Source organism: Furipterus horrens, unplaced genomic scaffold (assembly GCF_987537825.1).
Source record: "Furipterus horrens unplaced genomic scaffold, mFurHor1.1.pri manual_scaffold_17, whole genome shotgun sequence".
NCBI lineage: Eukaryota > Metazoa > Chordata > Mammalia > Chiroptera > Furipteridae > Furipterus > Furipterus horrens.
Genome location: NW_028327187.1, coordinates 5,458,879 through 5,519,826, shown reverse-complemented (window position 1 = coordinate 5,519,826; position 60,948 = coordinate 5,458,879). Strand labels below are relative to the sequence as shown.

The 60,948-nt window shown below is 35.4% G+C and overlaps 1 long non-coding RNA gene across 1 annotated transcript; it reads left to right on the top strand.

Annotated features, from left to right (window-relative positions):
* The first annotated feature begins 20,299 nt into the window (after positions 1 to 20,299).
* LOC149990383 (uncharacterized) lies at positions 20,300 to 21,930 on the top strand. The gene is made up of 2 exons (XR_016508601.1): positions 20,300 to 20,360; positions 21,518 to 21,930. It is a non-coding gene; the product is annotated as an uncharacterized LOC149990383 (long non-coding RNA).
* Positions 21,931 to 60,948: the final 39,018 nt, after the last annotated feature.

The window sequence follows — 60,948 nt, the reverse complement described above, 5'->3', positions numbered from 1 at the left end:
GTGCAGAATGAGGAAGCCAGAATTGAAAAAAGCCCTGGCTGCTGTGGCTCAGTGGATTGAGCGTCGGCCTGCGAGCCAAGTGTCGCTGGTTCGATTCCCAGTCAGGGCACATGACTAGGTTGCACGTCAGGTCCCCAGTTGGGGGTGCAAGTGAGAGGCAACCACACAGTGATGTTTCTCTCCCTCTCTTTCTCCTTTCCCCTCTCTCTAAAAATAAAATAAACAAACTAATTAATTAATTAATTAAAAAAAAAAGAATTGAAAAAAAGTGAGGAAAATTTCCCAAATTTTGCAAAGGAGATGGACATACAGGTCCAGGAAGCACGGAAGGTCCCAGGTGACCTGGACCCAGAGGGGACCACACCACGGCGCATCATGATTGAGATGCCAAAGGTGAAAGATAAAGAGAGAGTCCTGGGGGCAGCAAGAGAGAGGCAGAGAGTTGCCTACAGTGGAGTGCCTATAAGACTATCAGCTGGTTTCTCAGAGGACACTTTGCAGGCAGGAAGGGACTGGCAAACAGTATTCAATGTGAAGAAAGGCAACCTGCAACCAGGATTACTCTATCCAGCAAAGCTATCATTTGGAATGGAAGGGCAGATGAAGTGCTTCCCAGACAAGGTAAAGATAAAGGAGTTCATCATCACCAAGCCATTAGTATATGAAATGTCAAAGGGACTTACTTAAGAAAAAGAAGATCAAAACTATGAACACTAAAATGACAACAAACTCACAACTATCAACAACTGAATCTAAAAAATAGAAACAAAATCCAACTAAGCAAACCAGAATAGGAACAGAATCATAGGTATGGGGATCATTTGGAGGGTTATCAGCTGTGGGGGTGGGGGTGGGGCAGGGAATGGGGAAATGGTGCAGGGACTAAGAAGCATAACTGGTTGGTACAAAATAGACAGGGGCAAGTTAAGAATAATATAGGAAAAGGTGAAGCCCAAGAACTTATATGCACGACCCATGGACATGAACTAAGGGAGGTGGGATTGCTTGAGGAAGGGGGGTACTGGGTGGAGGGAAGCAAAGGGGAAAAAATTGGAACTACTGTAATAACATAATCAATAAAATATACTTAAAAATGATGTTTAAAGTCTTCTGTAATATAAAACTAATAAATTTCATCAGCATAGAATGACATCACTTTTACATTTTTTAATTCATTGGATCCTACAAATTTTTATATTCATCATGGCAGAGATTATCAACTTTCAATCATTTTTTTCACAACCAATAAACTCTTGAGAATGTGAGTGATTTTGGTGGGCCAAATGGATTTATTGACACAACCCTCCTCTTGAAATGAGTTGAACCCCTGGCAGGTCTACCCCATAGGGCAAACCTGCCCCAGAGCAGACCGAATGCACTCAACCTATGGTTCTGAAATTCAAGAAGGAAGAAGTGCACTCCTCCTAGTTTCACCAATAGAGGTGAAATTTCCTGCTCTCATGGTAAGGAGGAAATAGGGGTGGATGAGTGCAAAAGGCAAGAGGTTCTTTTCTAGTCAATTCTGCCTTCACATGGAAGCAGTAGCTCTAGGAAATAAGTGTTCATCCCTAACGACTCCTTCGTTGTTTATTTTTTAAAATATTTATCCATGAAAGTATAATTGACATATAACATTATGTTAGTTTCAGTTGTACAACATAATAGTTCAATATTTGTATATTGCAAAATGATCACCACGATAAGTCTAGTTAACATCTGTCACCATACATAGTTGCAGATTTATTTTTTTGTGATGAGAATTTTTAAGATCTACTCATTAATTTTCAAATATGCAATACATTATTATTAAGAACAGTCACCATGCTATATATTACATACCCATGACTTACCTATCTTAAAATTGGAAATTTGTACCTTTTGAACCCCTTCACCTAGTTCTACCACCCATCACCCTGAATCTCTGGAAGCCAGCAATCTGTTCTCTATATCTATGAGATTTCTTGGTCTAACTTATTTCACTTAGAATAATGCCCTCAGGGTCGTCTGTTTTGCCACAAATGGCAATATTTTATTTTTTTTTTATGGCTGAGTATCATTACATTATATAAATATAGATATGGATATGTAGCAATATGAATATTCTAGCATATATTTATATTTATATATAGCACATTTTCTTCATTCATTTGTTGATGGACACTTAGTTTGTTTCCATATCTTGGTTCTTGTAAATAATGCTCAGTGAACATAGAGGTATATATATTTTTTTCAAGTTAGTGTTTTTGTTTCCTTAAGGATAATTACTGAGAAGTGGGACTGCTTGGATCATATGATAGTACTGTTTTTAATTTTCTGAGGAACCTCTGTAGTGTTTTCCATAGTGGCTGTACCAATTTACATTCCTACTAACAGCACACAAGGATTCCTTTTCCTTCTCATTATCTCCAACATTTGCTACTCATTGTCTTTTCGATAATTACTATTCTAACATGTATGTTGTGATGTGTAATTTTGTTCTTAATTTGCATTTTCCTGGTGATGCGTGATATTGTCTTTTCATGTAACTGTTGGCCATGTGTATGTCTTTTTTGAAATATGTCTATTCAAATTTTATACTCATTTTTAAAATCATATTCATTGGGTTTTTTTGGGGGGGTATTAGTTGTATGTGTCCTTTATATTGTTTAATATGAGCTCCTTACTGGATAAATGATTAGGAAATATTTTGTACTAGTTAGTAGGTTGTCTTTTCATTTTGTTGATGCTTTCCTTTGCTGTGCAGAAGCTTATTAGTGTGATGTAGTTTCACTTGTTTATTTTTACTTTTGTTCCCTATGTTTTAGGTGTCAATTCCAAAAAAAAAATATTACCAAGACCTATGTCAAGGAGCTTACCACCTATGTTTCTTTTTCCCCTAAAGATTTTTATGGTTTCAGGTCATACATACAACTCTTTAATCCATTTTGAATTAATTTTTGTGTGTGGTATATGATAGTGGTCCAGTTTCATTATTTTGCATGTGGCTGTCCAATTGTCCTAACATCATTTATTGAAATAGCTGTCTTTTACCCATTGTATATTCTTGGCTTCTCTGTCATAAAATAATTGACCATATATGTGGGGTTTACTTTTGGGCTCTCCATTTTGTTCTATTAATTTATGTGTCTTTTTAAATGCTAATGCCATACTGTTTTGATTACTATAGCTTTATAATATAGCTTGAAATCAGAGAGTGTGGTTCTTCTAGCATTTTAAATTTTTCTCAAGATTTTTCTGGCTATTTGGTGTCTTTGTTTGTTTCATACAAATTTTAGGATGGTTTTATTTTATTTTTGTGATATGTGCCATTGGAATTTTGATGGAGATTGCACTAAATCTGTAGATTGCTTTGGGTAATATGGTTATTTTAATGTTATTCTTCCCACCCATGAGCTCAGAATTAGGATATCTTTTCGTATATCTGTGTGTTGTTCAACTTATTTTATCAATGTTTTATAGTTTTCAATGTAAAGGGTTTCCACCTCCTTGGCTAAATTTATTCTTAGGTATTTTAGTTTTTTTGATGCAAATGTAAATGGGACTGTTTTCTTAATTTCTCTTGCTGATAGTTCATTATCAGTGTATAGAAATACAGCAGCTTTCATATATTGATTCTGTACTTGCAAATTTAATGAATCTATTTATTAGTTCTTACAGTTTTTGTGCAGTTTTTAAGGTCCTTTATATATTATATAATGTGATCTGCAAATAGTGATAATTTTATTTCATTTATAATTTGAATACCACTTATTTTTTTTCATGTATTTTTCTTAGTTGTTGTGGCTAAAACTTCCAATATTATATTGAATAAGAGCGCTGAGAGTGAGCAACATTTCCTCCCTTTTTGACCAGTGAGGAAACAGAGGTCCTGCTGGGTTCTTCATAGTTATACTACCAGGATGTGGCAGAGCTTGGGCTGAAACATAGGCCTCTTAACTCCAAGTTTAGTTTTCTATCCACCACACCATGCTGCCTTGAGGTACAACAGATGTCCCCTGCCTTTCACCACCAGTATCACATATCATCGGTAGCAGTCTGAAAATATGACCTCTAGTGCTTGCCATTTGAGGCCTTCAGTTCACAAAGGGATTTTATGTAAACCAATACCAATACCATGAAAATTTATAAAGTAGACCATGAGGAAGGTTTCTAAGAGAAATTTCACATATGGGCATGAGAACACTTTACTTTCCATTACAGCATAGCTATGCATAGCATCAGTAGTCAAGACAATGTTCCTTGGTTTGAGTAAAGGGCGACGACTTCAGCCTTGCTGGATTTATCAAGAGTAAAACTAATCATATCTTGGAAGAAGGACCTAATCAGTGCCCCTTATCTCTCTCTAGTCTTTGAAGCAGTGTAGAGTAAAGGTTGTGAGCACAAACTGAAATCTCAGCAGACCTTTCCTGATGTCTCATTGACCAGACTGCATCACATACTCATTCCTAAATCAATTATTGACAAGGAGAATGAATGGAATTCGCACAACTGGCTTAGTCTATTCAAAACTTACTCTGGTCTGATGAGAAAACGTGTTTCGTGGGGTAAACAAAATTGAGTTTCCTGCAACTATAAAGAAGGGGAATCACTATAGATTAGTCAACCAATAATACTCCCATAGTTCTTTCCAGAAAAAGAATGTATAAACATTATCATCAGTGAAATCCTATGGAATGTTATCAGTAAGTTATTGCAACTTTGGGACTCTTCAAAGCAGAGAATGACTGAAAAGTTCTTCTTTGAGAGGTCATCTGTAAATCTTTCCTTTTTGTACATAGCCACAGTCACTGTAATGCAACATTTTTTGGACCTAAAATGCTTTGGTTCTTTAATTCATCAGTCTTTGGTCCATTTTTTTTTTTTTTTTGCCTATGAATACATGTACAAAACATACAGGCTCGGGTGTAGGATTGAGGAAATGCAGTTGTGTTGGGCTTCAGAAAAATAATTTCCAGATTTGAGTTTTCAACAATTTTAGTCAGATGAAATCTCCACTTTGGATTCTGTGTCTTAGTCAATTTTTAAAACATAATTTTCTTAAATTATTTTCAAAAAACCTTTAACAAAGTGAAATTTTGATGAAGTTTTGCTTGGTTTTGTTTTGTCTTTCCTTGAAAGAAGATCTAATGTTTTATTAACAACTATAATTAAAACCACAAAATGCTCTATTTGGTTTTAAATTCAGATTGTATCAATTTATTTCTAAAAGTAGCACTTCTTCAACTGTCAATAGCCAGCACTGGTAACAGATTCTATTTGTGTTTAATGGCATAACCCAGGAAAAATAAGTTTGCTCTTATTAGTGGCTCAAGTGATAGAGCTTAATGTGAAATCTCCACCTTTAAATCTAAAAGGAGTAAAGTGAAAAAATAGGTTGAGTGACAGGGAATCCAGTGGAGACCAAATTTCCCCAAAGAATCAGAATTCTTTCTCTAAGGCAGATCATCCAGCTTGGCATAAGAACATTTCTACCCAAATTGGGTAGGATGTCAAGGCTGAGACAGTCTTTTGGAGTGGATATTTAACTACATTAGTACTAAAATAAGACCTTTGTACAAGCTGAGAAATTTAAGCTTGGAAGCAAATAGCAGAGACCTGCTAGTAGTAGTACAGATAATACTGAGAGCCCAGATTTAAGGGTTTCTTAGGAAAGCAGATATTATCCTTTTAGTATGATTTCTATGACTTTGCCCTTGCAAGTATTAAACTGGTAACAAAATTATGGGGTGAATGATAGCTTACTCTTGTGAGATCTTACCTACTAATTGTAGGAAAGATACCTTGTATTGTAATTTCAGAATCATCTCATGGATGGGCAAAGTTGCTGGAGCAGGAGAGTGGATTTAGGAAGATTCCAAAGTGGACAGTGGAAGTCAGACATGTAAGAAAATGTCAGAGGACTGAAACAATAAAAATAGGAGGTCAGATCAGAGAGGTTGGGAGAAGTCCATGAGGACTAGTTACTTTTGTAATTTATGTTTGTTCAATCTGCACATCAACTGGAATATTGAGTAACAGGACTTGGCCTCTTAGTTTTTATGTTGCACTTTCCATGTCATAAGTCAATACCTCCAAATATGAAAGAAAGAGTATTTACAGGGATAGGGGAATGAGAAAGGGGCCCAGTAAGGGATATAAAAACTAAAGAACAAGATAAGCATGACTTGATGCTATTTCACTACATTCCTGCTACTAAACTGGTCTTTAAAAAAACTTCAGAGCATTTATTGGAACCTCCTGGTAGACTCTAGGTCATTTAATACAAGGACCAAGGAACTAAGGAATCTTTTACTTTAAGTTTTGTCTCACTAAACTATAACATCCTTGTTTTCCTTTTGGCCTTCAAGTCTCCATACCAAATACAAAAAATGAAACCACTTTCTTTGTAACTCATTTAGGAAATAATGCTTTTATTAAAAAGTTAGTGGTTTTTCTCTTCCATATACAGGGTGGGGCAAAAGTAGGTTTACAGCTGTTTGTATGGAAAATAATAAAATACGTAATAAATAATTAAAAAATAAACTGCTTCACATACTCACAACTAGAAACTTACTTTTGCCCCCACTCTGTATATTTACCATTCCACATACCTTCCCTTTCCACTCCTCCCCTACACTCAACCTATAGCGAATCCTGATTATTTACTGGCATTCATTAGAAAATTCAAGTCATGTGCCTGGGGGAAAAAAGTTACCCTCAAAGTATAATGAAATTTTAGTTTCCTTTTTTCCCCCCTCCTTCTGTTTTTACATATATCTTAAGGAAGAACCATTTTGCGCCCCCCCCCCACTTTCTTTCCAAGCTTGCTACTCCTTGGCTTTTCCCCCTCGCCACACTGCTTGCTTGGGGAGTGCATAGAGTAGGCTTTCTTCTTGTGTACACAAGCCTCATTTAAATCACTGAGGGCCCTAGCAGGATTCCAGGCCTCCTTCCCAGTCTCCATTTGCATTTTAAGAAGTTTTTGCAGTTGTGACGAGGAACTCTCCTTCAGAACTACAGGCCTCTGTATTTGCTTGTGTGACTTATGCTTGATGGTTGTTCTGTGAATATAGACTGTGGTGCTGAGTGACAGGCTTGGGCCCTCTAGTCTTTTTTATATATGCTGCTCTTTCCCTTATGGCACAGAGTCAGCTGAGCTAACCTCCTCACAATTTTATGGCCCTAAACCTGCAAAGAGTGTGTTTGTTTAGCAATGAGGAATTTTCTGTTTTCCCAGTAGGTACTTTCTTTTAGAAAAGCTGGAAGCAGATGCTTCTGCTTCTCTACCATCGTCCTACTCCCTGCTAACTTAGCCTGATTTCATCAATGTTATTTCCTTTAAAGGGGTGTTTTTTGGGTATAGAAGAGGTTTGGATTGAAAAGTCTAAGTGAGGAGTTCTATCACCTCCCAATTGTACGAAAGAAGAATCCAAACTCAATACTGGAGGTCCTGATATGACTAATATTTACATAATGATGAAATTATTATTACAGATATACTTGTGCCTTCCTATTGGGACCCTAAGAAAAGGCATTCTCAAAATAGGTATGTTTGAAGGATTTGTTCCTTTGAAAACAAACGGAAAAAGAATGAGAGCTCATAGAATCCTGAAATGTCAGATATGGACTTTGAAAGTTTTGTTCAATTCTCTCTCTGATTGCACAGAAAGTGCCTTGCTCAAAGTTCATAGTCAGTTATCAGGAAAAGGGAACTGGAAGCCCATGTTTGCCCTGCTGTTTCTACTACAGTCTACTACCTCCTGGGTTTAGCATCTGCTCTGATCCAGCTGTTGCTGATGATTAAACTTATATCCCTGCACCACTAAAACCTTTTCCACAGAAAAAATAATAACTACTTTTGCTAATGCTATATAGCATTTCCCCTTTTCATAACAATTTTTTATCTTGGTATAGACTTTGTTGTTGCTTATTTATTTGGTCTATTTCATCCGAATTTGGGACCACTGAAGTTTCTAATCTGTGTGAAAGGGTTTCTTGTTTTATTTTTATTACCATTTGCTTCAGCCTGAGCGATACACATAGCTGGGCAAACACACACACACACACAGAGTTACCCGGAGGCTGACTGGTGACAAGAAATGAACAGGTGTGATGGACGGTCATCGGAATCTGCAGGCTGGTCTTCAGGCGGATCCAATATCACATTGTGATGATTTACTCCGGGTCACAATAAGCACAGGTGCTGCAATCATCATCCAGTGTCCTTTTAATATTAATCTGTCTGCAGTTTTCTCTAGAAAACATCTGTTTTTTCCCCCTCACCCTCTGTTGGGTGCCCTCCATTCACCCTTCAACACCCTTTGTTCCCTTTACCGCCATAGAGTCTGCTGCCTCCTTGTCTTGGTTAGGACATCCTGCCTGCATGGTGAGCATGTGGTAGTAACTGTGATCATTTTAAGGTTAGCCTGAGGGTGTGTTCCAGAGCTTCATTATTATGACACTAATTGATTGATCTTATAAATTAGACATAAATTCATAGCTGCTTTTTGAATGTTCACTCGCTGACTGTGCACCTATTTACCATTGAGTTGTATGTAACAGCAATTTTCACAGAACTAAATGTTTTTGGTTTACGTGCTTTTGCTTTTTATGCCTGATCCATGAAGAAGGCTTTATAAATCATCATGTCACCTCTTTAAATGCCCTATGGTCATATTTTAAGAAAGACCCTGTGACAAGGGGCCCTAGCACATTGAATGGAAAGACTATAAAAACTTCAGAACACTTAACATAAAACTGATATATTATGTGGTAATGTTTCTAGTAGAAACCAGGACCTCATTCATCATAAAAGACACTCGTTGGCTAAGTTCCATGCTGTATGTTAAAGAACTGTCACTTTCTAGTCACAATACAGATTGTCACTCCTAATCAGAGCTGGACAACCTAGAAATTTTAGAGGAAAATACTGCTGAAAAATTAGCTTTGCCAAACAAAGAGCTCTAAGGACAAACTCAGGCAGTCAGGGCCCTTCTCAGAGCCTTAGATTTACCCTCACAAAACGAGGACACAGGTCTATAGATCTATAATTCTATGGTTTAATTTACTTTTTTTATTGCAGCGAAAGTCTCTGTAGGTGCTTTTACACGTTTGAGTTAAGCTTAAATTGGTAGACATTAACTAAGGAGCTGGGAGCACTAATCTTTTCATTAGAATGGTGGCAGACTTTGCCACACCCTTTTGGGTCTCTATCTCAGAAGGCATTGTGAAATGCTTGGGAGGGAAAAAAGTACAAAACCAACTCCAAATCCTTTAAACTGAACACAGGAGCCAAAAGCATTTAGCACTTGTGTAGCGTTGTGGGCAGGAGTGTTAGGAAATTGGACAATACTTTTGCTCTTCCTCACCCTGTATCCAATCAGTCACCATATTCTGCCAAGCTTTTTGGGACAAGATCTCTTGCATCTGTTCTTTTCCATTTGCAGCACTGCCACCCTCGCTGCAGCTTCTTACAAGCTCACCCTTGGTTTATTCTGAAAGCCTCTTGAGCATTTTCACTGCCTGCTCCTGTTTATCTTTGGCTCTACCATAATATCAATCTTTCAAAAATGCAGCTCATTTTAGAAAGAGACAGAGAGGGAGACACAGAGAGAGACAGAGAGAAATGAAGGATGGAAGGAAGGAAACCTCTTCCTTGCTTCTCCATTGCTTCTGGGAATAAGGAAAAACCCCTCTGTCTTAAAAATTAAAGTTCTCGCCTTTCCTGTTCAGCCTTAGGTCCCTCACACATATCACCATGGTTTCTACTAGTACAACTAAGCTATTTTTTACCCTTTGTAGCACCTTATTCCTTTCACCTCTGCAACCTCCAGGCAAGCCTCCGATCCCGTAAGGACTTATCTTTTTCTTAGAGCCGTCCGAAGCCACTAAGCCTTAAAGAATCTCTCTCGCTGAATCCCTTCGCCAATTATTTACTTGGTCATGGATCTTCAACAGCCTTATTTCTCATTACATTCTTTAATTGTTAATTTTTATTATAAAAACAGGGCAACATAAAAGAAAAACTGGAGAAGTGGGGAGGTTGATAGGTTGGAGAACCTGACCCAGAGTCCCAGGTATCTAAATGAAAAAGATCGTATTTGAGAGCATAGGTTTTCTGTCCCATTTATGAACTTTGTGACACTGGAATAGTTAACATCTTTAAGCCACAATTTCCCCATTTGGAAAACAAGAAATACAACAGTACATAGTTCTGAGTATTGCTATCATTATTCAATGCGATAACACATGTGAAACAGTCAGAAATTAGTCTGTCATGGGGATATCAGCAAATTTTCTATTGTTGTTATTTTCATAGTCCATTTTAGTCATGCGGTGTGTATATTTTCATAGCAGGTAACATGATATTTTTCAACTAACACTGTTTTATAAATCTTTTTGTATTTTGGTGCCATCTTCAGAAAGATATTTTAATAGTTTTATAATAATCCATCTAGTGCATGCGTCATATTTTATTCATGCATTTCCCTATTGTTAGGCACTTGGGTTGCTTCTCCTACTCTTTTGTTATTATAAATAATGTTTTAATTGATAACTTTATGCATACAGTTTTCTTTCCATTTGGCTGATTTCCTTAGAATAAAATTCCTGAAAAGAGGTTTTTGAGAAAAGAGCATGTACATTGCCATGGCTCTTATACCACCAGCAATTTATAGCAACAGTTTTATACACACACCAGTTTTGTGCTTTATCCCCTAATTTTAAAGATATATAATATTCCAAATGGTATGTTCTGTGCTTTTTCCTGTTTCTTTAAACACTGTAGTAAAAAGGTTGAATATTTTTCACATGTGGATTTGCTGCTGTATTCTTTTTCTGTTTTTTCCATTTTATTTTTTAAATTTAATATTTACTGTATTTTTCCACTACCCTTTAGTCCCCTTTTCCCCCTTCCTCCCAGCAACTATTACACAGCATCCTCTTTTATAAATGGTCTGTTCATGTTCTTTGCCCACTTATTTATTTGTACTTTCATGTTTTTGTTTTAATTTTATAAACTCTTTATATAGACTATAAAGACTAATCTTTTGTCTGTCATATTTGCTGCCATATTTTCCACTATTTCCTTTAAAATTGTTTTAGTTATTTTTTAACGTACAGAAGTTTTACATTTGTGTGGAGTTCGGTATGTCAGTATTTTCCTTTGGGATTGCTTTTATTACTAATTTATTGAGAAGGATTGCTTATATTATTTATTTTTAAAATTTTTTCTATTAAATTTTAACCTCTATAGTTATCCTCTACTCACTTTGACAACTACTCTATTGCTTTAGTCTATTGTGATGTAACTTTTCTCAATCTAGATTATATACTCCCTAAATTAATGGATCCTGTTTTATGCCACAAGCAAAACAGAAATAGGACTGCTTTGTGAGTTCAGTAATCTGTCCGTGAGTCCACATAATTGCTATGTAACTTTAGATACATTAATTTCTTTTGCCTTCTGTGACACAGAGACTTCCCTCTTGCTTTCTTCCACAAGTTCTTAGAAGACAATGTAGTTATTTACATGTGAAAGTTTTGTTTACTGTACAAGAGTCAGTTGTAATTCTTCATGTGCCCAACAGTACCTGTCACAGTGTTGCCTTTATAAGAGGTTCTCAGTAAAATTGTTTAATTTGGATTTTATGGGGTAATCACACATTAAGAAAAGGAAGAGAAAGATAACACTGTATGGGATGCTCACCTTATCCAGGATTACTGTCTACATACTCCAAATGTTACACTATAAAATTAGTTACTGCAATATGTGTTTTAGTTTGTTTGGGGGAATGTGGTATCTTTGGCTATAATCTCAGTAATGTATTTTAGCATGCTAAAAATAAAATAATTAAGGTTAGCTGTTTAATCTTTAGCCATAAAACATGTATGGAAATTCACTTTAAGGAACTTTTGAAAACTATCTCTGCTATGAAGTGAATATCACCCATGCTTAAGAGTATATGATCTTCTACATGAAAGATAATCTGGGAAATCAAGGTTTGCTACAGTGTTTCAGAACTCAAGAGGCCATCTCACTTCCTTTGCTTTAAACTTACTCTGCCAAACATAGATATACTGCAATGAACTGGCGGTGGCAACGTTTTGCAAATGCTTTCAGTTATGTGAGAGTTGTGGCAACAAACGAAGACATACAAAAACTATGGACTGATATGCATCTCCTAGAGTTAGAGAATGCATAACCTCAGATAAGGTGCCTACCTTCATGCATTCAGAAACTCAACACCATGAGGTATGAAGCCGTAACAGACAAAATTTTTTCACAAATCCAGATGAAAGCATTCCAGTTACTTTTACTTTCTTGAAAAAAGAGCACACCCACACACTGTCTTTCACGTTACTTTTTAAAAAGTTGACAAAGTACATATGTATTACATGTCCAAACTTGGGAGGAAGACAAAATAAATGTGGTTATACTTTAATGACCCTAATGTTCTAACCTAAGTTTAGTATAATCTTTTAAATATATTAAGTTTCAGATTCTATGGTGAGAATAGGGAAAGATTCTCTAAAAACTGAGATTCTTCTAAAGGTAATTCTCCTTACAGAAACTGCCTTCCCTCATTATGTCTATAGATGACAAATTAAATGAAAAATTCAAACCCAATATATGCCAGAATCTATGCTAGACAAACTTAAATTTCTGAAATTAGTAGAATCTGTAAAAGAAATTAAATGGGGAAAATGCATCTGAGTAGCAAAGAGCTGCAGTGAGCTCAGAAGGATGGTGAGCATGGAAGGTAGGGAATGAGTACAGGTATTAATAGAAATGTAAAAAAACTCAAAAGATGATGTATAGGTGAGTGAGTGCGGTTTCACTAAAGAAAACGTTTTAAAAAGGAAAAGAAAGTGAAAGAAAAAAAGAAAGTGAAGGAAGGGAGAGAGAGAAAAGCAGATAAAGAAAGAGAGGAAGGAAAGGAAGAAAGGAAAGGACAAAGAGATAGAAAGAGAAGTTCTAAGCACCCAAATCCTAAAATAATGACTTTTTATCACACGAAGTGGCCAGACTTCATGGTGCTGGTTTCACTGACAGTCTGATAGTCATGCAGGATCTTAAAATTTTTATTTTTATTTTATTTTAAAATTAGAGTTGACATACAATATTATTAGTTTCAGTTGTACAACTGGATGATTAGACATTTATATAACTTGCAAAGTGATTACCCTGATAAATCTGGTACCCACTTGGCACCATACATAGTTATTACAATATTATTGACTATATTCCCTGTGCTGTACAACTTTGTGACTGTTCTGTAACTGCTAATTTGTACTTATTAATCCCTTCACCTTTCTCACCCAATCCCCCAACCTCACTCCCATCTGGCAACTGTCAAAATGTTCTCTGTATCTATTTGTCTATTTCTGTTCTTGTTTATATACTTGTTCTTTAGATTTCACATATCAGTGAAATCACATGGCATTTGTCTTTCTCAGACTTATTTCACTCAGCATAATACCTTCTAGGTCCATCCATGTTGTTTCATATAACAAGGTTTCATTCTTTTTTATGTCATTTTATTAGTCATGTTTTTGAAGTCAAGTTTTGCCCTTCCTAAACAATGGCTTTATTCATCTACATTTTTTATTTTAAAAATATTTTCAATTACAGTTTATAATCAATACTATTTTGTATTAATGCCAAGTATATGCATAGTGATTAGGGACAATCATATAACTTATGAAGTGTTATCCCTGATATTTCCAATACCCAACTGGCACCATCCATAGATTTTGATCTTCTCCTCCTCCTCCTCCTCCTTCTTATTCAACTTCTCCTTCTCCTTCTTCTTCTCCTTCTCTTCCTCCTCTTTCTTAAGGATGGCCCTTTAACATTTCTTGTAATACTAGCTTGGTGGTGATGAACTCCTTTAGCTTTTTCTTATCTGGGAAGCTCTTTATATTTATTATACTTTGATTCCCTGACCCAAGCTCTGCCTCCTGTGTCCCCACCCCAGTCTGTGGAAGAATTGTCTTCCATGAAACTGGTCCCTGGTGCCAAAAAGGTTTGGGGCCTGTACACTACACTGTACATAAAAATTAACTCAAAATGGATAAAGGGCCTAAATATAAGAGATAAAACTATAAAATTCTTAGAAGAAAAAGTAGGAGCAGATCTTCTTGATCTCGGGTTATACAGTGGTTTCTTAGGTAAGATACAAACACACAAGTAAAAAATAAATACGTTACACTTCATCAAAATTTAATATTTTATGGTTTGAAAGGCACCATCAAGAAAGTCAAAAGATAATCTGCAGAGTGAGAAAAAATATTTGCAAAACTGTTTGACATGGAGCTTGTATCCGGAAAATACATAGAACTGTTACAATTCAACAATAAAAAGACAATTAAACTTACAAAAATGGGGAAATCATTTGGATAAGATCTCTCAGGAAAATATAAAAATGATCAATAAATGCATGAAAAGAGACTCAGAATTATTAGCCAAAAGGGAAATGCAAATAAAAACTACACTGAAATGCTACTTCATACCCACCAGGATGACCTTAATAAGACAGAGTAGCAAGTGTCGATGGGAATGGAGAGACATCAGAACCTAATTACACTACCGGTGGGAATGTAAAATGGTGCAGGCACTTTGGAACAGTTCTAAAAAGTTAAACATATGACCCAGAAATTCCACTTCTAGATGTATAAACAACATACTTGAAAATGTATGTTTACCATAAAGCTTGGACACTAATATTCACAGCAGCACTATTCATAATAACCAAAGAGTGGAACCCACACACATGTCTATCAACTGATAAGTGGATAAGCAAAATATAGTATAATCATACAAAGAAATATTACCCAGCCATCCGAAGGAATGCAGAACTGATGCAGATAAAGAATGAAAACCTTTTGCTAAGTGAAAGTAGTCAGTTATAAAATATCTCATGTTATATGGTACCACTTTTATTTGAAATATCTAGAACAGGCCAATCTTTGAAACAAGTAGATTATGGTTGCTAGCAGCAGGTTTTAGAAGATAAAGGGGATTGACTGCTAACTGAGGTGGCATTTCTTTTTGGGATGATGAAAATGTTCTAGATTTAGAACATCCATCACCCAATGAATATACTAAAAACCACTTAATTATATCCTTTAAACAATAAATTTATTGTATGTAAATTCGTCGTCGGCAGCCGTCCGTCTCGAGAGACGATGGTGTAGCTTCTTAAGAGTCTATCTGCACCGCCGAGAATGGCTGTGCAGTCCGACTCGGGAGTGACACGGTATCTGTCTCCTCCCGTGTTGAATCAAGTGCGATGACGCTGAAGCTACAGAGCCTGGGCAGGGTAATATGGAGGGTCTGCTGTTGCCCATGCAGCAGACCCCCCCCTCTCTTCGCAACTGAAGGGTCCAAGGGAAAGACGGAGTCAATACAGCTTGGCTTCAGGTGCGCCGCAGGAGTTGCCGGTGTTGACTACAACGTCAAACCGCCTTAGGGACTCCGGCTCCGGATTTTCTGTCAGGGTTTACTCCCTTAGCCTTTCCCCTGAAGAGGTATGCCGCAAGGCAGCGGAGGTTTTTTGGAGTCAGAGTTTTCCTTCTCTGATGTGCCCTGACTGGAAGATCGAACCAGCGACACTTAGCTCGCAGGCCGACGCTCAATCCACTGAGCTAAACCAGCCAGGGCCAAAAAGAAAGTATACTCTTTGCCAATTATACTAATGTGGCTTTCCAGAACAGACCTTCAACACATTAGTCCCACATCTGTGGCTTATATTTTCAGAGTGGTCACTGAAGTTAACCTCTTTTCCAAAGTTGAATAGTATGAAATTAAATAGCAACCTAAAATATCAGGTTTTGAAAAAACAGATATTTATCCGTCAATAATTTTTATATTGATATTGGTGTTTTTAAAGACTCAGTGACTAAAATTCAAGCAGTATAACCATATTTGTCAGAAAGAAAGAATAAAATGGATGCAAAATTACACTTCCCATCCAGTCTCCTTTATGCTTATATGTATGTAAATTATATATGAATATATTGAAGAATAATGCAGTAGCATTTTTCTTTAACAGAGGCAGTATGCAGCAGCAGATCATGCCACTTTACAAGGCAAAGTTGCTGCAGTATAAATAAATAAAGGAGACATCTTTTCCTGTGCTGGGTCTGAGAATTACTGTAGTTTTATATTGTTATCCTCAATCATACTCTTGTCCATACTGGTAGGTTGATATTCAGATAAGAGAAGTGAAACATTAGAACTTGGGTCAAAGGAATGTGGAAATGTATTTACTTTACCTGCTATTTCCTTGCTCCATTTACCTAATCCTTAATTATTAAATGATGCCATACATTTGCTAACAGCCTAGTACTGAGTGTATTACCATACACAGTTTACACATGATAATGAGCCTCATTTACTGATAGCTGCATTTGACTTTCACTAAGAGTTTTGTATTTAGGTTGTCTACATTTCAAAACAGAATCTACTCTATATATATTCTGCTTTGGTGCTTAGTGCAGGAAGTAGATGAGAACATGCAATGAAATTGACGAGAGGAAGTGACTTACATGGCTAAGGCATCTGGCAACTTCAGAAAACTTGGTGTTAAATTGGTATGCAGTATAGTTTACTTGAAATGTGCTTTTAAATCTCTTGTCTGGTTTCATAATCTACTGTACAGAGATGGTGGTAGATAATAGAAAGAAATCAAGTACAATGTGTAAAATATAAGGAAAACAGGCATCTGAGAAAGAGCTGCAAATTTATAACTTCAGCAAACTTTATTTACTAGTCAAAAGACACTGCATTTGATTGTAAAGGGTAATAGTCTGGTTTTCTAATTCTTGGGCATGCAATCTTTCCAGTAAATTCAGTGTTATTGAAACACATACACATATTTTAATGATATTAATTCTTCCAATCCATGAACATAGTATATACTTCCACTAATTTGTATCTTCTCAATTTCTTTCTTCAGTATCCAACAGTTTTCCAAGTATAGGTCTTTTACCTCCTTGGTTGAATTTCTTCCTAGGTACCTTATTTTTGTTGTTACAATGGTAAATGGGATTGTTTTCTTAGTTTCTCTTTCTCATAACTCATTATTGGTATATAAGAATATCACTGATTTCTGAATATTAAATTTGTATCCTACAACTTTGCTGAATTCATTTATAAGATCTAGTAGGTTTTTGGTGGAGTCATTAGGGTTTTCTATATACAATCCTTGAATAGTGACAGCTTTACTGCCTCCTTTCCAATTTAGAGACCTTTTATTTGTTCTTCTTGTCTAATCACTGTGGTTCTATCACATAATTATCTATAAACTATGTCATGTATGTGCTTCCCTTATCATTCATAATAAGTGAGATATTCATGTTACTCATCTTAATATGGCTTGGATATATTATATCATTTTAAGCAAATGATTACACTCGATGATTTACCCAATCTTTTTAACTTTAGCATTAACTCTGAACTGAATATTCAGAATCTACATCCTTAAAAATCCTCACTTATCTTTCCAAATTATAAGAAAATGAGGCTAAGATAGAAAGGGTCAATTTAATTACAGTTAACTACCTAGAATTCATATTAAAATTAAAGTACTGCATACTCAAATTTTAGCGCACACTGAAATGAAAGTACTCGGATATTCAGAACTACTGCTCTTACCCTAATGAAACCATTAAAAGGAATTACTCCTGAAGAACCTGATTTTGTGATTTTCTTTTGTTTCTGCCCTTCCTCAACTTTTAAAAGATTTTATTTATTTATTTGTAGAGAGAGGGGAAGGAGGGAGAAAGAAAGGGAGAAAAACATCAATGTGTGGTTGTTTCTCACACGCCCACAACCAGGGACCTGCCTGCAACCCAGGCATGTGCCCTGACTGGGGAATTGAACGAGCAACCTTTTGGTTCACAGGCCAGCGCTCAATCCACTGTGCCACACCAGCCAGGGCTTTAAAAAATACATAATGTAATGTTATAGGTGCAAAGTCACATAGGAGAGGTCAGAAAAGTGGAATGTGTGTGTCTGGAGGGAGTTAGTGGTAGTGAAGACCATAAGAAAATTGGTCTCAGGTGAACTAATACTGAGCTAACAACAAAGGCATCCTAGGGCCTTTTAATTACTAGGTTGTAATGGACCTTTAGACAGTGGCATCATTATAAATTTATAGAAACCATGGATAAGTATGCACGCTTAAAGGATAATGTGCTTGGCACATTTAAAACTGCCCTAAAATAGTTCGCTTCTAATAAAATAGATATTTATAAAATGCTAATAATGAAAAACAGTACTAACATTGCTGGTTAATTTAACATTATTCAAAGTAATTGTTTCATTTAATCACAAGTTTTTAAATAAGAGCCAAAAATGTCTCCACATATTTCTCTGCACAAAAAAATACAACTTGAAGCTAGGCCATACATTCAAGTATTAGTTCCAGTGCAGCTTTTCTAATTATCCAAACTTGATTTTTACACATGTCATTAATTTTTCTCACTCTAAGTGAGTTAAAATCAAAATGTTATGTTGTTATACTGATGGAGGAGAAAGGAAATTGAACAGCCTATACGGTTTTAAAAGCAAGAGTTAGAACCTGAAGTGAGCTAATGGAAAGAGAAATATACACTTAGACTAGCTATTTACTGAATTTGAGAAGTATTTTAAGAACTTTCAAAAGTTGGGGGAAGGGGAGAGAACTATGAATACTAACAATTACCAATCACCATAATCTTACATCAAAGTCTGGTAAAATTTTCCAATATATTAACAATATATTACTAATGCATTTCTCTCCCTTAACACAAAGGGAGGTGACCAGATGATAGAATAGATTGGCTACGATTCTCAATTTTTTGTTGCATTTGGCTGTCCTTTTATAATACTTGGAATTTGTAACCCACAGCTGAACGGATGCTGGCAGGAGCTTGAAGAATTGATCCAAGAGAGAATTTGGGATGAAAAGTCATTTGGGACAGGAAGATAACTGATTTACTAAATACATATATATATATATTCATATATATATACGAATAAATGAGACTCAAAAGTCTGCAGACAGCAACAAAGAAAAAGGATGGTAATTTAAAAATGAGTTAAAGGTGGTATTTAAATTTAGTATTTATATTTCTAAATAATTTCTAATCCCTTTCCTCTTTCAGTCCTCAGTTTTCTCATTTGTAAAAAAATGAGAGGAAGAAATTATTTCTAAAAAATCTTCCACTTTTAAAACATTGATGATTCAAACTTTTAAGTTTGGAGCAAACACATCTTGGGTTCAGAGCAGTAGTTATAAATCAGAGATTATTCAGAAGACATTTGGAAATGTCTGGAGAAATACTTGGCTGTCACAATTGAGAAACGGGTGCCATGGGCATCTAGTTGGTGGAGTTCATAGACGCTGCTGGACGTGCTGCAATGCACAGGACGGCCCCTGTGACAGAGAATTGTACAAGTCCAAATGTCATCAGTATCTCAATGGAGAACCCTGGCTTAGTATATCCTGACAAATGAGCACGTTCAACGTTTGCTCTCCCCCATCGTAACGTATCCTGACAAGAGGAATGATTTTTACGTACTTAAGTGCTCCCAGAATAAGTCCATAGTCCAGTATCTCAACATACAGCTGGCTCACTTAACTGGTTTTCACCAAATCAGAAATCTCAGCTCTTTCAAGTTTGGTTTCTAGTAAAGGAGATGTAGTACTATTGTTGTGTCTGCCAAGTCAAAGTCCATGCAAATAAATAATTAACTTCACAGAAATCCCGGACGATCTTTAGGGCTCCACAGACTTGCTATTATCTGTTATAATCCCCTTAGTAAACATGTTTACAGAGCCATTTTACCAACTGTGTCTCCAAAATAATTAGAGAACTGCTTTTCCTGTCTTTTTTATTATCATCTTCTTTCTTGTTTGGACCTGTCCATCATTCTTTCTCTACATATTTTAAAACAATAACTTTTTTTGTTTATTTCGTTGATTAGATTCCACATATAAGTGAGATCATACAGTATTTGTCTTTCTCCAACTGGCTTAATACAGATACAGAGAACAGACTTACAGCTGTCAGAGAGGATTGGGGTTGGGGGACTGAGTAAAAAGGTAAAGGAAATAAGGCAAAAAAGAAAACAAAAAACCTCATAGACACAGACTACAGTATGGTAATTACCAGAGGGAAAGGGAGTTGAGGGCAGGTAGACATTAAATTAGGGAACAATGACTTAGATATTTCTAAATTATATTGGTTTGGACTATATGCCTTATATTTTTCTTGGAAATAATCTGCTTTAGGGCTTCTAATTATAGAGTAGAAGATATTGATACTGGGAAGAACCACAAGAAATTATCTGGTCCAGCCTTCTGCATTCGAGCAGGCAAGGTTCAAGAAAGGTCAGTTCTGATTGGTCTTGAGGGTTTAACTTTAGATCACACACACACACAAAAAGATTAACTAAACAATAATATATGAGCATTAATTATACGTAAGAAGTTTTAGATGTATCTTTGTACTATAGGTCTCATTCAGTACTTAAGTTATCTTATATAGTCTTCGCAATAGCCTTATAATATAGATACAAATATTTTTATTTTTCATAGGAGGAAATGAGAGTTGGAGAAGTTAAGCACTTAATGCAAAATCACATATCTTCAGAAACAAGATTCAAACCTAGGTCTGCTTCTAAATCTAATTTTACTACACCAAATCTTACTTTTGCTTCCTAATCCAGAATGGCCAACTCGTTTTTCATGCTGAATTCTAGAGTAGGGTAAAGTTGATTGCAAAAACAAACCAGTTTCCATGGGCATTCTGTAAAGTCAGTTGAGCAATCAAAGCATTAATGATAGGTTCTATTGATCTAAGATTAGGCACCTCCTAGTCCCAATTTGAATTGAAAGGTTTGGCCGGAGCAACTCCTTATGATGATTCTATTTTAATAGTATGGATGAATTCTGAAGTAGTTCTCGTAATATAATTTCTATTTCCATCATTCTCTAACTCCATATCATCTTGCATCTGGATCATAGCACTAGCCTCCAATTCTCTCTTCCAGTTTGCTTTATAAAACCCTGCCAGCTTTATCTTCTCTATAACACTTTTTAATTGTGCAATTGCTCTGACCCAAATACTTTAATGTTACCCATTTTCACAAGATAAACCATGTCCCCCTTTGCTCACGCTATCCAGCTTACTCCTCATTCTAATCTTTCTGCCCATTGTTTCTAAATATGAAATATGCAGTTTAGCCTAACTAATATATTCTCTGTCACTAAGTCATCGTGCATACAAGACCTGTCTGGAAAAAGCCCAGCCATTGTCAATATAATGAGAATGGTTAGCGCAGTATCGATGTAACTTGTCAGCTAAGGAGAGTGGACAGGAATGCGCATGTGTGAACAATGATGACTTCACTGTACTAGTCCGTGGACGCAGTAGACACCATTGAGTGAGCATGTGTACTGTGTGGCCACCGCATTCAAAATGACTGAGGGAGTGGAGCAACAAGTCTGCATTAAATTTTGCATTAAGCTTGAACATTCTTCCACAGAAATTATTTGGATGATTCAGAAGGCTACAGCTCTGGGCAACTGGTGATTGGCAGCTTCATCATGACAACATACCTACTCATGCATCACATCTCATGCAGAGCTTTTTGGCAAAACATCAAATCACCCAGGTGACTCAGCTCCCCTACAGCCCAAATTTGGTGCCCTGTGACTTCTGGCTTTTCCCAAAACTAAAGCCACCTTTAAGAGGGAAGAGATTTCAGACCATCGATGAAATACAGGAAAATACAATGGGACAGCTGATGGTGATTGGGAGAACTGTGTAAGGTCCCAAGGTGCCTACTTTGAAGGGGACTGCAGTGTCCTGTCCTGTGTACAATGTTTCTTGTATCTTCTTCAATAAATGCCTCTATTTTTCAGAGCACATGGCTGGATAATTTCCAGACAGACCTCACCAATCTCTGTTTAATGATTTGTTCACACTCATTTGATTAACTGAAAGGTTCAATTCCTTTCTCTCTGCTCATCCACTTCATAGGCTCTTAAACCTCTCCGTTCTGCTTCTCTGAACTCCAATAGTGTTTACTGTCTGTTTGGCATGTTCTATAACATGACTGGTTTGCACAATGACTTAACCTTTCTTGGCTCTGTGCTTTTATCTCCCAACTGGGCAATATCTCCCACATGGAGATCATGGCTTGTTTCTTTACATTTATTTCTCAAAGCATAGTTGCCTGGCACAGGAGATACTATAAATATTTGTTGAATAAAATAAATTCATTAGTAAACTCAATAAGAAGATGGCATTTTAGCATAGAAAACATAGTATTTCCAAAGTTTCTAATCTACAAGATAATGAAATAGTCCATCACATTTTAAAAGAACATAGAGCAGATAATAATGCATGCTATAAACTGGACAAGATAGTTTTGAAAAGTAACTGTTTGCTCTGGCTTCCTATACACAATGTTTTGAGAACTCACTATACATTGCAATGGTTCCAATTTAAATTTAAGTTATGAGTGACACAAAAAGAATATCAGCCTTTCAGTTTATATTTGTTTCAGCCTCTCATATCCTTCATATAAATGTGATATAGGTTTGAAATATTTATTTAATTCGTCATATCCCTGTACGGAATCTTCAAAACTTTGGCTCTTGTTCTCATAACGCTTACAAAAAGAATTGCTGCAGACTTCTAGAGTGGGCTGGTTGAAATACATGGAATACATATCCAAATTTGTTGCCAACTTTTACCTAACGTTTAAACCATTTGCTTGAATTTGTGCTTGTGTAATATTTCAAATAGAATATATTTCACTTGGGAAATATCTGCTTTTAAGGTTTTTGGAACATTTTTCCATTTTGAATTTCTGTTTTGCTTGGTTGTCACTTCTCCCATCCTCCCTTATAATTAATATTCTCTGTTCGAGGAATTGCGGCAAATAGTTTAGAGCCCTAAAGGCAACGTCTCATGAATTTATGAAAAGGATGATTTGTGTATATTTGTTTGCACAAAATTGCTCAGCTGTCCATTGGGACATGCAAGTTTTGGTGTGTGTGTGTGTGTGTGTGAGAGAGAGAGAGAGAGAGAGAAAATGATAACCAATGGAGTACACATATTTGTGATTAATATAACAATTGAAGTTTAATTATTTTAATTAAAGACATTTTGAAATAAATTTAACTTTAAAAATTGTATTACATGAAGAAGTGGGAAAAAAATCTCTCAAATGTCATCAGTTTCCTTAAGACAACCAGTTTCACAAAAGGTGTTCCTGTCCACCCTGAAATACCTGCCTGTTAAAGTGACAGTTGCAATCATGTTCCTGTTAACTTTTTTTCCTCAGCCACCAAACCAAGAGGGCTCAACTGTTTCGGAAAACAACGACACCATTTTCTGAGCTCCAAATTCAGGAAAGAATATGGAATGACTTAATATTTAGCCAACTCTAATGTTCAGTTAAACTGTGTTTTACAAAGTAAACACACCTGTGGCAAAATAAATCACCTTTTCAAAAAGTTTAAAAACTGTATTTTTAAAATCGGACGTTTAATAAATTTATTCTTGTATTTGATCTTCACACGCCCCCTTGTGGTAAACTGTGAGAAACTAAAAAGACTTAAAAATGGAAATGGTTTTTTTTTAGTCCATTTAGATCTAAACAATTTTTAAAAAACGTCCTCAAGTACTTTTGTAAATAGATAATCATATAATAGAAATCAATACCATAAGAAATATTTGGTTGTTCATATAGAAACAAACTTTCAAACACTAGTCAGTGGTAAAATTGTCAGCAAATTATTAAAAAAATAACTTTTTTTGGATAATACAATGAGTTTTTCATAAAACTAGCTTTATTTTGTATCTTACTTCTAAAGCTATGTCTGCCTCACATTTTTTATTTGCATGAAAATTGTACACTTTATTTTATAAAATAAGGGTGACACTGAATAGTATATTTTGTGATTTTTAATTGCCAAAATTAAGTCACTTCATGTTGATTTTTTTTTCATAATTTTATTTTATTTTATTTTTTTTATTTTGGTTTTTCAATTACAGTTGTCCCCTTTTCCCCTAATTTCTCTCCATGTTGATTTTTAATGTTTTAGATTTATATCTATTTGTGTGTGTATATACATACATAAATGTTTAACTTTTATTTAATTTATCATAAATATATTATCTATGTCTAGTCTCCAGTGGATTAGATAATTTTGTTTCTAATTTTGCTATTAAAAACAATGCTGACTTCAGCATTCTTGTACATGTATCATTATGTACAGTGTATTTATATAAAATGTGCACCTAAATTGTAAATGCAGGATTGTTAAGGTCCGCACATTTCCAATTTTACTCAGTACTAGCAAACTGCTTTCTGAACTGGCTGTGTAAATTTTTAACTCCATTAGCAATGTATCAAAGTGCTGTTTACCTGAAATGCTCATTCTATTTCATATCTTCAGGCTTTTTTTGGTCAGCTTTATTGAGCTATAATCGACATATATCATTGTTTAAAATGTACAATGTATTGTTATGGTAAAAATATCATAATGTGATATAGCCCCTCCTTTCCCACAAGTCTGTAACCCCCATTCGCATCCTTTGTGGCCTTCCTATGCTCTGAACTAGCCTGCTATACCATCCTATCCTGCTACTGCTTCTCAAAGTTCATGCTATTGTGACCACCCTGGGCCTCCCTTCTCTGGCCAGCACTCCCCTTTTACCAGCAGCCAGAGCTCTTTAGTTCATTAAGGGCACATTCCCAAATCCGATTAACTAATTTTCACCAAAGAATTACTGCATGATTAATGATTCAAAGAGTTATCCTTCTCACTTTGTAATTTAATAGTTTTTGTCAAGGTGACAGACTAATAATACCCCAAGGGGGATGAGCTGGAGTGGTGGGTGTGATTGATTATGTGCCGTGATGACTCAATTTACCTGGAGATTAAACTGATTCGGATTAAATTAGTTCAGATTTGAGTTGAACTAAAAGTTATTTAAGAACTTATGAAAATGCATGACTATATTTCTTAGTTTATTCAAGAGAGCTTGGTGACCATGCTAGAATGTTAGCTGACTATCCAGGACTTGGAGTCATCCTTCTCAGTATCAGCTTCCAGTCAGAACTGCAGAGGGCAATCGAGGTGGAAGCAAATAAGCAAATTCTGTTGTGCACTTGGTCCAGGATATACAGTTGACCCTTAAACCAACATGAGTTTGAACTGCGTGGTTCCACTTCTACGCAATTATTTTTAAAAAATACAAAAAAAAAATGTATTTTCTCTTTGCAATGATTGTAAACAATATTTTGTTTTTTATAGGTATTTTCTTTTCCTCATGATTTTAAACAATATTCTGTTTTTTATAGCTTACTTTATTGTAAATATACAGTATATTATATATGTACAAAATATGTATTAATCTACTGTTTGAGTTATTAGTAAGGCTTCTGGTCAACAACAGGCTATTAGTAAAATTTTAGGGGAGTCTAAAGCTATGCACAGATTCTCGACCGATTGTGCTGGGGTAGGGAGTTCGCGACCCAGCCCCTACCTTGTTCAAGGGACGACTGTACTCTGAAAGGTAGTTACTTTTTCCCTTTTGTTACCCTAAATTATATGTGCCAGATGTGTTATTTTAAAGTCTTCCTTAATTACAACTTTATTATGTCTGCAATTTTCTAGTTTTTGCATTCTGGTAACTTGATTTCTCACGTGTGACATTATGACAATTGATCCTAATAGTGATTTGCAGTCTACACATACTTAATTTATGTTTTACACTTCTTACATGTCTCCTAAAAATGCCAATGACAAAAATGAAGCTACATCTGGGGAAACTGCTCACAGAAAGACAGTTTGAACTTTGTCATCTAGGATCATCTATATATGTGACAAATATAGTTTTCTGGCACATAATAGTTGCTCAATAAAACTGATTGCAATCTTGAATGACTTAGTGACTGGATTCATTTCACATTTGTAAGTTAGTGTTTCCCTCTGGAAATCTAGCAAATTACTATATTTATTAGCAAAAGAACAAGAGTAACTGTGTGATTAGATGTTGATGGAGAGGCTATTTGAACAGCACTACCCCCTGTCTTCTCCTCATTTTATTGCAGTTTTCAGATGGGATAAAAAATAAAATATTCCTGCCCTGGCCAGGTGGTTCCGTTAGTTGGAGCATCATCCTCCTGTGCACCAAAAGGCTGAAGGTTTGATTCTTGTTCAGGGCACCCATCTAGGTTGGGGGGTTGATCCAAGGTTGGGGCATGTAAGGAAGGCAACTGGTCAATGTTTCTCTCTCACATCAATCTCCATCTCTCTCTCTGTCTCTCGGTCTCTCTCTCTCTCTTTCTCTCTTAAATCAATAAACATTTCTTCAGGTGAGGATTAAACAAAAAAGCAAAAAGAAAAGATTCTTCTAAAAGAAATGCACATTTATCATATGAAGTGGCAAAGAGAGCCAGAAGTCTCCATCTCTCCTCTGAGCAATTATAGAGTGTACTTGGAAAAATGGCTATAAATTTAGCTGAATGGGGCTTTTTCTCCATAAGCCAAAGGTCCAGCCTGAATCAGTTGATCAGTAAAGAAGGGAGTAGCTTTTAAAACATAGTGGCTACATTAATGTGGTCTGCACAATTACCTGTCACCTGGGGGCAATTTATTCAGAAAAAAATTATTTGTGTTACTAAAAGTATTGCCCCTACTTATGTTTCACCCCAACAGCATATAGAGGTTTATTAGTTACTGCAGATTTCTTCCTTTTGGAATTAAACACAGAGACGCTATATGCTACTGTTTCTTTTTCTTTGTGGCTCCTGGAAACATATCAAAGAGAAAGATTTACAAGTCTGAGAAGCAACAGAAGTTTAGCTTAGTTAGCATGTGAAGGAACATGACAACTTTTGGGGTTTGGAGTTGTAACAACTTGAAACTGGTGAAAATGTTAAAATGCTGCCTCTTACCCCTTACTCCTCTTTTTGTGTCTCCTGCTAGCAGCATTCCTTAGTCACTAATTCATGCAGTATGGTTTGCAAGAAACTTTAAAGCAATATTTTCCCTGCTGCTATTCCTTACATTTTCATTTGTGGCCTAAATGATCTATGTCGGAAATATTTACTTTGAGGCTTTGGTTTGGCTCAAAAAATGCCAAGTGATCAAACCCAAGCAATGAGTCCATTGATCTCAGCAATGGAAGCTTTGAGTATAAAATAATGTACAAGCAAGCTGCTACAGAAAGATTCCAAATTATATTTGCAAATTTAATAACCCTAATGCTTCCATGTCTAAAAGACAGGAAGTTGAATTCTTTCTGAATTTTTTTCACTTATTTATTTTTCTTTTCAGCATCTTCCTGGAAGAAAATAAAGATAAAAATAGAAAGTAAGGTTTATTTTTGATGGTTCTAGTTGGCTTTTCTCTGCTTGCTCCCTCTTTGTTTTCTGATTTCTTTCTAATCCTTGTTAAATTTTATGTTCATGAAATATTTGTGAGTGTGAGAACTTATATATGCATTCTGGGTAACCTCAATCTCTCACAGTAGAAGGGCTGTTACTGAATCCTTAAAATCCTGTAGCAAATGATGGAAGGAACTGTGGGTATATGAGAGTAGTTTTTTCATTTAGTAATTTTCCTGTATCTTTGAAACCATGCTCTGCAAGCACCCACTTACTCTAAGGCCTCTTCCAATATAACTTATAACATATATGATAATTTTGTGTACCCCAAACTAAGATAATACTCTACATATTCTTGTCTCTTTGGGGGAACACACACACACACTTTCAAGTCATTGGAGTACATGAGTATGAAACAATATGCAAAGCCAAGGAAAGATTCTTATACATAAAACAATTCTTGAAATTACAGATATGAACTTAAAATGGTTGAACTGACTTTCAAGTAAGTATATATTTTTTGGATTAAAAAAAATTTAACTAGATTTATCAGGGTGACATTGGTTAGTAAGATTATATAGATTTCAAGGGTACAATTCTATAATACAGCTCTTTTTAATGGGCATGTTACATCAGGCACACTGGTGTGCCACAAGAATTTTTAAAGCAGGCAGTACCTGATTTAGTCAGAGGCACTGACCTCTTTTCCTTTAGACCGTCAAATACAGAAAAATGACAACTGCCAACACAATAGCTGTCTGGTGTGAATAAATCAAAATTATGCCTATTTTTTGTCAGAAGGGAAATATATATTTTTGGTGGGCTGCATAATTTTCATAATTTATGTGTGACATGAGATGAAAAAGGTTGAAAATCATTGCTGCAACATATCATCTGAATATTGTATTGTGTGTTCACCACCCAACGTCAAGTCTCCTTCCATCACCATTTATTCTCCCTCTTACCCTTTTCTACCTCCCCATCCCCTTTCTGTGTTGTTTATTCTTCCACTATGAGTAATTTAAAGCTACCAAAGAAGAGTCACAGAAGGAAAAATTAAGTTATGGACACAATGGGCTCTATTGCACCTGTAAGAGCTGGCTTCAGCCACCACTGAAGAGCTGTCATCTTATATTATCCTATTATGAAATATTTACACAACAGAAGAGGACCGCCCCCCCAAAAAAAGGACTCTTTAAAGAAAATTAAAACTTGCTAATAACGCAAGCGAAGATTTCAATGAGAGACATTTTCAAAAGTAAGTTTGGTGAGGTCATTCCTGGTACCTGTTGAATCTCAGCATGTTAATTACTCATCAGTGATAGCACTTCAGTATAATGTGGCATGTGAGGACTAATTAATTTGCTATGGAAGATTTATAAATAAGTGTTCCTAAAGACCTGTTTTTCTAAGGATGTTTTATGCCTCTATTCTTAATTATTGAGCTAATTGCTTCTCAAGTTTAGGTCTAGTTAACAGTACAGAAAGTAAAATAGTGCCAATGTTAAACTGAGCAAACTTATACTCACTTTCTATAAGAAACTATACAGTTCATGACCTTTTCATTTTATTTCATTTTTTTCTTCCTATAAGTTCAACTAGTGCCACACCTGACCTTTTCTTAAGCTTTACTAATTCGTTACTTCTTTTTTTAAGTATATTTTATTGATTATGTTGTTACAGTAGTTCCATTTTTCCCCCTTTGCTCCCCTGACTCATTACTTCTTGTTGTTGATACACTCTTACACTTCGCTGCCTAAACTGTGCCATAAGAAATGGGAGTTCCATGAGTCTGAATCCAAGGCCTAACCCTAATGGACAGGACCAGCAGATATCGCGATACTGTAATTTTCCAGGGTAGCTTTCAAGTCAAATATGATTTAGGAATAGACTTCTGTACTTACTCAGTGGCCTGACATATGGGAGTAAAAACTAAAATAAAAGCAGAGAAAAGGGTCTTTATATGCACTCGCAATTATGTATAAATTAATTAAAATGATATGAATTATAGTGGACTTCTTCATAAATGCTCTTTAAAAATAGTATCAATGTTTAATAAAGGGGAAATATTAGGACTAATGGCTTAAAGACAAAATAATTTGTGAGAAAATAAAACCCTTGCTTTCCTCTACACTTTTCAGAATTATCAATCCACTGAATTCAGATGTATAAACCCCAAGGTTGATTTAAAATGCTCATGTCTAACTTAGATAGAGTTGAGCACTATTCTGAAGTTTTTCAGGAAATGATAAAATAATTCAGAATATGATCCTGTCCAGTCTAGCCCTTGACAAAATACAGAGGTAGAGTTTGTCTTTGATAGCTCCTGTCTTTTTGAGATATCCTTCTTTCCTCTCTCTGGCACCCTGTCCCATCATATACAACAGTTCCTCAGTGATGGTCCTCTTCTCTACATTAAATGTTACTGTGAGACCTGTCATCAGAGAATTCTGGCATATTAGAGTGATCTTGTCTCAACCTAGAGAATCCAACCTCTATTTCTCATAAAACATGTCAGTTGTATTATCTGTCTCTCCAAGTGCTCTTTTCTGGGATTAGCCAATCCTGTAGACACAGAAAGAAAAATATTAAGGGGCTACTATACTAAAATAAGCACTTATTTATTCATCTTATTAGTAAAGTACACATAACACAAATTTTATTTACTTTTTTAACTACTACAAAGTGTATAAGTCCATGGTATAATACACATTTAGAATGTACAATAGTACAATAAACAAACCAGAAACACACTCATAGATGCAGAGAACAAGCTGATGGTTGCCAGATGGGAGGGGCTTTGGGGGGCTGGGTGAAAAAGATGAAGGGAATAAGAGTAGAAATAGGTAGTTAGAAAATAATCATGTGGGGAAGGGGGGAGGGAGAGAAGGAGGTAAGAAGGGGAAAGGTCTAGCCAAAGAACATGTATAAATACACATGCACATGGACAACTGGGTGGGGACTGACTGTGGGAGAAGGGGTGGGCAGGGTGAGGGGAAGCAATGGGGAAAAAAGTGGGACAACTGTAATAGAAAAACAAACAAACAAAAATTTTTAGTGGGGAGAAAAGTGAAAGTAGAATAAATTAATAACTGAGCCAGCAACACCACCTTAAAAAAAAAAAAAAAAACCCTCACATGTAGGAAAGTGAACAAAAGAAAATGTAAAGTATGGAAATGCAATTTTAGTGAACATTAGAAGAACAAGGATTTTCTTTCACACTGTATGTTTTTCTCCCTACCTGATCCCTCTAGAATTTGGTATTCTGAAGAAGTAATGACATAAGGTTCTTTGCATAAAACTAATAAGAACGATTGCTAATAGAGGTTTTGTCGACCATGACTTTGACTGGAATGTCATGCCTAAAGGAGACATGCTTGGCTCTGATTGTTATCAAAAAGCCCTGAGGAACTAGGATTGACTTTAGAAGGTAATAAAAGCCCACAAGAAAAAAGGCCTGGTACCTTGGTTGGTTGTGCAGTCCATGGCAATCTCTCCAGGGAAGGAATGAAGGTTGTTTTCCTGGAAGATGGCTAGAAGGGACCTTAAGGCACAATGGAAAACCCGAAGGACTTGGAAAAGACAGGTGTTTACAGGCAAGGCTGAATGCCAGGTATGTGGCTCAGTTCCTGTGCCCTGAAGGGAAGACTAAAGGTCACACTAAAGGTTCCTTGTGTAAGTTCCAGCAAAGCAAACATACATAAAGATCATATGTGATCATTTGCTGCTCTTGTTGTGATTATGCAAATGAACAGGATAAATTAAAAATGGACTTAATGCAGCCCCTTTAATGACAGGGAGGATAATCTTAAGGAGAAAAATAATTATTCAAGGAAAATCACAATGCTCAGTGGTAGACTATAAAGTAGTGCAGCTAACCATCTTTAAAGTTTCTTTTCATTTAAAATTTGTCTTCATTTGAAAGTTAAACTATGTCTGTGGCATTATCAAAGATGTTTAATTTACAGGCAAGAAGAATGTCAAATGCCTTGCAACTGGATGTCTTTCCAATAGGACAGTCTTACAGATTTAGAGACTTGTATGTGGGTTATATTACATAAATTAACATGCGTTTTCTGTTTTCAAAGGGCATAAGCCTATGATCTGATTACCTGAGTGATTGTCTGTACGTATAGGCCTCACTTAATCCTCTCTGCAGCGCTGCCTCCTGAGACTCAACGGTTTGGCTGAACTAAGTGGCTGGGTTGGTGAAGTATGGGGTGGTCTGTGGGCTTCACTTTAAAACTGGTTTCTCTTTTCTGTCCTAATGGCTTGGACCGAAGGAGCCCAGAGGTCTGAGAGGGGGAAAACCTAAAATATTTTCCTCAGCCCAAACTAATTATAATGGGCAAAAGGGTTTTGGACAGATGAGGTGTACCTGGCACACCTTCCTCCAAAGAAGCCTTTCTTTTCCCTAATGTGGGACATTCAAAAATTAATACTTGCCTTTTGTTATCTCGTGGTTATGGATTGAATGATGTCTTTTAACCCTATTGCCAAATCTGTTGCCCCCAGAATACAACAAGGATGCCAGCCTGTTAAATCAAGCATGCTGTTGTCCGGGGACAGCCAACTGACCTGGAGTCTGCACGATCCTTTCCCATGTGGGAAGGCCACCTTCCTCTCCACACGCCCACATTTTTAGGGGTTTCTTGACCCAAGCGTAGGTAGGACGACGACCATGTCCAGCTTGAAGCAGCTAGAGGAGCTCGAGACCTTCGCCCATTGTCCTTTATAAGATTATAAAGGGTCTTAAGTCTGAGAGGGAGGGACTGTTATTTTTTTATTGTTAAAATAATTAATTAGTTAATTAGTTAAAGGAAGAAGAAGAAGAATATATGAAAGTGTGAGGCAGGAGAGCTTGTATGTACGACCCATGGGCATGGACTTGGGGGGGGGGATTGTTGAGGGAGGGGTGGTGCTGGACGGAGAGGAGCAAAGGGGAAAAATTTGGAACTATTGTAACAATATAATCAATAAAATATACTTAAAAAAGACACTCTGCAAGCAAGAAGGGACTGGCAAGAAATATTCTAAGTAATGAAAAGCAAAAACCTACAACCACAATTACTCTATCCAGTGAAGCTGTCATTCAGAATAGAAGGACAGAGAAAGTGCTTCCAGGACAAAGTAAAACTGAAGGCATTCATCAGCTCCAAACCACTGTTATACGACATGTAAAAGGGACTTGTTTAGGACAAAAAGGATCAAAACTATTAACATTAAAATGAAAACTGTATCACAACAACCAACAACAGAAGCTAGGGAACTGAAACAAAGGCATGCTAAGTAGGCAATGAGAGTGGGAAAAGAATTATAGGTACGAGGAACATTTGGGGGGGTGGTCAGAAGGGAGGGGGAAGGGGAAAGGGAGGGAGATGGTACAGGAATTAAGAAGCATAGTAGGAGGGAGTGGAGTAGACAGGAAGAGGTTGAGAAGAACCATATGCACAACCAATAGGTATGGACTAAGGGAGGGGGGACAACGGGAGGGAGTGGAGGTCACTGGGTGGAGGGGAGCAGAGGGAAAAGAAATTGGGACAACTGTAACAGCTTAATAAATAAAGCATATTTTTTAAAAAGGAAGTGGGTATTTAATTCCCTTGTTATTATTGTAATATTATATATTTCTTCCTACAGATATGTTAGTATTTCCTTAATATAGTTAGGTGTTCCAATATTGGGTACATATACGAGGACTGTCCAGAAGGTATCCAGCCCTGTAATATGAAAAACAGACATTTATTGAAGAAGATACAAGATACAAGATACATTCTACACAAGACAATGACACCTCAGTCCCCTTCAAAGTAGGCACCTTGGGACCTCACACAGTTCTCTCAGTCACATCAGCTGCCCTGTCATATTTTCCTGTATCTCATCAATGATCTGATATCTCTTCCCTTTCAAAGGTGGTTTTAGTTTTGGGAAAAGCCAGACGTCACAGGACACCAAATCTGGGGTGTAGGGGCTCTGAGTCACCTGCGTGATTTGATATTTCACCAAAAAGCTCTGCATGAGATGAGATGCATGAGCAGGAGTGTTGTTGTGATGAAGCTGCCAATCACCAGTTGCCCATAGCTACAGTCTCCTGAATCATCCAAATAGTTTCCACGGAGGAATGTTCACGCTTAACACAAAATTGGATACAGATTCGTTGCTCTACTCAGTCATTTTGAATGTGATGGCCACACAGTACACATGCTCACTCAACAGCATCTACCACCGCCCCTCAGCCCCCAACTAGTACAGTTAAATTGTCATTGTTCACACATACACATTGCAGTCCACTCTCCTTGGCTGCCAGGTTGCACAAATTGTTCACATTATATTAACAGTGGCTGAACTTTTTCCAGACAGACCTTGTATATTTATGATTGTTATAACATCTTGATTAATTGATCTGTTTACTATATAATAAACTTCTTTGCCGTCTGTTACAGTTTTTGTCTTAAAGTCTAATATATGTAAGTGTATATATGTGTATTTTTTCATGTTCTGTTTTGGTTTTTAGTTTCATGTGATACCTATTTCTATCCCTTCAAGTTGGGCTTATGTGTGTCCTTAAAAGTGATACATGTGTGTTTTAGTCAGCATAGAGTTGGTCTTGTTTATTTTAATAAAACCTACAATAATATGCCTTTTGATTGAAAAAATTAAGCCATATAAATTTAAAACAATTGATAGGTAAAACTTACTAATGTTATTTTATTGTTTTCTTACTGATTTGTCTTTCCCTTGTTCCTTTCTACCTCTCTTTCTGCTTTCAGTTATGAATTGATACTTGTTCATGGTGGTATGCTTTTATTCTCTTTTCTTTATATTTTTTAAATCCACTGTAAGTTTCTGCTTTGTAGTTAGTTACCATGAGGCTTATATAAAACATCTTATAGATATGACATCTATTTTACACTGGTAACAACTTAACTTCAATCACCTTCGAAAATTTACATTTTACACCCACTTTATGTTTTTATGTAAAAATATACCCTTTTTAGATTGTGTATTTATTTAAAATTATTGTAGCTATAATTATATTAATATTTTATCATTTAACTTTTATACTAGAGTTAAATGGTTAATGAATCATCACATTTAGAGTATTCTTAATTTTATTATATACTTGTCTTTGCCAGTGCATTGTACATTGTCGTGTTTTCATGTTACTGGTTAGCATTCTTTCCTTCTGTTTGAAGAAATTCTCTCAACATTTTTTGTAAGGTCTAGTGATGATGAACTTCCTCAGTCTTTGTCTGTCTGAGAAAGTCTTTATATTTCTTTTATTTTCTAGTATAGTATTGTAGTTGGAAATTTTCTTTTTATCTTTTCGCTCTTTGAATAGATCATTCTACTCTCTTTTGCTCTGTCATATTTCTGGTAAGAAATCTGCTAATAGCCTTACGGGAGTTTTCTTGTTAGTTGCAAGGTTCTTCTCTCTTTGTATTTGATTTTTGACAGTTTTATTATAATGTGTCTTCTGAAAGATTTCATTAAGCTAATTTTTTTGGTAAACTATAAGCTTTATAAATGTGATGATATAAATTTCTCTCAAGATTTGGGAAGTTTTCAGCCATTGTTTCTTTCTTTCTTTTTTTCTGTGAACATATTTTACTTTATTTATTTTTATTGTATTTTTTCATTAGCATTTATCCTCCCTATACCCTCTTCCACCTCCACCTCCACCTCTACCCCCTGCCCTCCACAATCACCACATCATTGGTTTCCTGCACGTTTATATATTTAAAACACTTGGAGAAGTACTGGTATTAATTCTTTTCAACATACTCATTAGCATTCACCCATTAAGCCATCTGGTCTTGGACTTTTGTTTGTTGGGCCATGTTTTATTTTTGTTCTTTTTTAACTGGACAATTTAAAAGTTATTTTTTCTAATTTACAGATTTTTTTTTACTGTTTCATACATTCTGATGTTGATGCTCTTGATTACTTTTTTTTATTTTATTCATTGTAATTCCTAGTTTCTTTATTTCTGTTTTGTCCTTTTTTTGTGATGTCTATCTGTCTAACTTCTCATTTTGTCCATGCATTATTTTCCTGATTGTTCAATTTTCTTTCTGTGCTTTCTTCTAGCTCATTTAGCTTTCTTAAAACAGTTATTTTTTATTTTTATTTTGTAAATAATTGATCTCTGTTTTGGAGCTTGTTATTGGAATATTTTTGTGACACTTTGATGGTGTCTTGTTTCCTTGATTTTTCATATTCCTCGAAGTTCTGTGAGTGGATGCCAAACTGTTGCTGTTTAGGGAGGTTACAAAAGAGGAATATCTCATTCATTCATGTTGCTGACATTACTCCTCTAGAGCTACTGATTTCCTTCTATGTGTCAGGCTCTGTACTGAGCACCAGTGATACAATTATCTAAAGGAGCCATGAACCATTTTCTACATATATACCATTCTGGACTCAAGCATTAAGTAATCTTGTAGTCAAGTCTTGATCTAATGGACCCAGCTACCTATAAAAGAACACTGCTGATAAACATCATTTCGATCAGAGTTCATCTGGGATATAATTTTATGTGGCTGGAAATGACCATTAAATAACGTCTGATTTCTCCATGTTCTTCGGAGAGATACATGACTCCATCGTCAATTAGATAACTTATATTCTTCATTTTCTTTTTAGGTACTTTGGCTAGTTCTACCTATATAGACTCTAGTATTTTCTGACCTCCTATTTACAACAAGAATCCCTCAAATAAACATGCTTTTTATTAGAAGTTATTTTCAGACCAAGAGACAGAGAAGTTCTATGTAAATTAAAGTGCAAAACACCATGATAAACGGAATACCTGAAGTCTCTGTACTTAACAAAGTTATGAAATGTCTTTTCTACCTTTATGACTATTTGACTACTCTCTGACATTGTGAATATGCTAGTTTCTTAACTTTAGGTACACAGGTTCTAGGTGGAGAAATGTGTTTGTTTTTAGGACTTAAATTTCAGACATTATAGGAATACATAGAAACCAATCACCAGTAAATGATTATTTCTCTATCAATTTCCTTTGGTGAAGTCCCTACATATTTTTGCAAAAACTACATGAAGGAACAGAATTTCTCTAATGGATTCTTAACATATTTCAACGATTCCATCAACCACCGATGACACCTACTTTTTCTTCATAGGTTCAGTGACTTTCAGGGTTGAGATAAGAGGAAGAATAATTTTTTGCACTCAGTATGGCTTGTGTGTTTATGCACCATTATGCCTTTTGGATTTCATTATGCTTGGGCAATTTTCCAACATTTTATGAACATGGTGTTTCAGAACTTTCCTGGATTAAAGCATGATTATATATCTGGGCAATATCTTAGTCTACTCGTGACAGCAGTGTCCAGATGGTCCTGGATTGTCTCCAATAGCATCAACTTTTTGCCAGAAAATTTGGAAGTACAAATTTCATGAAGTCCAAGTCAAGTGTCTGGTGCATGTAATATCCCCACAAGGGATTGGGATGGACCTCTGGAATGTCAGATCAGTACTGATTAAAACACACATCCAACTTTCAAAAAAATTCAATAATCTTTCACATCCCATGGATAATTGTATTAGGTTTATACTCCTTTTCTTGGCTGTCTTTCTAACCAGTCTTTTGGGAAAATACTACCACATTAGTGAATCTTGTGTTTCTGAAAGCTTTCAAGGTATTAAGACACAGCTTCACTTCTACTCACATCTTAGTATATTTTACCATGAGAAAAATATCTGTTACTTTATTATTCAAGCATCTTGAAAAACCTGTGGCTCTCCACCTCCTCTATCTATCTATCTATCTATCTATCCATATCTACTTATATCAGCATATATATATTCTCTTTCAGAGTTAACTGTTTAAAGTTAGTTACATGTATTGGGGTGACATTGGTTAACAAAATTATTTAGGTTTCAAGCATACATTTCCAGGATACATCATGATCTGTACATTGGAAAAGGCTATCTGTACATAAATAAGGGATCTGACATTTAATAAATAAACATACATCTAGTATTTTATCTGGCAACCCTAATCTTCACCAAGGTGTTGTTATTTATGATACATTCATCACTCCTCATCTCACTCCAGTCAAATGCAATCCTGCCAGTGACCCTCATATTGAACAATTACATGAAAAATTCTTAGTTTACTTGGCCTTCTGTTTTTGGACATTTGAATACACTTTACTCATTTCTTCTTGAAGTACTCTCCTCCCATGGCTTAGATACCATTAAACTCCTTCTAATTTTATATCCACTTTATCTCAGGCTCTTTATCTTGTCTATTCTTTAAATATCAGAGTTCCTCCAGGCTTCATTATAGGAGCTTTGTTCTTTACTGCATTCTTTCTCTATAGAAATAACATTCAGTCTTATAACTTTAACTGCAGTCTATATGGTTCTTAGTCTTAAATTTGTACTTCCAGTCCCCAAACTCCAGAATATTATACACAAGTACCAACTTAATATCTACAATTTATTGTATTTCAGGCAAGTCAAACTGAAAAATTTCCAAACTGAATACTGGATATTCAGTTGTTCAAACTGTCCCTTAATTAGCATACTTCATGTTAGTAAATCTTACGTTCACATTGCTCCCTCCAGAAACCTAGATGTAATCATTGGTACCTCCTTTTATCTTATATTTCATATTTACTCAAACACAAAGCTTTATAGGTCATTCTTCTATAATGTACTTCAAATAAACCTACTCTCCTTTATTTCTATTACCACTATGCCACTCTCTTAAAGTAGTTCTTCTTGGCCCCCCTTATTCTCCTAGTATAAAAACATAGAACACGATGTATCTAGTTTTCATATTACTTGTCACATTTTTTTAAAATTTAGGATTATTAGATAAATGTCTATCTCTTTGGGCTGTATATTCCACGAGAGTCTTGTTTTAGTCTACTTAGCACAGTACCTAAATAATAATAGGTGCTTAATAAATATTAGTTGAATAAATTATATGATGTAATAATTATTAGCAACAAATTAATGAGCATTTACCATGTTCCAGGGACTATGCTAATGCTTTCTTTTAGTCACATTAAGTTATCTCAATTATCTCATGAGGTATAATATTATATTTATTATATGAAATGTCTCCTTTTTTTCAACACAGGCTTTTCTCACTATAAACTTTCCTCTTGGAATTGTTCTTACTGCATCCCATAGGTTTTAGCATGTTGTGTTTCCATTTTCATTTGTCTTATGATATTTTTAAATTTTCTTTTCAATTTTTTAGTCCAGTGTTTTGTCAGAAGTGTTTTTGTTTAATTTCCACGTATTTGTGACTTTTTTCAATTTTCCTCCTGTTATTGATTACCAGTTCTGTATTATTGTGATTAAAAAGATTACTTTATATGAATTAAGTGTTCCTGAATTTGTTAAGACCTATTTTGTGACTTAACAAAATGTCTATCTATCTTGGAGAATATTACACATGTACTTGACATGTTTGTATGGTTTTGTTTATTATGTCCATATGGTCTGTAGAGCTAATCAAATATGCTGCTTTTATATTGCTTTTCTGCATAATGATCTATCCATTGTTGAAAGTGGAGTATTGAGGTCCCTGACTATTTGTGTACTACTGTCTATGTTTTCCTTCAGTTCTGTTAATATTTTCTTTATATATTTAAATTCTCCTATGCTGGGTGCATATGTATTTACAATTGTAATATCCTCTTGATGAATTAATCTTTTTTGATTATATAATAACCTTTTTGTTTCTTGTTACAGCTTTTGACATAAAGTCTATTTTATCTGATTTGAGTATAGCTACATATGCTCTCCTTAGGCTTCTATTTGCATGGAATATCTTTTTCCATACTTTCAGTCTGAGCCTATGTGTGTTCTTGAAGCTGTGGTGAGTCTTCTCTAGGCAACATGTAGTTGTGTCTTTTTTTTGGCCCACTCAGCCACTTTGTATCTTTCAATTGGAGAAATTTAATGCATTTACTTTTGCTTGAATTTTTGCAAGTACCTGTTGAGTTTTTATTGTTGCCACCATATTGTACATTTCTAAAGGGGTAAAATTAACATTTTTGGTCTATATGAATAACTAAGAGTTTCATAGTGCACAGCCAATTAAGCTATACATTGCAAAGTGTCATCTGCTTGCTTTTTTTAATTGATAAATAATTAGTGAACAAATTCTACACTCTGATCACAATAATTTAGAGCAAAGACTGTTTATTATGGCCTATGTGATCAAAATGATAAAATGTCATCTCTTCCCACACTTGAATTTGTGTATAGTAATGTCTTATACATACACTTCCAATCAAAATATTCTTGTATTAAGGCCTCTTGTGGCAAAAAACAGAATGCAACTTTGATAAACTTAAGTGAAAAGAAACTTAACAAAATGATACTGAAAGTTCACAGAATTTATGAGAGACTAGAAGATCAGAAGGAGCTGAGAAAATTAGAAGCAGGGAATAAAAATCATAGTATTATTTTTAAAGAAGGGTTCACCTGTTCAGAAACTATTGCTGGCTTTCCAGTTCTATTGCTGTCACCACCATGGCTGCTGCTCTGATAAATATGTCCAAATATGCTTTCTGACTTTATTGCTTCTTTTAAAATTTAAAGTCCAGAGAAAGGGTTTTGTTTGAATGAGATTCAGTTAGGTGTCCAACCTTCTGGTTCTCTCATAGTCACAAGCATGGAGCTGGACAATGGGAGATCAATGCTCAGAATCATGGTCGTACAAAGACTACACACAATGGGGAAGTGGTAAATCGCCGGAAGAAAACTGGGATGGTGTTAGTAAAAATGTGGTTTCTGGTAGCCAAAAACATCTCCAATGACCAATGTCTATTATAAACCTTCTTCTGCATCAATTATGAGTTTCACTCACGTTGCTTTCTTTTGATAATACACACGCCATTTTCTGATACATCTAGTCTGGTAGTTTGTGTCCCTGGTACTGATGGCGTCACATACAATAACTTAGTTATTAGGAAAGAAATAGTCTTAACTCTCAGACGCATTTCTGTGGAAACATTGGGCTTCAATGCTGTCCCTCTTCCACATAGATTTTCACAAAAGACCTCAATATAGGTTTCACTATTACTTAGGCATAGACCTGAGAACAGAAGAGTGTCAAGTCACCTAAAATTCTCTAGGTGCTGCATTCTTTAAACTGTATATACTTAGGTGTCACTTAGAAATGGCACTGCTTCAAAAAAAAAAAAAGGTGTCATTTTTTTTTACAATGTCTTAGAAGAACACAGAATGGCCCAGTGATATATTTACTTCTTCACCTTCTGTCCTGATTCCATTCTTGCCTGTAGTTGGATTTCAGTACAGCTTTAACTTTATCCTTAATAATCTGCTTTAAAAACTAATTTAGGCTGGAATTTGGAATCTTAGGTCTGGTTCCTCTTTGCTTCTTAAAATCATTAAATGCATTACTCAATTCTTTGTTCCATCTCTTTCAGACCTTTTGAGGTATCGCGATTTTATTAAGTTCCTGAGTTATGATACTACCATATTCTGTGCTTTAGGCCACTCCAGGGTCCTTCCTCTTGGACAAAATTGTACATCAAGAAGTTTCTTTAACTTGCTTTTACAGGCAACAGATGCTATCAGTAGCCATCATCTTTCTGCCCATTCTGATCATTTGCTGCTCTCTAGTGGCCAATGCTTGCTTAGCCTCACTCGATACAGATCACTGACTCTATCGTCCATCTATCATTTATCTATCGACCTATCTATCTATCTATCTATCTACCTACCTGTTTATCTATCCATCTGTCATCTAACTATCTAATTTATTATCTGTCTACCCACCTATCTATCATGGATCTAATTATTTTCCCAGGTTATATCTAATGAAGGGAAGCATAAAAACCCTAGAAAATATACTAACCTGGGTATATATTTTTCCAGGTGAGTACTTAAAACATCGTGGGGGAACAATTTATAAAGTATATGATTTTTTAACCACCATGCTGTACATCTGAAACCAATACAGAATAATATTGAATGTAAACTCTAATTGAAAAGTAAAATAAAAACAAAAAATCATTCAAAATTTAGAATAAATATTATTTACAATCTTTGGTAGAACAGGACCATCAACTTTGCTGATGGAATTATTTGTGTGTGTGTGTATATGTGTATGTGTGTGTGTGTGTGTGTTTATTTAAAGAAAGCTGAAAATTTTCAATCACCATAAAAGTTAATTTTGTTGTATTTTAGTAGCTTACTTTAACAGTATCAAGAATTTGTAGCTAGATAACGATGTATGTAAGCAAACAAAACAAAGACTAACATCATATTTTTTCCTACCACCAGCATACTACTACTTCTATTTTACTTGTACTGTTACTACTGCTACTGCTACTGCTGCTGCTGCTGCTGCTGCTGCTGCTGCTACTACTACTACTACTACTACTACTATTACTACTACTACTACTGTTACTACTACTGTTACTGATACAACTACCATAATATTACTACCACCATATTAACCTAGTAATAATAATTAGCATATAACAATCACTAAATTTATACCAAAACCATGTGCTAATTATGTTACATACATCTCATTTAGTCCTCACAATAATCCTCTGGGCTAGATATCATTATTGGCCCTGACTTATAGATGAAGACATCAAAGCTTAGAAAGGTTAGATGACGTGTCTGGGTTGCATAGCTTGTTAGAGGCAGATTTGAGATATGAGCACAAACAATCCATTTCTAGACTTCAAACACTTTACCCCTAATCCACCCACTGAGGACACTGAGACCTCAGTAAGAAAAGTGACATTAAAAGAAATCCCATAAAACTTGTTAACTTTAGAATTGATTGATAAAGTACACTTATCACCTTCTTTCTCTTCCTCTTTCTCCTCCTTCCTCTTCTTTTTCTTCTCCTTCTTTTTTTATAATACCAGAGATTGATCTGAAAATTTTCAGTGGAATTGTTTGGTTATCACTGTTTCCAAGTGCTCTTTAAAAGCTTCCACAGAAATACAAAGGATCATTAAAGAATATTATGAATAAATATATGCCAACAAATTGGACAGCCTAGAAGAAATAGATAAATTTATAGAAGCATACAACCTTCTAATACGAAACAAAAAAATTTAGAAAATATAAACATACTAATTGCTAACAGTAAAATAGAAGCAGTAAAAAAAAAAAAAAAAAAAAAAAAAAAACCCTCACAACAAACAAAATTCCTGGAGCTGATGGCTTCACAGGTGAACTGTATCAAACACTTAAAAAAATTAATACCTATCCTCCTTTAGCTACTTCAACAAAATTGAAGAAGAGATAGTTCCAAACTTATTCTATATATCCAACATCACCCTAATACCAAAACCAGACAAAAATATTAATAAAATAATTACAGGCTGATACTTTTGATGAATATAGATATAAAAATATACGTAGAAAATCTTAATACTCTACAAAACCTGATATATATCATCAATTCAATAAAGTTGTAGGATATTAAAATAACATGCAAAAATTAGTAACATTTTATAAACAATAAATTATCTAAAAATAAATAAAACAATCTTGTTTATAATATCATAAAAACAATAAGATAGGAAGACCTTTAACCTGGGAGGTGAAATATTTATTCATTGAAAACAAAACATTGATGAAAAGAACTGAAGAAAATGCACAAAAATAGTGGAAAGGTATCCTGTGTTCACGAATTGAATGCATTGGTATTGTTAAAGTGTCTATACGACCGAAATTCATCTGTAGAGTCAATAAAATCCTTACCAAGAATCCAATGGCATTTTTTAGAGAGGCAGAAAAAAGTATTTTAAAATTTATGTGACACCACAAAATACTCCAGTCAAAACAATCTCAAGAAAGCAGAATGAAGCAAGATACATCACACTCCCTGTTTCCAAGCTATGTTATAAAGCTCCAGTAATCAAAACAGACACAGACTAATGGAACAGATTCGGGAGCCTAGAAACAAACCCATGAATACATGGACAACTATTACTTACAAAAAGTACCCAAACATGTTAAATGAAGAAAAGATAATTCCTTCAATATATGATGCTGAGAAAATTGAATATTCGCATGTAAGAGAATGAACCTAGGTCTCTGTCTTACACAACTCACAAAAATTACTTAAAAATGATTAAATACTTAAATATAAGATTGGAAACCATAAATATCCTAGAAGAAAATGTATAAAAGGTCCTTGACATAAATCTTGGCATGATTTTTTTGTATATGGCACCTAAAGGACAAGCTACAAAATAAAAAATAAACACACCAGCCCTGGCTGGTGTGGCTCAGTGGCTTGAGCACTGGCCTGTGAATCGAAAGGTCACTGGTTCAATTCCCAGTCAGGGCATATGCCTGGGTTGCAGGCCAGGACCCCAGTTGGGGGTGTGCAAGAGGCAACCAATCAACGTATCTCTCGCATGTTTCTCTCCCTCTCTTTCTCATTCCTTCCCCCCCTCTCTAAAAATAAATAAAAGCTTACATGAAAAAATGTTAAACATCATTGGCCATCAGAGAGATGCAAGTAAGAACCACAATGAGATACCACCTCACACCTGTCAGAATGGCCATCATCAACAAATCAACAAACAACAAATCCTGGCAAGGATGTGGAGAAACGGGAGCCCTAGTGCACTGTTGGTGGGAATGCAGACTGGTGCAGCCACTGTGGAAAACAGTATGGAATTACCTCAAAAAACTAAAAATGGAACTGCCTTTTGAACCAGCGATTCCACTGCTAGGATTATACCCGAAAAACCCTAAAACCCTAATTCAAAAAAACTTATGCACCCCTATGTTCATAGCAGCCCTGTTTACAATAGCCAAGCACTGGAAACAGTCTAAGTGCCCATCTGTAGATGAGTGGATCAAAAAACTCGTACATTTACATGATGGAATACTACGCAGCAGAAATAAGGAACTCCTGCCATTTGCGACAACATGGATAGAACTAGAGAGAATTATGCTTAGTGAAATAAGCCAGGCAAAGAAAGCAAAATACCATATGATATCACCTAATACAGGAAACTAAAGAACAACACAAACAAAGGAACTAAATAGAACAAAGAGCAGAATAACAGTCAATAGGGGGAGGGGGGAGGGAGAGAAGGGGGATAAGTAAGGGAAGGGTCTAGTCAAGGAACGTATATGAACGACTCATGGACACACACAACGGCGAGGGATATGATTGCGGGAGAAGGGGTGGGCTGGGTGGGGGGGAGCAATGGGGTAAAAACGGGACTATAATTGAAAAACCAAAAAAATAAAATAAAATAAAAATGAATAAAAGAAAAGAAACAAACAAAAAATTATTTAAAAATAAACAAGTAGCATACATTAAACTAAAACACTTCTTCTGCATAGCAAAAGTTGCTATCGATAAAATGAAAGGACAATCTGTAAAAGGGGGAAATGTTTAGAAACTATATCTATATATGATAAAGAGTTAATATTCAAAATATATAAAGAAATATAACTCCAGAAAGAGAAGATGGTGGAGGAATAAGTGGAAGCTACACTAACCTCCTCCCAAAACTAGTCTGGATTTACAACTTAATTTTGGAGAAATCATCTGGAATACCCAACCGAACACTAGCTGGAGAGAAGTCTTATAACCACGGAGAGACAGAAAAGGCCACTACATTACAACGTGACTGGTAGGGAGTGCGGAGACACTGAAGGGCTGGCTGGGCTCCCACAGGTGGCAGCTGAAGGGACTGAGAAACATCTCAGCAGCTGGGGATTCCCCCTGAGAAGGGCAGGGTCTAAACCCCCAGCCGAGCTTCCCAGCCTATAGCAACAGAGTGGAAAGTAAAATAGTATCCAGCTGTGAAAAGCGAAAAGTCACAAGGTTTCTTGCTAGCCGGAGAGAAACAGCTGGAGAAAAAGAGCTCTTAGGCAGATCACATACGAAAATATTTTGCCCCCACTTACCCTGGGCTCAAGCATAGGGAAGGCAGAGAGGACTAGGACTTGCGGAGAGTTTGGTGTGGTGGGTTTGAGGGGAGAGCTGGGGAAGCAGCTAGCCGGGTCCCAGTGCTGACTCATCCCCACACTGCAGGCAGACCATTCCCAGCCAAGTGGCGTCAGCCTGAGGGGAAGCAAAAGCCCAGCCTACAGGAATTAAGCTGCCACACCCATGATCCTTAAACCTTACAGCTAATCACAGATTGAGTAGATTAACAACTAAGAAGACAGACAAAGGCAGTAGATCCCTGGAAGTCTCCAACAGGCTGCCTAGGGCCAGACTGGTACAGGATCTGACGCCACCAGGGGCAGATCCGGGAAGTGCAGATCATTCTAAGAAGCACCAACAAACAATAGGAGTCACAAAAATGGGGAGACAGAGAAACAAGCCCCCATCGAAAGGAAAGGTAGAATCCCCAGAAAGAGTGCTAAATGAAATAGAGGGGAGCAAACTATCAGACATGGAATTCAAAACATGGATTATGGAGAAGCTCAATGAGCTCAGCGGAAACTTCAAAGAACTCCAGAAAAACTACAGAGAACTTACTGAGAATTACACTAGCATGAAAAAGGACATAGAAGCTATCAATAAGAGCCAGGAGGAAATGAAGAATACGATCTCTGAATTGAAGAACACAATAGAAGGAATTAAAAGCAGGCTAGAGGAAGCAGAAGATCGGATCAGCGAGCTGGAGTACAACTTAGACAAAAACTTCCAGATAGTGCAACAAGATGAAAAAAGACTGAACAAGACTGAAGAGGTTCTAAGACAGCTGCAGGATAACATGAAACATAATAATATCCGTATCATAGGAATTCCAGAAGGAGAAGAAGAAGAGCAAGGGATAGCAAACCTCTTTGAAAAACTAATGACAGAAAGCTTCCCTAACATGAGGAGAGAAAGAATCACACAAGTCCAGGAAGCACAGAGGGTCCCAATGAAGATGAACCCCAACAGGCACACTTCAAGACACATCATAATTAAAATGGTAGCATTCAAAGGCAAAGAAAGAATCCTAAAAGCAGCAAGAGAGAAACAACTAATAACATACAAGGGAGCTCCAATAAGGCTATCATCAGATTTCTCAGCAGAAACACTACAAGCCAGAAGGGAATGGCAAAATATATGCCAAGCAATGAAAAACAAAGGCCTACAACCAAGAATACACTACCCAGCAAGGCTCTCATTCAAAATGGAAGGTGAAATAAGGAGTTTCCAAGACAAAAGAAGGCTAAAAGAATACATCTCCACCAAACCAGCATTGCAAGAGATGCTAAAGGGTCTGCTTTAAGAAGATGAAGAAACAGAGAGAGACAGAGAGGAACACGAGTACAAAGGGGGAAAATGACAATGAATAAGTACTGAAAGAAAGAAGGAACTTCTACCATTTGCAACAACATGGTTGGAAATAGAGAGAATTATGCTTAGCGAAATAAGCCAGGCAACTAAAGAAAAATACCTTACGCTATCACCTATTACGGGAAACTAATGAACAACACAAACAAATGAGCAAAATTGAACCAGAGGTATGTAAACAAGGAGCAGACTGACAGTAACAAAGGGGGAGATGGGAGGGAGAGAAGGGGGTAAGAAGGGGAAGGGTCTAGTCAAAGAACATGTATAAATGACCCATGGACATGGACAACTGGGTGGGGACTGAATGTGGAAGAAGGGGGGGGCAGGTGCAGAGAAGCAAGAGGGGGAAAAAAGTGAGACAACTGTAATGGAAAAACAAACAAACAAAAAATTTTAGTGGGGGGAAAAATGAAAATATAAAGAATAGAAATGCAAGTTCAGTGAATATTAGAAGGACAAGGATTTTCCTTCACACTATATATTTTTCTCCCTATCTGATCCCTCCAGAGTTTGGCATTCTAAAGAAGTAAGTTAATGACATAAGTTTCTTTGCATAAAACTAATAAGACTAGTTGTTAATAGAGGTTTGTTTTTTTTAACTAAGACTTTGACTGGAATGTCATGCCTAAAGGAGACATGCTTGGGTTTTGGTTGTTACCAAAAAGCCCTGAAAAACTGGGATTAATTTTCAAAGGTAATAAAAGTCCACGAGATAAAAGGCCTGGTATCTTGAATGGATGTGCGGTCCATGGCAATCTTTCCAGGAAGGAGTGAAGGTTGTTTTCCTGAAAGATGGCTAGATGGGACCTTAAGGCACAATGGAAAAACAGAAGCACTTGGAAAAGACAGGTGTTTACAGGCAAGGCTGAATGCCAGGTATGTGGTTCTGCTTCTGTGCTTTGAAGGGCAGACTGAAGTTCACCCTAAATGTTCCTTGCGTTAGTTCCAGCAAAACAGAACTAAAGATCATAAGTGATCATTTTCTGCCCTTGTTGTGTTTATGCAAATGAACAGGATAAATTAAAAATGGACTTAATGCAGTCCTTTTAATGACAAGGAGGGTAATCTTAGGGAGAAAAATCGCGATTCAAGGAAAATCACAATGCTCAGTGGTAGACTATAAAGTAGTGCAGCTAACCATCTTTAAAGTTTCTTTTCATTTAAAATTTGTTTTCATTTGAAAGTTAAACTATGTCTGTGGCATTATCAAAGATGTTTAATTTACAGGCAAGAAGAATGTCAAATGCCTTGCAACTGGATGTCTTTTCGATAAGACAGTCCTACAGATTTAGAGACTTGTGTGTGGGTTATGTTACATAAATTAACATGTGTTTTCTGTTTTCAAAGGGCATAAGCCTACGATCTCACTATCTGAGTGATTGTCTGTATGTATAGGCCTCACTTAATCCTGTCTGCATCGCTGCCTCCTGAGACTCAATGGTTTGGCTGAACTAAGTGGCTGGGTTGGTGAAGAATGGGGTGGTCTGTGGGCTTCACTTTAAAACTGGTTTCTCTTTTCTGTCCTAATGGCTTGGACAGAAAGAGCCCAGAGGCCTGAGAGGGGGGAAACCTAAATTATTTCCCTCAGTCCAAACTAAGTATAATGGGCAAAAGAGTTTTGGACAGATGAGATGTGCCTGGCATACCTTCCTCTAAAGAAACACTTCTTTTCCCTAATGTGGGACCTTGAAAAATTAATACCTGTCTTTTGTCATCTAGTGGTTATGGATTGAATTATGCCCTTTAACCCTTTTGCCAAATCTGTTGCCTGCAGAATACAACAAGGATGCCAGCCTGTTAAATCAAGGATGCCGTTGTCCGGGGATAGCCAACCTACCTGGAGTCTGCACGATCCTTCCCCATGTGGGAAGGCCACCCTCCCCTCCACACCCCCACTCTTACTAGGGATTTCTGGACCCAAGGGCAGGTAGGACGACAACCATGTCCAGCTTAAAGCAGCTAGAGGAGCTCGAGACCTTCGCCCATTGTTCTTTATAAGATTATAAAGGGTCTTAAGTCTGAGAGGGAGGGATTGTTATTTTTTATTGTTAAAATAATTAATCAATTATTTATTTATTTTAAAAAGAAGAAGAATATATGAAAGTGTGAGGCAGGAGAGCTTGTATGTATGACCCATGGGCATGGATTTGGGGGGCGATTGTTGGGGGAGGGGGGCTGCGAGGGGGAGGGGAGCAAAGGGGAAAAATTTGAACTATTGCAACAATATAATCAATAAAATATACTTTAAAAAAGAAATATAACTCCATAGCAAAAAACAAAAACAAACAAACAAACAAAAAAACCCTGATTAAAAACAGGCAAAATGCCTGAAGAGACATTTTACCAAATAAAATATACTAATAGCAAACATGAATTCTAGATTTTTGGGGGGTGTTTCTTTTTTGTCTTCTCCAGAAGTTTCCATTTCTCTCCTTTTCTTCAGCTATATATGTGTATTCCGGTTCCAGTTCTTACAACTCAATAGTTAATTACTCAAAAAACAACTCTAGGAGCTCCTCAGTGTCATCCACACTCAGGTTAAAGTTGTTTGAGTTCTAAAGCACAGCCTTGTTGAATTTGCAACCTCCTCTTTTCTGGAAAATCCTTTGAAGTCACATACAAACCTCCTGAGTGTCCTTTTGTAGATGCTATTCATGTACTCCTTGGTGACATCACCCCAAGCCCAAGCAAGGATCTTGATGCAGACCTAAATAGTGTAATCCTTTCAGAACTGTACCCGTGTCTTCCTCAGTTGCAGAAATAGCCTGGGCAAATGCCCACCTCAAGTAGTAAGCCTTAAAAGCTGCTATAATTCCTTGATTCATTGATTGGATCAAAGTAGTGGTGTTTGGAGGGAAGATTACTAACGAAAGGAGGGTGTCCGGGAGTATTATCAACAATAATTAACATCTTGAAAGGTATGTTATTCTCCAAATAGTACATCTTCAGGAGGGCATCTTGGAAGAGAAGCTGGTTTACTCTTGTAGTACACTGGCAGTATGTGCTCATTGATATGGGGGTTCTCAATGTGCCAGATCACAGTGTTTCAATTTGTATCCAGTAACACTCCTCCATGCAAGACTGCTATCCTGTACTTAAAAATCTAGAAACCTGACGTTGACTTGACTTCCTTATGGATGAAAGTCTTTTAGGAATTTGTTCCCAGAATAGGAAGTTTTGATTCATATTGAATATTTGCTCTGGCAAGTAATTTTCCTCCATAATCAGCTTATCTAAAGTTTCAAAAACTTCTTCAGCTGCCTTCACATCACTGCTCATAGACTCAATACTCACTTTCACATTATGTACTGAATAATGGTTCTTGAGTCATTTAAACTACCCAGAGCTTGCAGTAAATTCAACATTACAGTTGAATCCAGTCTTTTCTTTTAACATTGCAAAGAAATTTTTGCTTTTCCCATAATTTTCATGATACTGAGAAGGAAACACTTCTGTGTCTGTTTCTCAATTCAGAACATCAGAACTTTTTCTATGTCTAATATAAGCAAATCCTTTAACAGCTTTCATCACTTTGTTCCTTTTTAATTTATTTTTTTAACTTCTTAAAAATGTTTTAATTATAGTTGGCATACAATATTGCATTCACTTCAGGTTTACCATATAGTAATTCAACATTTATATGCTTTATGAAGTGATCTCACAATAAGTCTAGTAACCATATGTCACCACCATACATAGTTATTACAATATTTTTGACTATTATTTCTTATGATGACATTATATCTCTGTGAATTTTTTAATATCTGAAAGCTTTTACTTAATAATTACCCTTTTCTGCCCATCCACACTCCTTAACTCTGGCAACCATCAAATTGTTCTTTCTTAGTTTGTTTCTGTTTCATTTTGCTTGTTTGCTTTGTTTTTTAGATTCCACATATGAGTGATATCATACAGTATTTGTCTTTGTCCAATTTATTTCATGTAACATAATTAGGTCCATCTTTGTTGTCACAAATGACAAGATTTCATTCTTTTTCATGGCAGAGTAGTATTCCATAATATATCCAACACATATAAGGAACTTATACAACTCAACATGAAAAAAAACCTTATTAAGAAGTGGGCAGAGGCCCTAAACATACAATTTTCAAGGAGGATAGACAGATGGCCAACAGACAAGTGAAAAGATACTCAACATCACTAATTATCAGAGAAATGCAAATCAAAACCACAATGAGATATCACCTCACACCTGTGAGATGACCATCATCAATAAATAAACAAATAACAAGTGTTAATAAAGATGTGAAGGAAAGGAACACTCGCACACTATTGGTGGGATTGTAAACTAGTGCACTTTTGTGGAAAACAGTATGTAGATTAACTCAAAAAGTTACAAATAGAACTACTATAGGACCCAACATTTCACTTCTGAGTATTTATCCAAAGAAAACAAAAGTTCAAAAAATATATATATGCACCCTTATATTCATTGCAGCATTGTTTACAGTAGCCAATGTTTGGAATCAACCTAGATGTCCAACACAGTGCCCTTGTTCTTCAAGATCATAGCTGTGGTGGAATGGGACATGCCTGACTGTCAAGCAATAACCATCACTGATTTCCCATCTTTGTAGTCTTTAATCAGTTTTGTTCCCAGGTCAGTCACTTGATTTTCATACTTACTGGCAACATTAGCAGTGGGTTTTGTATGTTTAGGGACCATAATGAAAGAACAACAACAACAACATGAGATTAAATAAGGGATTAAGAGAAAATAAGACAATCAAGACATGTGGTAAATGTGTATAAGGTTGTATGATGTATGAGGCTTCTGCTGGCATAATGGAGCATATCGTTTTACAAAAATCTTCATTTTTAATAAGTACAAAGAGTACACTAAAGATGATGAAAATTATAGTATAATAATTATACAAACTAGTAACATAATTATTACCATTATCAAGTATTATGTACTATTCATAATTGTATGAGTTACACTTTATATGACTGGCAGTGCAGGATTGCTTACAGTAGCATCATCACAAATATGTGAGTGATCAGTTGCACTATGACTTATGATGGCTATTATGTTACTATGCTTCATTATAATCTTATGGTACCACCATTGTATATGTGGTCTATTGTTGACCAAAACATTTTTATACAATGCATGACTACACAGTCCTTCATGTTAAATATAGTGGAACCTATAAACAAGAAAGCAACATTGTTGTTCTTTTATATTTACAGGATTTCAGCAGTTTAGAAAAAGGGCAGGAAACTGGTGGGTGAAAATTATTACTTTTATGTCACATTATTCGGCAAATTTTGGATACTTTCTTTTGATCTCTTAGCCATTATAGGCCATAGGTTCTTTCAATGTCCTTCTTACAGTGTTTATAAGGGTTCTTATCTATCCACTCCCAGTTCATACATAACAGAGCATATTTTGTTTTTATATGGAGAACCATAAGTTTGTTTTGATTTCTGCCTTATTTTCTAAATTTATTTTAAAATGTTATGTTACATTTTTATGGAAATTATAATTTTCCACTCTAATATATGTTTTCTAAATCTTTTTGCACATCAATAAGCCAGTAGACAAAAATGGAGGAAAAGGTTCCTTTTACTATGCTTATTATACCTAATAAAGATATTATTACTATTGGAAATTTCTTTGTCCATTGATTTTTTTATTCAGATAAAATTCACATAGCATAATTTAACTCAAAGTGCACAATTAAGTGACAATACATTCACCATGGTGTGCAATCATCAGCTGTATCAAGTTTTAAAACATTTTATAACCCCTGAAAAAGAGGTCTGTAACAATTAAGCAATTACTTCTGTAGGCCCTGGATACCACTATTTTGCTTTCTAAGTACTGTATATGTATTTTACTATTATGCATGTTTAGTATAAATGGAATTAAAATATGTGGCTTTTGAATCTTGACTTTTTCACTTAGCATATTTTTAAGGTTCATCCATGTTGTATACACACTTATAATTAATATTCCAATGTATGAGTATATCACATTTTATCTATTCATGAGTTATGAACATCTGAACAGTTTCCTCTTTTCAGATATTGTGAATAGTGCTTCTCTGAATATTCCTTCACAAATTTCTGTTTGAATACCTGTTTTCTATGATTTTTGGTAGAAACATAGAAGTAGAATTGTTGGGTCATATGCTAATTCTATGTTAAACTTGAGAAATTGACTATTTTACACAGCAGCTAACACACTTTACCTTCTGGTCATTGTTGTATAAGGGTTTTAATTGTGTTACATCCTCACTAACACATGCTATTTCCCTTTTTAAATAATTATGGCCACCCTATTGGGTTTAAAGTAGTATGCCATGTGATTTCTATTGATAATCCCCTAATGATTAATAATTATTTCCTGTGTTTATTGGCTATTTGTAAATCTTTTTTGGATAAATATCTATTCTAGTCTTTTGTCCATTTTTTAAAAGTTGGTTATTTTTCCTTTTGTTGGTGACTTGTATAGTATCTATATAGTCTAGATATTAAAAAATTATGAGATATATCATTTGAAAATATTTCCTCGTCATATTCCATAGATTGTCATTTTGCTTTCTTGATTGTGTCCTGTAATGCAATTTTTAAGTTTCCAAGTTCTCCATTTTTGACAGAATGAACTCGTACACTTTTTTTTTAGTTATTTTTATTGGGTGGTGAACACAATACAATATACAGATGATGTAAAAGTTCAATTTTTCATTTTTTGTTGTTGCTTGTGTTATTGTGGTCATATCTAAGAATCCATTTAAAAATACAGGGGTATTAAGATTTACCCCAGGTTTGAAATGGATTGCTTTATAATTTTAGCTCTTATTTTAAGCCTTGGAACAATTTTTTTGTTAATTTTTACATGTGGCATGAGGTAAGGTCTCAACTTCATTCTTTTGCATGTGGATATACTATTTGTTGAAAAACCTGCTCTTTACTCATTGAATTGACTTAGCTGTACGTTTTACAGGAAGTTTGGAAATCAGAGATTTTGAGACCTCCAACTTTGTTTACTTTTTTCAAGGTCATTTTGACTATTTGGGGTTTACTCCATATGAATTTTATTTTTTTTAATTTTGGTGAAAGAATTCATTGAAAGATTGATAGGGAGTTCATTGAATGTATAGATAACTTTGGAAAGTATTGTCAGATTAAATCTTCCAATCCACAAACACAGAATATCTTCCCATTTCTTTAGTTTTTAAAATTTATTTCAGTAATATTTTGTAATTTTTAGTGTACAAGTGTTACACCTTCTGGTTAAATTTATTTCTAACTATTTTATTATGTTTGACGCTATTGCATCAGTTTTTTAGAGGCCCAAAACTGAGACTATCAAGGTTGTGCCTTCTTATAAGGCACCATGAACACAGATATCTTAGTCTATGATCAAGAGAATCAAGCCAATATCTATCTAGATAACTCATTTAGCACCTTTGTGTCATGATTTTTTGTTTTTTTAACAACTGTTTACATTAGCTACCCACTTACACGCATAATTATGGAATTTGTAAAAAGCTAGAACTACTCCATCTCTAAAATAGCAAACTTTAGTATCTCATTTTCTGAACTATAATTCCCTGCCATTCCAAGTCACTTTAATGTATTCAAAAATATTTACTGAGCACCTTCTATGTAAAATATTCTGTGTGAAACACTGGAGGTAGAGTGATTGAATAATAGCTACGGCTCTCATGTGGGCTACGGAAAATGAGTGCAAGATATAACCAAATCAGGGTGGTTACAGGATGAGTCCTCGCTAGAACACACCCTCAATAGCTCAAATCTACTGCTTTTTGTTGTCCTAAAGCCATTTCCTAAGATAAATCTCTTACCCATATTTGCCCAGCTACTGTATCCATACCCCCTCCACCTTGGTTTCCTGCCTTAAGTTAACCTCTCTCCTCCTTCCTTCATGTAATTCTAAAGTAATATTTTACAAACCTATAACATAATTATGCCATGTTCATGCTTAATATTCTTCAAATGGCTGTTCAAAACTTCCATATTAAATTTAATTTCCTTAATTTAGTATATAAGGCACTACATATTCTGACTAATGTCTATTGCTGTGATATCACCCCTTGCCTCATTGTACCTTCACCCTCTCCTCTCAGTATATTGAACATAGGTTCCAGAATACATCTTGAATGGCTGATACCATCATGCTTTTGTATATATTCATTTTATTACTTATGGTGCACTTCACCGCTCCTTTATGTACCTTTTATGTGTTAATCTTATTGAGGCATTATTGACATATAAAATTTGTATATATTAAAGTGTACAACTTTGTGTTTTGATGTATGTACACAATCTAGTTAATTAGCATATATATCCTCTTTAGGTAGTTCCCATTGTGTGTGTGTGTATATGTGGTGATAAAATTTAAGACCTATTTACCCCAGCTGGTGTGGTTCAGTGGATTGAGCATCAGCTGGTGAACCAAAGGGTCATTGGTTTGACTCCCAGTCAGAGCATATGCCTGGGTTGCAGGCTAGTCTCCAGTTGGGGACATGTGAGAGGCAATCAATCAATGTATCTTTCACAAATTGATGTTTGTCTCCCTCTCCTTCTTCCTTCCTTCCTCTCTCTCTAAAAATAAATAAAATATATTTTTAAAACCTTAAGACCCATTCTGTTAGCAAATTTCAAGTACAGGTTTTCCCCACTATTTGAAATAGAGTGTTTGTATGAAAACTTCTGTAAGCTGAAATGATATAAAGGGAAGAAATGAGTAGATGAATGCTATGTTTGCTTTCCTCATATTTTTGTAAAAGTGAAAGTCTTGCTGTGTTTCTCTTCTTAGTGAAAACACGTACTCATATAGGTCTTTTTTAAAGACAAAGTGGTATAATACAAACTTTCAAAAAGTGGGGTATACCTGTTTATAACAGAATATTGTTATTTTCACCATGCTGTACATTAGAACATTAAAACTTACTAAAAATTTTTTAGTTCCAAAGATGGGAGAGCTGACAACATTAGATAAGACCTTCTAGAACTCAAACTCTAGTCTGGCGTTAAGAATATGACTTCAGGCTCCAAGTGAACTGGAGTACTGAAGAATACCAAAGCACAGCCTGGTTGTTTTGACAGCACAAACAAGAAAACTGTGTTTTTGTAGGCAAAATAGTGCCTAGGAGCTCGACTGTGGCACACTGTAATTCAGGTTTGGGACAATAAAAGTACTTCTAGGCTATAACCCCTAGGGGACTGAGTTAACTGAAGTACTCCTTGACTATGTCTAATTTGATTCAGAATTCAGACAAGGTTAAACATACAGGGTACAATCATTTTAAATGATTTCCAGACACTATTAAAATAAAATCACATTGCTTTCTTAATTTATACTTATTCCATTATGAGTAGAGTTGCCAGATAAAATAAAGAATGCCCTGTTGAATTTGAATTTCCAGTAACAACAAATTTTTTAAAAATTTTCATTACTTGATCAGTCATCACCTAGGTGCATAAAGCTGTAAGGAACCTTTGCAGTGGAATATGACCATTGCTCATTTCTACTTGGTCTCTTTGTAGTGACTTACTCTCTTACATGTGTACTAAAGTTTCTGAAGTTTGCAAGTCTTTGTTTTCTTGTCAGTGAGCTTGTAGAACATAATCACACTCTTCAATTAGAACAAACCTAAAAAAAACCAGTATTATCCTTTTCTTGTTGTGGGTAAATAGTAATTTAATGCAAAAGGCTCTGCCATTTTACATTTTCCAGAACTTTCATTCATTCTTGGTTAGTAATTTAAAATGGCTTATAAATAAACACTTGAGATGATTCCCTAAATGTTCTGTATTTACTTACAAGGCTGGTACTTCCATCACTAGGTCATTTAAGTGGTTTTGAAGGATTGTATACAGGTTCATTTTACAATGTATTTGAAGTTTGTAATCCTGCTTAAATACACAAAAATAGGAAGGATTAACAAACTGCTGCTTGGAGGCCAAGAGAAAACAGAGCTAAGGGCAATCAAGACAGAGCCTATCAGAAACATGAAATCAATTGGTCAAAAAGTGGAAGACTGTCAACAAAAATAACATGTTATGGACCCTCAAGGCTTTCTGTTTATGCTAGAGGAAGCCTAAAATAATCTGTGGTTTTTGATGCTTGATTTAGTTTTCCACAAACTTAATTGACACCAGATTAAGTTTGCTGCCACTATAGTTTATTGCTGAGACTGACAAATACTTGCTGTTTATTTGTCTCTGGTATAGAAAGACTGGCAGCAATAATGTAATGACACATTTAATAATACTGAAAACAATATAGTAATACTCATGTACAGAAATTTCTGAACTATTTTAATACTTTATAGGAAGTTAATTTTCTAATGAACAAAATGTTCCCTAGAAACAACTAAGCCATCTCATGCTATATTTGGGTGTGTCTACTTGGTTTTATTATAAAATGCAATTTAAACATTCTCTGCTAAAGATGCAGTTCTCTTGCTTTAACAAGACTGAATATACTGCTGACTTCTTTGGATTTGTCAACAAGTATCAGTAATTCTTTTTCTATGAAGAATTTACGACAAAGTTTAATTCAGGGATCTCTTTTTAAAACAATGCAGTGAGTAAGTTAATTGTGACACTCTCATTGCCAACTCATTCTTCTATTTTTCAGATTTTGCAACACCAGAAAAGACTCCCTAATCTCACCAGTGGAGTTGTTGATATACATTACATTCAAGGTCAAGTTGGAACAATGCTACTGATTTGCTTTTCTTTGGGTCTTTAAATTTTGTGCAAGAGATCACAGGGACACAATAAAATGAAAGATGTTGTATGTAAACAAACTGATGGCCACATATTCATCTTGTTTCCTGAATGTTCATCTTCAACTTCAAAGAAAGCTTGATAAGCCTAGAAATATGTAAGAGGGTAAAGCTGAATAATAAGTCAGCATAAAAGGATTGGATACTTTATGCATTGAATAAGTTATGACATATAGCAGGAAGGTATAGTCAACTCTCAACTCTCATGCTTAATACGGAGATGAGGTTTGAATAACACTATCTAAAAAATAATTATTTCAAACTATGATTTACATAAACATATACACAAAAAAGAGATACACAATGCATGTGCATTCTAGTCCACTCTCCTTGGCTGCCAGGTTACATCGATGTCACGCAAACCGTTCTCGTTATATTAACAATGGCTGGACTTTTGCCGGACAGAACTGGTACTTCCCAATTAGAATAAATATCAGCAAACAAACTTTCAGGTATTTTCTAGCAAAGCAGAAAATTGCTGGAATGATAAAGATTAGTTGAGAATAATGCACCAACACAGTATCTTTATATCAAAACAATGTATTAGTTTGGGGACAAAGCAGTAGGTAAAGCCTTTATTGTTACATAAACAATATTATGAGTGAATAGAGTTAACCAAGAGCCAACATGTGATTAAGATGTTTACTCATATGTCACAACAATTTGTACTCAAATTTCTTCAACTTAGATAGTCACATATTGATGTGGACAGCAAAATGTGCCAAGAAATTGTAGTCACCATTCTACCTCCGCGAAACAGCTTAAATAGTAAAAACAACTTTGTAAGAATAAGTTCAGTTCCATTTCATTGCAACATTTTATTTGCTATTTCTCTCCTAGAGTTTTGTATGGCACATGTTATATTTAATGACATGAAATGAAATAGCAGTTTCAAGTGAGAATATTATTTGTTGCTATATAAAAAGGATAATGCCAGTTTTCCCAGTCTCTTTTAACGTTTATAAGTCCTACCTTTCCCATTTTGAATGATTTTAATAGCTATCCATATATCTTTCCTAACAGTTTGGAAGATGCTTACAGATTTTGAATTTAAAAACATAGAATCACAAAATGTTAGGGATGGGGGGCACCTGGAAAATATTTCATCCAATATTCTTATTTTACCAATCAGCAGGCTGAGGACTGGGCAGGTAAAATGAGGTACCTAAGGTCTACACAGATAATTAGCTATCAGAAACTTCCCAAAACCTTTGTAAACATTCTGGGAGCAGGACAAGTCTGTTCATGAAGGAAGCACTGAAGTCAGCTGGAGCTATCACTAGGTATACAGAAGAATCTAGTCTATGGTCTCTCTTATAAATGTTTCTTGGAACATAGTAAGCAGTGAAAAACAGTTATTGCAAAAATAAATGGATTTCCAGGTTCCTTTCTGATTTTAAATTTGCTACCTGCTAAGAAAAATCAATGGCTTCAGTGCAAATAATATATACTGGATTTTGGTTTTGTTGTGATTTCACTCTTGACTAACCCTGTGTTTCTGGCTCATTTCTGCTTTAGGTGTCTTGAGATCAGTTGTTTTAACTGAGACTTGCTTTCTGCCTCTAAATCAGCTGTCCTTGGAGAACACACACACACACACCCTCTATCCAAATTAACAAGAGAGCTACAGCTAGAATTTAGGTCACCTTATTCCTAATCCAGTACTGTTTCTAGTCCAATACATTACCACACAATTGAAGAATACTGAAATGCATTTTTAATCTGGTTGGTGTTGCTTTCATATTTATGCAAATAGAAAGGACTAAGATATTAAATGACTAAGGAAACTAATCAAAATGATTGTCTAACCACTATGCTGTACACCTGAAACTAATTCAAAATAATATTGAATGTAAACTGTCATTGAAAAAAAAACATTGAAATTGAAATAATCGATTTTTAAATTTCTCATTTTAATACTTGGGATATACTTTTAATGCAAAATAGAACTTAATACTTAATCTATTTGTCTACCTACTTTGATACTATCTCACCAAAATAGAACAACTTTCTAATTATAGTGTGTTTTGTTGTTTCCAGCTTGATTATGTTGCTGAATCAATTTAACAATCCCAAAATTTAGGGGAAGTATTGGGAAACTAAGTTCAAAAATGGGAAACTAAGCTCTGTACATAAAATTACTTAGTTATCTAGGGATAGAAAACAGAGATTTTCTGCCTCTTGAAATCAGTGCTGTTTCTGTTGCATTTAAATTTAAAAACTTCATTAAGTGTCTATCAAATATTTTTACTGTGATAAAAAATGATTAAAACGGTCCTTGTTTATATATCATATTTTTCAGTTATATTTTATTGAAAATTATGCTTTATAATACATTTGTGTATTTGGAAGTTAATTATATTCTCATGACAACTAATTGTGAATGTCAGGGGTAATTTTTATTTTCTGTAACAAATACTTAAAATGGAGATGTGGCTTTGGGATTGATTGATTAATGGACAGAGTCTGAAAACATTTTGAGGAACAAGTCAGAAAGAGTCTAGATTTCTTTAAATATTCTGTTAATATAAATATGGATATTAAAGACTCTGGTGGGAAAGGTTTAGAAGGAAATAAAGAACATGACAGAAAAAGCTATATAATATTAGAGAATGCATATGTAGTAATAAACATACTCTTATGGACATTAAAGATGCTGTTGCTGAGTGCTCAGAAAGAAGTGAGGAACATAGCAGAGAAGTTGCTGCTCTGATGACTTGTAAAGACAGAGGAAGAGCCCACAAGTCAAGTAAAGTAAGTGGCCTCTACCAGCTAGAAAGATGAAGGAAACCAATTCTACCCTATAGCCTGCATAAGGAATGCATCCTTGTAGATGTATTTTATATATATGACCTCCAGAACTGTACGATAACAAATTTATGCTTTCTTAAAAAATTACTAATTTTGTAGCGATTTGTTACAGCAGCAATAGGAAACAAATATGGATTTGGGAAATATCTGTTCTCTTTTCTAAAGATTTTGCCTTTTGTTTGGCGACTTGAATTGTTCCTAGATCAAACTGATTAGGTCACTTAAACTCAGGACTATTTTAAATACTATGGAGTATGATCTTGTTAAAGTGCAAGTTCTAATATAGTGGGTCTGGGACTTGGGCCTGGAGTCCTGCATTTTAACAAATGCATGGGGATGCCAATTCAATTTGAAATAAAAATTGGGTAGCAAGATGCTAGAGCAAATCATTTACCACAGCCCTCTTTAGTGCCAACATAGTAATTTTAGTCATATTATACACTGCCCTTTATTCCTATAGCCTCTGAAGTGAGTCATTGAACATGCCACAAAATGAAATTAAAATGTGGATTTTTTTCCCCCTCATGAAAGGGGAATGGAAATATTTTATACTTGTTTTTCCTGTTGCATAGTAGGCACTTGATACATCTTAGCATATGATTCAGCATATTATTCCCACCACCCTAATTTACTCTTAAAATGAAAAG